General features: G+C 33.1%; 4 protein-coding genes across 6 annotated transcripts; all 4 read right to left on the reverse strand.

Moving 5' to 3' along the window:
* Positions 1 to 5,862: 5,862 nt before the first annotated feature.
* LOC105793531 (S-protein homolog 1) lies at positions 5,863 to 6,339 on the reverse strand. The gene has a single exon (XM_012622430.2). The coding sequence runs from the start codon at positions 6,337 to 6,339 to the stop codon at positions 5,863 to 5,865; it is 477 nt and encodes a 158-aa protein (XP_012477884.1).
* Positions 6,340 to 14,440: 8,101 nt separating this feature from the next.
* LOC128042883 (S-protein homolog 1-like) lies at positions 14,441 to 14,921 on the reverse strand. The gene has a single exon (XM_052634205.1). It carries the CDS (start codon positions 14,901 to 14,903, stop codon positions 14,499 to 14,501), a length of 405 nt encoding a protein of 134 aa, XP_052490165.1. The 5' UTR covers positions 14,904 to 14,921; the 3' UTR covers positions 14,441 to 14,498.
* Positions 14,922 to 21,277: 6,356 nt separating this feature from the next.
* Positions 21,278 to 21,610, reverse strand: LOC128042967 (S-protein homolog 74-like). The gene has a single exon (XM_052634518.1). It carries the CDS (start codon positions 21,608 to 21,610, stop codon positions 21,278 to 21,280), a length of 333 nt encoding a protein of 110 aa, XP_052490478.1.
* A 3,384-nt stretch (positions 21,611 to 24,994) lies between these two features.
* On the reverse strand, positions 24,995 to 36,610 carry LOC105790492 (sterol 3-beta-glucosyltransferase UGT80A2). Of its 3 annotated transcripts, none has more exons than XM_012618125.2 (14): positions 36,221 to 36,602; positions 34,236 to 34,417; positions 32,473 to 32,712; positions 31,597 to 31,708; positions 31,021 to 31,191; positions 30,413 to 30,476; positions 30,182 to 30,239; positions 29,916 to 30,093; positions 29,553 to 29,683; positions 27,703 to 27,805; positions 27,542 to 27,618; positions 26,339 to 26,386; positions 26,031 to 26,180; positions 24,995 to 25,404 (listed from the first exon to the last, which is right to left on the reverse strand). In XM_012618125.2, the coding sequence occupies exons 1-14, from the start codon at positions 36,429 to 36,431 to the stop codon at positions 25,234 to 25,236; spliced, it is 1,896 nt and encodes a 631-aa protein (XP_012473579.1). In that variant the 5' UTR covers positions 36,432 to 36,602; the 3' UTR covers positions 24,995 to 25,233. The 3 variants fall into 3 exon arrangements, 2 of the variants coding, with proteins under 2 accessions (XP_012473579.1, XP_052490556.1); XM_052634596.1 differs by lacking the exon at positions 36,221 to 36,602 and adding an exon at positions 33,513 to 33,843 and having other exon boundaries at positions 34,236 to 34,368; XR_008198616.1 differs by lacking the exon at positions 24,995 to 25,404 and adding an exon at positions 26,493 to 26,644 and having other exon boundaries at positions 26,029 to 26,180; positions 36,221 to 36,610.
* Positions 36,611 to 72,089: the final 35,479 nt, after the last annotated feature.

The following is a 72,089-nucleotide window of genomic DNA, read 5'->3' on the forward strand; positions in this document are numbered from 1 at the left end:
AAATATTATTAAATAGTAAATATATTTAAATTTTATATTTAAATTATAATAATATTAATAAATCATATTTCGTTAAATATTAAAATTAAATTTGTGTTAATTATTTAGAGCCAAAGGAGTTGTTAAGTTAATGCAAGTAAATATGCAAATAAATCATTTTAAAGATATTATTTAAAAACAAAACAAAATATTTAAAATTTTCCTATTACGAATTGGATAAAAAATAAATATGATTTCTATCAGTATATAAATGTATTAACCTAATCATTTAATATATCATTTAAAAATAAAATATTTTATTTTTTAATTTTTAATATACATGCGTATATGATACGAGTATGAGAGTCCAATTTTTCTACTGAATTTGTTTACCCTTTTTATCGTTTATTAACGCATTCTAACACCTTCTTGTTTCTTGTGTTAGTAGGTACAATGAAAGTCTTTTTTCCTTTCTCCGCGCAACTTCTTTATTTTGGAGTCGAGCTTTCTTTGACTTCTTAAAACCTTAGGTTTGCTTTGCCAAAAAACACTCACAATCAAATTTGATCGAATTATCGGTTTTGTGCACTTTAAGAATTACAAGTGAAGGATTCCTGTATTGTGAGTGCTAACGCAAAGGACTTTTATTATATCACTTTGCTTGTGAGTGTTGTGACTTTCAGGATTTTCAATGGCGAAGCATAGGTGTCGTATTTGTTCACAATGCTAATCAAATTTCTATTGTTGACGGATTTGTCAAGAAATACATTGGTCTAATGGTCATAGTGACATGCATGATATTCAATGACTTTTGGCAAAGCTTAGAGAACACAACTCCAAGTGCATATTTTGTGACGAGAGGGATCACCAAAGTATTGACTGGTCAACAGTTTCATTAGGTAACTTTTCATCTTTGTAAACCAAGAAAAGTACGTATGACACTGAGCCTATTAAAAAGTCTTCTTCTAGTGCTACCGTTAAAGATGAAGATATGTGTGAACAAGAAGCTTCTAGTGATGTAATTTGTGAAGAAATTTTACGTGGCCCTATGTTCATTGTTGAGATTTCTTCTAGTGACACAAAAAGTTGTGATGGCAAATTTATCAATCAAGAAGACATTGATAGTGAAGAAAGTTCACACCTTTGGACGAGCTTGTTACTTCAAATCCTACCACAAATTTGTTCTCTAACACATGCTACATTTCAAATAACGTTTCTATCTTCTTCAATGACACACAAGATTCAAAGACAAGTTTTTTTAAGGAAAAGCGAATGATACGAGTATGTGGCCCAATTTTTAGCCTAAGAACATGTTGAGCTTAACCTTCTAAAAAACCCATTTGAAGCCCAACTTTGGATGGGATTCGAGCATCCTTGGAGGAGAGCAAGATCATCAAAAGTTTGAATCTTGGTTTCAAGAAAATCAAGAAAATAAATCTTCATTTAAAAGAGACAGACTTGAAGATTCTAAGTTCAAAGAAACCCTCGAGTTTCAAATTAGTTACTCCCTTCCTATTCTTTTGTTTTCTTCAAGATTCTTACAACTTACATTCGAAGATCTTTCTTGTGCTACTCCTACAATTTCAAATAAATCATTTACATTTTAATTAAAAGTTAATAAAATAAGTTGGACACTATGATTTATTTAAATATTTTTTGTTTTGAGAAATAAGAAATGGATGTCATTAAACTTGAAAATTAAATACAATCTTTATATGGGTACCACACGTTCTACTCTCCTACATTCGTCAGTTGGTAGAGCAATTCCTAATTAATACAAAAGTTGTATCCTACTCAATTCCTAAGAGACTTAAATCATCCATTCCTAAAAGAAACAAACACTAAAAACCAACTACATCCTAATTTTTAGAAGAAGAAAAAAACCCCAACAATTTCTCCTCCGGCAATCTATTCTTTCATCTACCACCACTACACCAAAACAGGCTTTTAGCAGCATTTTTAGCGGCGTGTGGACAAAAAACGCCACTAAAAATCAAGCATTAGCGGCGCTTTTATAAAAAAGCCGCTAAAGGTCGAGCATTAGCGGTGCTTTTTGGAAAACGCCGCTAAAAATAAGCATTAGTGGCATTTTTTGGAAAGCGCCGCAAAACCCTAAGCCGAACGACACCGTTTTTTGAGTTTTTGGGGCATTTAGCGGCGTTTTTGAAAAAGCGCCGCTAATGCTGGGGCCTCTAGCGACGCTTTTTAGAAAGCGCCGCTAATGCTAGGGCCTTTAGCGGCGTTTTTGAGAAAGCGCCGCTAATGCTCGGGCCTTTAGCGGCGTTTTTGAGAAAGCGCCACTAATGCTCGGGCCTTTAGCAGCGTTTTTGAAAAAGTGCCGCTAATAATAAAAAAATCTAAAACCATTTCAATTATCTCATTCTTTGATATATTCTCAAGTAATGTTTCAATTATATTTTTTATTGTAAGTTGAAAAAATTGATATTTCGTTGTATTTATTATATATTGGTCAAATTTACATTTAAATGATAACAAATAATATTGTTTAATACAAAATGTTTTTATTAAAGAGAAGTCGTCCTAACTCCTAACTATTTATTATTATTTTTCAATCACAGTTTATTTAAACTACTTTACGAGAAAAATATATTAAATTATGAGTAAAATAAAATATCATAAAACTTAAATTGTTGTGTTGTAAAGAATAAAAATAGAATAAATTTTTATAAGAATGATAAATTTTGATAGTTCGATTAAATAAATCAAAGAAAGTAATATAAAACACCAAATATCGTGATAACTAATATTATATATTGATAATTTTATTACCAAAAAAATTTTATATTTAGTTAATCAAACATGAACACAACAATGACCTAATAGTACCTACTCAAGAGTAAGAACTGAAAATGAATGAAAAAGGACAAATGAGGTTGTTACTTGGTCTAATACCCACTAGAAATTAATACTAGCTAGGTTTTTTAGGCTGAGAAAAGGGTTATAGGAAAATATTATAAAATTTATTAAATATTGAATTTTAGAAAATAATTAAGTGAAGTTGGGATTCAATTTAGCTAGTAGAGTCAGTGGGGTTAGTTGGACGATTTGCTCCCGAAAAAAAAAGCTGCTTGTTTTTTCTTGATAACAAAAAGTGTTAGCTGGGTCGGTGGGATTTAGGGTTTATGGATTTGGTGTCAGGTTATGGTTTAGATTAATTAGTGTGTTTTAATTTATATATTAAATAATGTTTAGGGGTTAGGGATTCGGGGTTGGGTTAGGGTTTAGGGATTAGGAATTCAGGGTCGGGTTAGGGTTTAGGATTTAGATTAATTAGTGTTTTTTAATTTATATATTAAATAAGGTTTAGGGGTTAGTGGTTAGGGGTTTGGTGTTTGAGATTAAGAGTTAGTGATTTAGGGTTTAGAGATTCGGGGTCGAGTTAGGGTTTAAGGTTTAGATTAATTAGTATTTTTTAATTTATATACTAAATAAGTTCTTATATAATTGTAAAAGAGATAATAATAAATTGTAAAGATTATTAATTTAAAATTGATATGCAATATACAATAATTGAATATAAAAAATTATAAAATATGTGAGTTTTGGTGGCGTTTATAGCAAAAATGCCGCTAATATGTATTAGAATTTTCATTATAGCAAAAACGTTTTTCTAAAAACGCTGCTAAAGTTAGCAACGCGTTCTTTAGTGGCATTTTTTCCTGCGCTTCTCAAAGCGTCGCAAATACTTTTAGCGGCGCTTCTAAAGTCCTAAAAAAGCACCGCTAAAAGCCTGTTTTGGTGTAGTGACACCATCGTTCCACCTTGGAATTAATATTTTATTTTTTAAGTAAATGAAATGAGAGTTAAGGCTAATTATTATTATATGTAAACAAAAAAAATTATCTAACAATATGGGATGAATAAAAGATATGGTAAAAGTTAACAAGAGAAAGTAATTAAAGCGCATGAAAAATAATATAAATATGGTATAGTGAAAAAAAAAACCTATAAGAATTTATAATACTTAAAATTTGACAAAGGTGAAAATATTGTTAGAAATACAGATTGAGTCCTAGTTTGACTGATATTGATATTCTTGTCGGTGCAAGAGGACATGTATTCGAGTGTCTTGAAATGCATTATCCTCCTATTTAAGAGATAGATAGTTTTAAGCATTTTATTAAGGGTAAACTACAAAAATAGTCACTTTTGTTTATCTCAGATTACATTTTAGTCACTTACGTTATCGTTCTGTTACGCAGTGACACTCTACCGTTAAACTTCGTTACCTCCTTAACGGCAGTTCTACGTGACAGTCCAAATGGGTTTTAAATGCCAATTTAGATGCCTAGTTACTGCGATGAAAATAGGTTTTTAATTAAAAAAATTTAATTTGGACTACCACGTAGGACATCCAAATTGGCATTTAAAACCCATTTTGGACTGCCACGTAGGCCCGTTGTTATAAAGATAGCGAAGCTTAACGGTAGAGTAACCACTTCGTAACAAAACAATAACGTAAGTGACTAAAATGTAAAGTAAGGCAAATAAAAATGACTATTTTTATAATTTACTTTTTTATTAAAAAAGAGGAGATATGATAATACACTTAGCCAGCCTTGAGGAATTAATAAAGATTAAAAAATAAGCAAGAAAATTATCATGAAGAATCAACGGTTATAATTTGTATATATGGTGAGTAATTAATACTAATTAACTTTTATTGCAATTACATATAGAAAAGGATAGGTCTAATTTTTACTCAACAGTAGTAACCCAATTATAAGTTTTCTTTTATCATTTAACTATAGAAAATTATAAAATAATCATTTAATTATTTAATTATTTCTTTTTAGATACTATCTTAAATTATTAACGATAATGACAATTTTTAAAATTGGTATAATGACAACTTTAATCCTCAAAATTTATATATTGTGTCAATTTAATATTGATTCTAAAAGATTTAACCCTTAGTGTTTACGCTTTGTGTAATTTTTTCTTTTCTTTTGTGACATTGAGGTTAATTTTAAAAGAATAAGAAAATATAAAATTCTATTATCTTGACTTTTTTGGTGTTTTATTTTTGATATATATATTTATCAAATTTAGCTGATATATATATATATATATATATATATTTAGCTTCTTAGGTGACAAAGTCAAAAGAAAATAAAACTCCAAAAAGACCAAATTACACAAGGCGTAAATGTTAAGGGTTTGATTTTTAAAATCAAGACTAAATTGACATAATATAAAATGTTAAGGGTTAAAATTGATAACATGCCAATTTTAAAAGCTGCAATATCATTTTCCATTAGCCACTTAACAATTAGTGACAAAAAAAAAGAAAAATAAAATAATTGAGTGATAATTTTATAACTTCTTATAATTAGATAACAAAAAACTTTATCAAACTAAAATTATTTTTATTAAGATCTTTTAGTATTTCCTTCCTTTAAATTGCATTTTGTTCTATCTAAATTTGAATTGAGTTTGGCTTCCCATATTTTTTTGTTGATAAGACTTGAACCCGAAATTTATTTAAAGGTTATCAAACTTTTTTTTTAGTATAATCAATGTATCTTTCATATTCATTTTACGGTTCATAAATACCAATTCTTTTGAAATTTATGGAGAGGACATTGAATTGTTAAGTACTTAAAATTTGGATTTAAAAATCGATCTTATTTATCTTTCCTATCTTAACCAGTGATTCAGGGTTCGATATTCACCTTGGGTAAGAAGCAATTTTAGAACTCGTGGCTAACATATATCCTTTAATGAGCCTACAAAATGCAGAGAATAAATTACTTAGTTGGCTTCAAATGTATTGAGAAAAAAAAATCCCATTTTTTAACCTGTATTAACTAATCAACTTTATTCCAAAAATAACATTCAAAGATAACATAATCAATGGTTTTAACTCAACATCTTCTTGTCTAAATATGAATGATTTTTAGTCTTATTCCAAGGATCCCAGTTATATTTCAAACGATATTCTTTATGCTTATAGCTGAACAAATATACGCCGTCATCTTGCGATCTCCACCGGCAGTTATTCCCGGCACATTCTTTATCAAGGAACTTGTCGTCCGTCCAGAAGACGTCAAGGTACTTTTCGCCGCCGGTCCACCACATGTGGCAGCTGAACTTGGTCGTTGAGAAGAAATTGGTACGGAACGTCCAATTGAACTCGTTGTAGGGGAGGAGGTGGCGGACACCGAGATCGTCGTCCTTGGATCTGCAGTGAGCTTCCAGAAACTCGCCGTGGCTGAACCCGTTGCTGACGTGAACGTGACACTTGTTTAGGATGGAGTGAGTAACGAGTGACTGAGTCAGGCAAAGCGCCATAACCAGCATCATCTTCTTCGTAACAACATTTTGGGCGGGACTCATATTTGATATATATATATAAAGGTTGTTGATATGGTTAATTTGCTTTCCCCTTCTATCCTTTTATAGCAAAAGAGGCGGGGCTTGTCCAAAAAAATAGATATTTGGATAATTATGAATATCTTAAAATTTATTTCAAAAGATTTAATAGCACAAATTAAGTATTTTAAAAAATAATTAAATTTGTCTAATTTTATGATTTTGATTAAATCTTTCCATATATTAATCTTTTTATAATTGAAATTATAAAGGTTAAAGGTTTCTAAAAGTGTATAAAAAGTTATTAAAATCTATAATTTGAAAAATAGAAATGATTTGATGAGGACACGATAATTGAATTTCTGTTAAAATTGAATTAACCGATCAAATCGATTTAATTTGATTAATCGGTTGGTTAACCGATCTAACTCAGTCGGAGGTTGGTTAATATTTTTTGGAAATTTGATTATCGGTTAATTTAGTTTGAAACCGAGTAATTAACTGAATTAATCTAACTTAATAATTAATAATTTTATGTAATTTTAATTCAGTTAATTTGGTTAATTCAGTCAAATGAACATTATCAATTTTTTATATGTTTTAACAAAAAATAAAACATATAAATTTTGGTTAATTGACTGAATTAACCGAAATATTTCAATTCGGTTAATTTGTTTTTGAAAACATTTCAGTTCAATTAACGGTTAAAAGATTAAAAGTTCATCAATTTGGTTAATACCATTCAGTTCGGTTAACCGCTTGAATACTACTAAATAATACAAGCTATTTGAAAATTATTTATATTTTATATCTAATTACTTAAATTATGAAATCATAAATTTCATAAGCTTGATAATAATATTAAAAAGTTTCTTATTTTTATTTTATTTATAATTTTTTAAAATATCATAATTACAATTATTATATTAAACATTATCCGTAACCTCCAAGATTTTATTTCTTAATAAATTTTAGGCAATTAACTTCAAATTTAATGCATAACCCATAACTCCAATTAATATATTAATTTTATTGTATTTACTGTTAAAATCTCAATTAATTTAATTTTCAAAATTTTAAAATTTCCATTTAATCCCTTTAAGATCTTTAATTATATCAGTTTTAATTGAAAATTTTCATTTAATCTCTTTAAATCTTTAATTATATCAGTTTTAATTAGAATAATAATTTTAGTGGGCATAAATAGGTCCCTTAAAATGATAAATATCCCTTTTAGTTCTTTTTTAAGTATATAAAATTATAAATTAGTATAATGGTAAAATTATATTTTAACTCCTCTAAATCTATAATATATCTCTATCTCTTCCTAAAACAATTTTCTAACTTCGCTCTTATTATTACAATAGTGAGGAGAATTTTTTTGAATTTTTATTATATTTTAGTTTTATATTTGGTATTTGTACTTTCATAAAATGTCAATGTGGTACTTATCCTTTGAATATACTCAATGTGGGACTTGAACTATCAATCATGTATTATTATTGTACTCGGAGTTAATACCTATAATAAAGCTAAACCAACCAATGGAAATTCAACATGTGGATTTTTTTCCAAATCATTGATTCCACGTGAATAATATAATATTATATGAAAAGATAAATAAAACAAAAAAATGAAATGGTAGTCGAAATCAAGTTATTCAACCTCCCATTCAAGCTCAATAAGTCAAGCAAAATACATAAATTTGGGGAAATTTTGGCTTGTATAAATTTCAGAAAATTTAGGGTTTTAAAAATTGAATAAATTTTGAGTTAAAATTTGATTTTTTAAAGTTAAACTTATGTTTTGTAGGTTTAGTTATTTATTTATTAATTTAATTCAATTCAATTTAATTCCATTTTTTGTTTTATTTATCTTTTCACATAATATTATATTATCCACGTGGAGTTTATGATTTGGAAAAAAATCCACGTGTCAAATTTTCATTGTTTGGCTTAGCATTTACTAAGGGCATTAACTACATATATACCATAATGATACATCGATTGATAGTTCAAGTACCACATTGAACATTTTCCAAGTATAAGTACCACGTTGGGCAATTTATGAAAGTACATGTGTCAAATAAGACACAAATTGATAGTTCAAGTATCACATTGGACATTTTCAAAGTACAGATATCACATTAGACATTTTATGAAAGTACAGGTACCAAATAATACACAAATTAATAGTTCAAGTACCACATTGGACATTTTATGAAAGTATAAGTATCAAATGTGACATTATCCCTTTATAATATTATATCTTTCAACTTAGACTAATTAAATAGGAGTAATTCAAGGTTTCTAATTATATTATTAGGATAATTAGAATAGTGAATTTTTTCCTTTTATATTAATAATTTAATTTAATATAATTTATTAATAGATTGTATACTAAACTTACTTAAAATAATACAATTTTATATCGAGCTAATTATTTATTTATTGATTAGATTATAGTATAAAAATTTAAAGGTTACAATTTATTCAAAATTTTTACATTTTTATATATTTGGAATTTAATCTCTATACTTTTATTTTCGAAATTTAGTCTCTCTAATTTTTAAATTTAAAATTCAGGTCTATTTGTTAACATTGTTAGAATTCTTTTGTGTTGGTGTGACATTTTAAAAATAAAATAAACTTGGTATTCATGTAAAAAAACATTGTAATGACTGAATTTAATAAAGAATTTTAACGGTACTAACAATTCTTAAAATCCACATCGTCATTTTAAGTAGAATAAAGTATTTAGACTAACTATTGTGATTATAAAAGTACGCTGGGGCTTTTATTTTATTTTTATAATTTTATTTAATTAAGATTTAAAATTAATTTCAAAATAAACTTTAAAATTTTATAATTATTTTGTGTTAATCCTAATTTTGACATTAGTTATTTCAAATAGTTATCGCTTTTAACTATGTTAAATAAAATAATGTCGTATATATTTTTTTCTTAAAATAATTGCTTCTAACTAAATCATGGCTTAATCACCTTCTAACTAATTATAATAACATATATATGTTTCTGTTGGAATAAATATATTTAAAGAAAATTGATTTCATCATGAATATCTTATTAAGTGGATGTCCATCATGATCAAAACAAAGTTTTAATGTATTTTAAATTCTAATAGTTATCACAATTAAATCTCTAATTCTTTTATATTTTCATGACTATAAATAGAAACTCGATGAAGTATTGTAATTACCCATTTTGATCAATAAAGTATATTCTCTATTGCTTTCATGTTTTCTTTGTTCTTTATTCTCTCCATCTCTTTATTTTATAACAATTTCAACAAACTCCAATGATTATATTATAAAAGTAAATGCAAAATTATTTCAAATTAAATTATAATGAATAAACCTAAAATTGAGTATAATAAAAAGACCAGGGGTGAAACCAGGGGGTTGGCAAGGGCCTCGCGCCCCCTAAAATAGAAAATCTTTAATTTAAATCCTTTAATATTTTTAAAAATTTAAAATAGTAAAAGTAAAATTGTACTTTGCCTCCCTAAAAAATATAAAAGTTTGATTTAATCCTTTAAAAATTATAAAGATATAGTATATTAAAATGGTGAAATTGTATTTTTACTATCGTAAAAATTACAATTTAATTTCGACCTGCTTAAAAAAAATTTGATTTCATCCCTGACCAAAACCAGAATTTGATATTATGAAAATAAATGAAAAATTATCTCAAATTAAATTATAAATAAGAACTAAATCTTATTTGATATTATTTTTCTTACATTTCTCTTTCCCCATCCTTTTTGTCTCCTCGGAGGCTTAGTCCCTTCTCTTCTTTTTCCAATATCTTAGGGGGTTCAAACGGTTAACCAATCGTTTAACTGAACCAAACTGAACTAGTATTAACCAAACTCTTTAATCCTTTAACCGTTAACTAAACCAAAATTTTTTTCAAAAAAAATTAACTGAATCGAAATTTATATGTTTTGCTTTTTTGTTAAAACAAGTATAAAACATATAAAATAAATAAATTGATAATGTTTGTCGAAACCGTTTTTTGAAAACAAAAATTTAGTTGTCGACTTTAAAGATAAAACTGGAGTCGCCACCGATCCTTTATTAAGGTGTGATCGGCCCACCTTAAAAATAATTTTGGTCTGCGAAATTTGAGAAAACAGGTTCGGGAGTCAGTTACGCACGAAGAAGGATTAGCACTCTCGTAACGCCCAAAATCGGTATCAAATTGATTGTTTAATGTCTTGGTGTCGAAAATTTGAAAAGATTTTAAAGAAAACTTTTTATTTCATGAATGAATCAAAATAATAAGACATTCTTATTTCAAAGAAATAAAACACCACACCCAGTGAGTTAGGGCACAATGTTTTTAAATCTTCAAAATACCCGAATATTGCCTTTTGCTTTTGAAAATTCTTATTTCGAGAAGAAAATGTCATGACCAGTAAGTTAGGACCCAACATTTTTGAATTCCCGAGAATAAGCTTTTATTTAAAATTTGCGAATTTATTGCAAAACGAATACTTGACTTTCTAAATTCATCGAAAAATAATCGCAATCCAGTAAGTTAGGACACAATCTTCCTCAAGAATCATGAACGCCAAATATCTCGAAAATTTATGAAATATCATGATTTTAATACCTTGACAAAACCAAAATATACATTTTTTAAAAAGGATATGCTAAAAGGGTTAATGCATAACATGAAATCAATATTCTAATCTCAAGCATATATAAATAAACATTCGTCAATATATATACAAGTGTAATATACAAGTAAATTTGAAAATATGTGTTCGCATATATGTAACACACATATGATAATACATATACAAAGATGGATATATATATATATATATATATATATATATATATATATATATATATATATAAAATGCATGTTGGGGTGAATATGAAAATCGTAAAAATATAAAATGTACATACGTTAATACACATATAAGCGTACAAGTGAAAAGCAAAATTTATAATAATTTCTAAAGACATGTGTATGTAAAAAAATGTACATATTTATTTACAAAACTATGAAAACATAATATGCATTAGAGGTGCTCATGGGCCGGCCGGCCCGGCCCGGCCCGACGGCCCGCCCGAAATATGGGAGGGTTTGGGTAAAAATATAGGCCTGAAATATGGGCTTGGACAAAAAAACGAGGCCCGTTTAGAAAACGGGCCGGGCCTCGGGCACCACTTTTTCGGCCCGAGCCCAGCCCCTACCCTACCGATTAATAAATATATTTATTTTTTAATTTTAAAATATTTTTACATACTTTTTAAATTTTTTAATTTTAAAATATTTTAAAATACTTTTTAAAATTTTTTAATTTTAAAATATTTTGAAAATATTTTTTAAATTTTTAAATTTTTAAAATAAATATGGGCGGGCGCCCGGCCCGGCTTATGATTTTTCCCGGCCGGGCTTGGGCAAAATCTTAGGCCCATATTTTGGGTCAATTTGCTGCCCGGCCGAATTTTTATGGGTCCGCCCACCCGCCCGACCCATGAGCACCTCTAATATGCATAAAAATGTATAAAATATGTGTGTATGTACATGTATCTATTTTAAAAAATTGTATAGGTATATGTATGGAACATAAAGTATGAGAAGGTTAAAAACTGAAACACTGTAAAAACAAGTTTAAAAAATGTATGAATGCATGTGTTCATGAAAACTAAAAACATATATGTAGATTCAAAATAGGCGTATATATGAATGGAATAATAATATTAATAATAATATTAATAATAACAATAAATAAGATAAAAAATGATATAGCATAGTTATGATAAAAACAAAAAAAAATGGATCAAATTGAATTAAAAATGAGAAAATGGGGCGAATTTTGGATAAAATTTAAGAAAGGAGGGACCCCCTTGAACGCGCGCGTAACAACGGAGGACCAAGAGGGAAATTATCCCGTCTTTCCAAAACGCAGCGCGATGGGGGACTAAATTGAAACGGACATCGAATATGCAGCCCAATTTTAAGGGGAAAAAACAGGTTTAATTGAGACGCGTTGCAAAAGGGAGGGGTCAAATGCGCAATTTCCCCTTTGAAGCCAAACGCGCGGATCCTCCCCATCGGGTCGGGTCACCGCGCGGGTCGCACCTGGCTAAATCGGCGCCGTTTTGATCTGTTATTTAAAATAGATTTTTTTCTCTAAAACATCATTTGCAACAGAAAAGAGGATAAAAAAAAGAAAAATAATAAAACCAGTGCCCCCTTTTACTCTGCTAGGGTTTCGACCCTAGCATCCTTGCGCCGCCGTTCAATTGGCCCTCTCACCAAAACTCCGACCACGACGGAGATGGCGGTGGCACGGCGTTTTCGGGAAGCTTTCCTCCCTTTTTGTTATCTTAAATGAAATAAAATGAAGAATAAAGAAAATATAAAAAAAATGCAAATAAAAACGATGGTTACTGCAAAGAAAACTAAAAGAATCACCTTAAAAAAAACTCGTATTTTCTGTTCTTTATTGATTTTTTCTCTTTTTCTCTGTATCCTCTCGATACAATATCCATCCCCCTTTTACAGAATAAAAGTCGGCTTTATATAGCCCGAAAAATCAAATACAAGTGTTGTTTTTCACTGTTTCTTTTCTTTTGGACTCCTTCGAGTCCGTGTTTGCAGGTGCTTGTGGAGCGAACGGCGCGCGTGGAGAGGGCTGTCTCCGAGTCTTGCGGCGACTGGACACTTGCTGGAGGCGAGGGCTTGCTACGGGTAGGTTTTTTCTTTTGATTTTTTTAGTTTTGCTGTGTTGGGCTGCTAGTTACTGGGTCTAGGGTTTGGGTCTTGTTTGTTGGTTTGGGCCTGAGTGTTATAATGTAAAATGGGTGTTAGATTGGGCCTGGGCACATTTGGGTTTATACAATGTTCATTTGACTGAATTATTCGAATTAGTAATAGCCTAATACATATAATATATAATATTATTTATAACGTTCGGTTAATTACCCGATTATGAACCGAATTAACCGTAAATAGAAATTCCAATAAAACATTTAACCGACCTCTAACTAAACTAGATCAATAAACCGACCGATTAACCGAATTAGATCGATTCAATCAGTTAATTTAGTTTTAACCAAAATTTGAATACCCTCACAATACTCCACCCAACTAAATAAAATAACAAATAGAAATGGTAGGTGTCAATGATGGGCTAAACATTTCTACAGTGCTTAGCTACAGTAAAACATGTGTATTTATCAAAAGGATGGGTAATAATCATGAAGAAAATTTTTAAAGGATGCATTTATTTGAAAGTCCTTGAGAATTCAATTGAATTAAATGCATGCTTTTCTAAGAGAAATTTTGTTGTATTAATTGAGTTTCCATTAAAATTAATTTTATTGGTATCTCGTAATTACATTGAACTTCGATTATATATGAAATTACATTAGACGCTAATTAAATCTAAATTCGAGTTAGATTCTAATTATATATATATATAGAAACAAGGAAAGAATACTAATTTAAATATAAATTGTTCTATTCAACGTTGCGCTGGCATTATCGGCCATGAAAGAAATGGAAGCCTAAGTCTCATGTTCTTGCTATGTTTGTTATTGCATTAGCTACATGGTTGCCTTCCCTGTAAATATACAATACTCGAACCACCCAAGATCGTTGCAACATTTGTTGGATTAGTCGGATTAATACAGTTGCAGAAACTTCCGTATAAATCTTCTCAATCTTCTTTTTTCATACATAAAACTTGAACTTAAAACTTATTTAAAGGATTCCGTTTTACAATCTATAAACATTTATCCTTTCAAAGATTTATGGAAAGGATATGGCCAACTTTTTACTATTAGAGTAGACGTAGGTAAAATTAATTATTTATCTCGTGATTTTTTTTAGTAATAGACGAGAATATCTGTCATTATAATAACAAATGCATATGGAAATTTAAATTTAGATTCAAATTTAAAAATCAATCTCATTTGAACTCATGTGATAGCCCGATAATTAAGAGTGTTCACTGTTCCAGATATTACCTTAGTTTGAGTCACGTTTATTGAAAAAAACCATCCACATTTTTTAACTTTTATTCGAAAAATAACATTGAAAGATAGCATTATCAATAGTTTAACTCATCATCTTCTTGTCTAAATATATGTTAGTTTTAGTCTTATTCCAAGGATCCCATTTATATTTCAAACAAAATTAATTATGATGATAGCTAAACAATAACAAATAGACGCCATCATCTTGCGATCTCCGCCGGCAGTTATTCCCGCCGCACTCGTTGGAGAGGAACTTGTTATCGACCCAAAAGACATCAAGGTACTTTTCGCCGCCGGTCCACCACATGTGGCAGCTGAACTTGGTCCGTGAGAAGAAATCAGTGCGAAACGTCCAATTGAACTCGCCGTAGGCGGGGATGTGGCGGACGCCGAGATCGTCGTCCTTGGATCTACTGTGAGCTTCCAGAATCTCGCCATGGTTGAACCCATTGATGACGTGAACGTGAAATTTGTTCAGGATCCAGTGAGTGATGAGTGACTGAGTCAGGCAAAGCGCCCTAACCAGAATCATCTTCTTCGTAACAACATTTTGGGCGGGATTCATATTTGTTAATATTTTTTGTTTTACTGTTAAAAGGATGTTCATATGGGTGATATCCTTTCCCCTTCTACCCTTTTATGGCAAAAGAGACGGGTCTCGTACCAAAAAAAGAAAAGAAGATAATTATGAAATGATAAGTTGATTCTTAAAATTTATTTCAAAAAAAATAATAGGACAATTTACGTATGGTAAACTATAAAAATAGTCACTTTTGTTTGCTTTATATTGCATTTTAGTCATTTATGTTTGAAATGTTACATTTTAGTCACTTATGTTATCATTTTGTTACGAAGTGGTCACTCTACCGTTACCCCCCTAACAGTGGTCCTACGTGGCAGTCCAAATGGGTTCTAAATGCCAACTTGGATGTCGTACATGGTAGTCCAAATTAAATTTATTTAATTAAAAACCTATTTTCATCCCAGCTAGATATCCAAGTTGGCATTTAAAACTCATTTAGACTGCCACGTAGGACTGTCGTTAGGGAGGTAACGGAGTTTAACGGTAGAGTGACCTCATAACAAAACGATAATGTAAGTGACTAAAACGTAACATCTCAAACATAAGTGACTAAAATGTAATCTAAGGCAAACAAAAGTGACTATTTTTGTAGTTTACCCTTTAAGTATTCTAAAAAATAATTAAATTTGTATAATTTTATGATTTTTATTAAATCTTTCAATTCTTTTTCTATATAATTAAAATTTTGTATAATTTTTATAATTGAATTTATGAAAGTTAAAAAAGATTATTAAAAAGTGTATAAAAATATTTTATATCTAATTACTTAAATTATGAAATCGTAAATTTCATAAGTTCAATGGTTGTCGAGTGCTCGATCTGTAACGAAGCGATTTTGGACGATGTTGAAAAATACTATTTCGGAACTCAATTCCGTAAAATCGAATTAATGAAATTATGAATAGAATAATTTAAGTGTTTAAAATTGAAAATATATTAGCAAATAATCGAGTAATTAAATCAAGAAAATCATTAATTATAGTCAATGATTAAATTGTAAAAATGCAGTTGCTATTAAATTTTAATTTAGAAAATACCTGAAGACCTAATTAGCAATTAACCAAAAGATCTAATGATTATTTAACCATTTAAGCCGTCCAAACTTGAGAGAAAATAAGAAGAAGAAAAAACCCTTTCTTAATTTATTAACATTTGGTCACTCAAATATTTTTATGAAATCTTAATTATCTAAGTTTAGTTCATCACACCCATACTTTAGATTTTTAATTTGTAAAGATAAATCCAAGTTATCATTAGTAAATTTTCATAGTTTTGAGCTTGAAGATAATGAATATATGAATGATGAGTTAAAATATGTTAGAACTAAGTTAGCAGGTAGTGCAATTAGCTTGCTTAAGGTAATGATCTCACTTGCCTCGTATGAAATTGATTCGAGCATGATGTGAATTGGTTATGTTTTAAACTATGATATGTGAACCATGCATATATGTTTGAAACATTGGATACCCTAATAATAGTCTTGGGTAGAGTTAGGTATAGTTGGCATGTCATAGCATTAGTGTACAGGATTTTTACTTCGGTTTATACCGATGAGGCGCGGAGCGGATATTATACTTCGGACGTACCGATGAGATGCGAGGCACATTTATATGTTTAGTTCGGTTTATATCAATGAGGCATAGAACGCATATTTTGCTTGGATGTACCGATGAGGCACTAGGTGCCAAATATATTGGTGTGATGGCTGTATGATCCATGTATCCATCTTGAGTCCATGTCTGGTTAATAGAGATTGTGAAAACATGTATTTTGCCTATTGATATTGGATATTGAAATGTGTAATTGTATCTCGATGTTTAAGCAAAAAAACATGGCATGTGAAAGATCATTTGATCTAGTTACACAAGCCCTGAGGGCCGATACAGTTATAAAATGAATCATTAGATTCGAGACTGTAATGAGAAAGTGAAATCATCATTGTGAAATGTCATGTTTGCATGTAATTGAAATGTAATGGAATAAGGATTACATGTTGTTATATGACATGTTTAATAGCTTAAAGCATGATGTTAAGTTCATGAGACAAGAGATGCAACAATGATTTAGATAATATTTGGATTTCATATATGTATTTGGTTTTTTTTTTTTGTTGTATTTAATTAATGCTTTAAATCATGTTAGCATCATTTATTTCTATTGCTCAACATATGATTTTGTTTATTTTTGTGCACAGACACCGTTAAATCTCGAGGGCTAAAGGAGTGCAAAGGCATTCAAAGTTCAACTTTCAACTTAGAAAAGCTTGTATATATAGTTTTTGTTATGTGTATAGCAAGTAGCATGTTCCTAATGTCTTGAGTTGGTCTTTAGGTTCATTTTGAGGTTTTGGTACACATGATAGGAAGGTTTATAATATGAATGTGACCTTGTATATTTGATTGGATGTGTAGGTACTAAACTAGTGGTATAATGGTATGCTCACTCATTTTGTATATGTGCGTCTGTAACTGAGGATTGCTTGCATGCTAAGTAATTGAGTGTGATGCATGAAATTAGAATGAATATCATCGTATGTATATTTTTATTTTTATTTTAAATAAAAAGACTAAACTATCCTCGAATAATATAATTTATTTTAAATACGAAGTGACATTAAAGATAAATATTTGAATTCAAAATCTCACTTTAAATCAGTTTAGTCATTTCAATTATCACACTTAGTTATAGGTAAATATCTTCAGAAAATCGATTAAGTCGGCTTTTGAGTTTTTTTGACCAAATCAATTCAACTGAGAGCCACTGCTCTCTTAAATACGGAATTAATTAAAAGATGTTAATTTTAGGCATAATGACTTATTTGATCCTCTAACTTTACAAAAAAGGTCATTTTAACCTTTCATTAATTTTTTTTTATCTCTTTTAACCTTTAAACTTATATTGTTTGTCAAATCACCCCACAATGGATGGAAAAACTAATGTATGTTAACTTTGCTTATGTGGCAATCCACGTATATGCCACATTATCAATTAATTAATTTTTAAAATTTTTAAAATATATTTTTATATTTTTGTACTTTTAATAATTTTAATATAATTTTAAAAATTTTAAAAATAATTAATTGCACATCCACGTAACAATTCATGTATATGTCATATCAACAAAGTGGAACGACGATAATTTTTCCATTTATTTTAGGAGTAATGTGACAAATAATATAAATTTAAAGATAAAAAATGAAAAATTAAATAAATTACTAAAATGATTTTGGTAGTATTATGCCTAAATTTTATTATAACAAAATGAAACAGTACGCTTTTCATCACTCAATAATATACTTCGATGAGTTGAAGAGCAGCCATTAAAGCAAAAAACCAAAGCTCAAAATAAACATTCAGACAGTGGAACCATGGACAAACGAGCTTCCACCTTACGAAACTACATTAATGTATATAAGGTTTTTTTTTTTTGTTTTTTAATTATATCATGTTCAATGTACATATTGTCGATTGAGTCTTAATTCGACTGGTATCATTATTGTTGTCAGTATATGAAGTCGTGAGTTCAAGTATGGTGAAACGCATCATCTTCCTATTTAAAGATTGAGGAAGGGTTATGGGTAATTCTAGATATTATATAAATAAAAGAATAAATACGATAAGAACCTATAATAAAACTAATGTTAAAAAAAACATACATGTCGAATATAAAAGATAAAAAAAAAAAAGCATGTCCCACATTAGTATATGAATATCCATATAATATGGTTGGAAAAAATCGGAGAATTTTCATTTTTTTCAAGGTCGATTTCGAATATTAAAATTTAAAATAAAATTACATTAAAAGAAAAGATAATTAGATGGGTCAAGATTAAGTTATATATTGTTATAAGAGTTAGAATGTAATTTTATGGCTGTATTGACTTATATCTTTGTGATTTTTGAAATAATTAAATAAAAAATTTAACATTTTTGAGAGACCAAACTATAATTTTATCATATATTGATTCAGGATTTTATAAACTTTAAGAGCCTAAAATTGTAATTTTTCATTTTAGGAGGCCAGAGCCCTTGCCTGCCCCTCTCTCCACCTTTGAGAAGGTCTAAGAATCAAGTCAAGATTGAAGCGAGCAAAAAAATGCCTAACTCGTCTCATTGTCATCCTTACAATTAACAAAATCAACTTGAAAATTTTAAGGTTGTTTTCCTCTTAAATACAATAGAGGAAATGGTATTACTAGTGACGTTTTTAGTGAGATCGTCGCCAAAAATCCTAAAAATATATAAATGAACAGATAAACTATACAAATGATCACCCAACTGTACTTGCGTTCTTGTTTTGGTCATCCAACTTTAAAAATTTTCAATTTAGACACTAACATTTGAATTCGTTCATGTTTTGATCACCTATCGTTAAATTGATAATGAAAAGCATCTTTCTAATTGGGATAATAATACATTTAGTTCTCAATACTTACATATAATTCTAAATAATTCAATAGGTTTAATTATTCACATTTACAAATTCTATCAATTTGATCCTGAAACTTCTCAATCAAAGCTTTCAGCTTTTAAAACAAAGGCATTCCACATCTATAAATTTGTAAAACCCAAAAAAAAAAAAGAAAAGGGACTTCTCTCAACTAACGAGCCATTTTCTAAGCTAATTCTTGGTATCAATGAATTTATCTTGAAACTTTATTTCCTTTTCATTTTTCATTACGCTTTCTTCTAATTATAATATTTATAACCCTTTAATTGATAAAATTTTAGTTAAAGAAAATAGAAAACCTTACAAAAAGACACTTTAGATTTACTCTTATTGTTAACAGATGATATTTCCTTCAACGTATATAGAAATAGTCCTTGAAACCGGTCTTTGAAATTGGAAATTAAATCCGAATTAAAAAATATGGTTTTGAAAAATTCAATTGTTCAATCAATAATTATAAAATAAAAATATGAGAATTTAATTTTCATAAGAAAAAAAGTGAAAGAATTAATTAATTTCCTTTTGTTACATTGATAATGATTTTTTAATTTTATAAACCGTTAAGAGATTATTATGTTTTTATTTATTTTAATTTTAAATCTACGATAAGCAATATGTATCAGTAATAATTTGATTTAGTGTGAAATCATTTGCCAAATTAATTAAAAATTGAAATTATGCTAGCAAGAGTGAAAATAATTTTTTACAAATATTAAATTATTTATATAATTTTATTATATATTATATTTTTAAGATTTGTACTTTCTATTATTTTTAATGGTGTTTAGTTAATCTATAAATCTAACTTTTAAAAATATAAACAAAAAGGATTACGATAGAATTAGATAATTTCAACCCATAAATAAAGCAATTAATATATGTGGAATGCCTATGTTTTAAAAGTGAAAGCTTAGCTAGGTAGTTTGAGAATCAAATTGATTAAATTTGTAAATGTGAAGGGTTAAATTAATAAATTATTTAAAATTAAGATCAAATTGATAGAATAAGTAAGCGTTGTAGACTAAATGTGTTATTATACCAATTAGAAAAAAAGCTTTCCACTATCAATTAACTGTGGGTGACCAAAACATGAATGAATTCGAACATTAATGCTTAAATTGAAATTTTTTAAAGTTCATGACCAAAATAAGAACACGGGCATAGTTAGGTGATCAGGTGTATAGTTTACCTTAAATAAAAAAAAAAGATAAAAGGACATTTTTACCAACCTAACGTCTATGGTTTATTAACAATATTTGATTTCTATATTTTCAAGGATGAGTTTGAGTATTAAATTTTAAAATAAAATCATATTCTAAAAAAATAAGACGAAAAGTGAATCTAAGGGGTTGGCAGGACTTGACCCTCTTAAAATGAAAATTTTTAACTAAACCCTTTGTAATAATAAAATTACATTTTGACTCCAAAATGATAAAATTTTAATTTAATCCTTTAAAATTATAAAGATACATACTATTAAAATAGTAAAATTGTATTTTTACTATCATAAAAATATATAATTTAACTTTGACCCTCATTAAAAAATTTTTGGCTTCATCACTGGATGAAAGTTGAGGTGAGTAAATACTTGTCCATCTTATTATTGGTGACATTTGTTTAGTAAACCGTCGCTAATGATCGGAAAATTTTATAGTAAATAAAAAAGATAATAAGGAACATTTTGACTGACAGAGTTTACTAGCAACATTTGATTGAAGCAACAACCAAAAAAACCCTAAATTTAAGCTGGTTAAAATAGTTGAACTCAGTGTTGGAGCAATCTAGGTTTCCACTGCCAACGAAACTCATCAACGTTTCTAGGAACATTTTTTATATAAATGCCATCATCCTTTGCAATCCAAATGCAATCCTTCCATGAACACTTGTGAAACAAAAGCACATCTTGCTAGAACACCTTGAACGAAGCATGAGCACCGCCGCCATTGTAGTCGTCGTCATCTTTACTCACGTAGCACCAAAAAAGGGTTCTTCGAAAAATATGTTGTTGAAAACTCCAAGTGAAATTAGTTCCAACATCAAGATTTCGACTACCTAAATCATTGTCTCCAGACTTGCAATGGACGAATAACATCCGACCATCGCTCAATCCGTTAACGACGTAGACATGCCACCTTGTGAATTCTGGAGGCAAACCCCGCCGTGGTTCAACAGAAACAACGGTAAATGCAAAAACAAGGAGGAGGAGGAGGAGAAGAATGTAACCATTAAAGGAGCTCATGGTTTCAAGATAGTTTCTCAATATTTTTCAGCTAAAGGACACTTGGTTTTTGCCTTTGAATTTATAGCTAATTAATCATGGCTTGGGGAAATTTTATAGATGCAATTTATGTTTTTATGCAAGGAATTGAAGAGTTCTTGAGAGATTGGAGATTTAACATACGTACATGTGATTTAAGTGATATTGAATAGCACTATAGCTAGCCTAAGAAGGAATATAGAAAGTTCGGATTTGGAAGCCCAAACATTTTAATTTTTCCCTTATTGTAATAATTAGAATTATTAAGATATTTAAATTTTTCGCTTAAATAATAGTGTATATATATACTATCATGTCTTGGGAGGGAGAAAAACTACTTTTAAGAAAACAATGGTACTATTGAATGGTCAAATCTGTTGATTTCTAGTTCAACCGATTAAACCGATCCAAATTTGACAATCATGATATATATTCCTTTGTTATTGAAGAAATAAGTATGGGATAGGCTATGGATTCTTTTAGGTGATTTTAATGTCACTTTTATGCCACAAGAGAGTTCTAATTACTATGGGGTCCTTCCATCATTCCTATATGGAAGAGTTTAGAGATTGTTTGGATTATCTGTATGTTGTTTAATTTTCCATTCAATGGTCCAACTTTTACTTGGACTAACCTTCAAGCTAGGAGTTTATTAGCTAGGTAGGGTACTAATCAGTCCAAGCTGGTTGACTTTTTTCCCTCAACCTAGTATACAGTTTCTTGCACCTGGGGTATCTAACAATTGTTTGCAGAAATTGTAGTTTTCTCCTCCTTAGCCTTTCAAGTTTTTCAACTTTTGGACTAGGCACAAGGATTTCATGAAGACTGTTAACGGTTCGTGGGATTTACCAGTGCGCGGTAATACCATGTGTTGTTTGTTTGTTAAACTGAAAAGGCTAAAGCAAGAGACTAGAAGGACTGGAAGCAAGACAGTTAGTAGCTTTGAATTATCTTGATGAGGGGACATTTGATTTGGTAATCTCCTTAGCTAACTCACTCAAATTAGAGGATGTTGATAGAAGCTGTTACAAACAAAAAGCCAAGATGAAATGGCCGTGATGAAGATCAAAACTCTGATTTTATCCACCATGTGAAGAATAAAAGATAGCCCATTGAAGTCCTTCTTTGTGATAATGGGACCAGGTTATATAACTGTGGAGATTATAGGGCTCTATAATGAATTATTGGTGCTGAGGATAAGAAGGTAAATGGTGGTTCAGTAGAACTATTTAGGGACCTTCTGCAATGTTTTATGGGTGAGGAAGGTAAACTGCATTTGGTAAAACTAGTGACCATGGAAAAAGTTAAAAATATTTTTGAGCTTATCTAATGGTTATACCATGCATGCTCTGTAATTGGAGAGGATGTTTTTGCTACTTTCAATACAGCAACATTGGTGCTGTGCTTATTCCTAAGGGACAGAAACCTACTCATGTTGCTGATCTCAGGCCTATTTCTTGCTCCTCAGTTATATACAAGTGTGTAACTAAGATCCTTGTGAGAAGGTTGACACCTCTTCTGCCTAGTTTAGTCTCACCAAACTAGAGAGCTTCTATAAAAGGGAGAAGCATATGGGATAATTCTCTTTTAGCTAAGGTATGAAAGATTGCTTGCCTTTGTTGGGATGACTACTCAGAGTTAGGTGGGAGAATACAATTGGTTCAATATATTTTGTGCCAACATTCCAATTTACCTAAAACAAATTTTTAAAAGCTCAACCAAATGTGTACTCTCCTTGTTTTTTTTTTTTTTTTTGAGGGGGATGATAATTAAGACTCAACTAAAGGAGCAAGGGTAAGTTGGAAAAAAATTTGTCCTCCTAAAGGTGAAGGTGGACATAAACCGAAGGACCTTCATAGTTGAAATAAACTTGTATTATCCAACATATAAGAAACATTTTGATAGGATATGGATTTCTTTGGATTGCTTGAATCAGAGAGTATTTGCTTACAAATCATTCTTTGAGAAGGTTCCATTAAAAAGTAACACCAATTGGAGTTGGAAGAAAATTGTAGAACTTAGAGAGGGAGCAACAATCGTATTAAGAAATTATGAGTTAAAATAGGGGGAAGATTACTATGTCCAAAATATGGGAAATGGTCAAGCCTAAAGTTAAGGTTGTATAACATAGGATTTGTTTGGTTTCTTCTACATATTCCAACACATTCTTTCACCACTTGAATGGCAATTCTAGATTCCAACCAATAAGAGGATGATACGGCGGTGACTCACTATTAATGGTCACTGCTTTTATTGTCATTATGAGACCCAAAATAAGAATCATATTTTCGCAGAATGCACATTCGGAAAAAAAAAAGTGGAGGGAGAAACAAAGGTAAAGCTTCAATCATTCTAAAATTGACCTAGAATGCTTTTGGAGGGAGAAACAAAAGGAGGGGATTCTTAAAAGCGTTGAAGGACTGATTAGCTTAAGGTTTCAAGGCAAGAACAGAGTAGATAATTTGTGTTTGGCTTGAAACATTTTGGAATGGGTACTTTTCTGTTCTATACATACAAATAGCCTGTATTGACAGTTTCACAGCTTTTGTTATTTCATTGGATTACAAAACTTATCCTAATAATAATAATAAATATTTTTATAGACTCCAACAACGGAATATAACAAGTATCAAATTTATTTATATAATTAAATTATTATTTTTACTAAACCTTATAATATATTTAGCAAACCTCAATCCGCTTCGCTATTCAGATGTCAACCAAATAAAAGACGTCTATAATAAATCTAAAACTTCTTGAACAAAAAGAAACTTAAAAATATAAAGATTATAAGCATACTGCTATTTACATATTTCTGATTTTTTTTTTTCAAATCTAAATAGTTGATAAAAGAAAATTTAGAAACTCATACCGAAAGCTGACCAAAAGTAGGATTAGTTTAACCAAAATTAATTCAATTTTTGACTAAATTATGCACACCCCTTCGAAGAGAGTAAGGCCGATTTATTAATCAGACAATTCCCCTCGGCAACAAGGGGCAAAAAACACATGGGCTTTACATTATTATAACGAAGCTATGGGATTAGAATTCGATAATCCTAATATTCTGTAACAGACCTTATCGAAGAACATACAAAAGCTTTAAGATATTATTTTCGAGGACTAAAAAGAAACTCGTTTTTACCACAAGCTTACCATCCTGCAATTATCCAATATCACAATTAAAAATAATAATTCACAGCCAAATTCATCTATATGTGTTATTCACAGTTTACACACTTAATCCGTTGGACTCTAAAACAGAATGTTTGACACAGTAATTTTATGACACTACACTTCTAGATTTCGCACCAATGATGGTAACTCGAATAATTTAGCAAAGATGATAGCTCAAAAAAGAATAAATAAATAAAGGGCTTTTTCTTTTTTTCTTTTTCTTTATTTTTTTTAACCTTTGAGATGAATGCAAATTTATGTTGTACGCTAAAATGTGGCTTTAACTGTTAAAATAAGTAGATTTCTCGAAGTAGGGATGAGAATTCATGATGTTTAGATAGACTGAGGTAATAAGACGGCAACAAGGGCTGCAGAACACATTTAACTTAAAACAACTTAAAAGGAAGAAACAAACAGGCATACCAGATTCACGAACAACCAAAACACCGACTAATGGAGAACAGACTAGATGGTGGCTCCACTGATGGCTCCAGTTCTGGCTTCTTGCGAGGAAGATGCTTAAAAAATGCTTTTACCGCTCCACTCACCCCATCCTCATTCTCCATTGCCTTGGCAAGTTCAACAGCTTTCTCTTTAACCTGAGATATCTCATGAGTGAGTTTGTGGAAAATTTTAAAAATATATATATTTTTAACCTTGTCTTCTAAAAAGAAAAAAGGCATTAATTGTTGAATCAGTTTTCATCTGTACTTCAGTTCACTTATATCACTTAAACGATGTTTCATGAAATTTGATTTACACGATCCCAGGTTGGTGGTCCCAAGGAGAGAGGTATTATCAAGAAGAGAGACATTGACCTCTCGTTTGAGTTACTCAAATCCCAAATGATGTTCGACATCAAACAAGCCACAAAAAATAGATACAAACGTATAGCTGCTTGTAGAAACTCCCTACAATCGTATAGCTGCTTGTAGAAACTCCCCTCAACCTAAATACTCGGAGTCTTCATTCTTTTAAAGTCTCTTTTACTAATATAACCTTCCAAAGAAGCATGGAAAAAATCCTGGACAACTTAAACATACCTATCTCAAGCACATTTCCTAAGTAACATAACCCTCAACTCAATGAAAAATGAAAAGAAAAACCGCCAATGGATTATGGATTATTAAAAAAAAAAAGGGGCAAGACTAAATGGCTAAAATCTAAAATGGCAAAGCAAATGTAAATTGAACAAATAAATTTGGCATCTCAAATTCATAATTACCTCTGGGTTTAGCATGAATTTTATTGCATCAATCAGCTTGGGAAGTGAGAACTCATCAATCGGAATTGGTGCAGGTCCCACTCCTCTAGCATGCACTCGATCTCCCCAGAAAGGTTGATCACCAAAAAATGGCACAATGGTCGTTGGGCACTAAATTTGAGGGGAAAAAGCGTGGATCAAGATACGAGTGGACATCAAATGAAACCAAACGCACATCATCATCAAACCAGACAAACAAGACAATGTATGCACCTAGTCAAGGAACAAGTAGATAAACTAACAGCAAAGATGTAAATGTTTGTTCTTACCGCAGCTTTAAGACCGGCAGCTGTTGTTCCGGCACCACCATGGTGAACCTGAAAGCAGGGCAAAAAAAGAAAAGGTCTTGCTATTCAAAACCAAATAGGAGAGAAAGAGTTGGAGGGAAACAACTTGAAGGGGCAAAACAAAGTAATATCATACTATATTATTCAGACTTAGGCGTGAATGTTCGATATAAATATGCATACGAATATGTTCAACTTTTTTGAAGTTTTTCCGTGTATTTGGAGGATCCTTGAAGGGTGACATCCCCATTTCCATATTCTCATACATGTCAGACACAGGTGTTGGTACTTCAAGAAAATGAACATAGAAGCACATCAATATCAGAAAATTGTAAGAGATCCAAATGATAAAAATTTGATTAATCGGCATGATCAAATACTTGCACATCCTCGTATTACACGTAAGCAGGTTATATTCCTCAAGTAATTTAGTTTCTACATTATGTGTTACTAGCACCACTCGGCTTCTGCTCTAATATTGTATCATGACCTCCACTACCCTTGATTGCCAAGCTTAGTTGACATACCATTATGTTATTGAGCACCCACCATACCTTAGATATCCATCAATGTATTTAAATACCACCAAAGTATCTAAAAGTGTAAAATATAGGCAGATATTTGTTCAGAGTTCTTAAAAAAATTTATTAAACACCACAGATTTGACCTCACCGAGAAACCCTAATCTTTGCAAATGTTTCCTCTAAGATGAAAAAAGGTTGCCTCAGCTGGTGTCCATCACAAAAAAGAAAAGTGTTTTCTAAAAATAATAACAGTCATGTTATGATGAAAAGAGCTGATATGTGAAGTTTGAGGAGCTAACCAAAGTGATAGTAGTTTCAAAATATTTAGAAACTTTTTTCCCTTTTTACAAGACAATAAAAGGGGGAGGGCTGCAACTTTGCAAACTTTCAATGTTGAACTTGTAATCAATTCAGACAATAAGCTAGGACAGGAATACAAGACAGAAAACATTCTGAAAATAGCTCTCAAAGAAACTTTTACCATAAGCAGCATTCCATGCCCATTCTGAGTGAAAAGAAGTCAAACCATGCACTATAACCACTATATAGAATGTGATTATGAATAAAGATTCTAAACAGGTTGAACAAAAAAAGCAAAGATGCTAAACAAATATAATGAGAAAGAATCCCCATAAAAGCAGTACTCTAGTAATGGACTCACCACAGCCATGCATTGCAAGAATAGCCAATCATGAGGGACGTTGTCCAATAAGTAAACAGAGTCCTTGGATTCTGCCACTGAGAATAAATGGATAAAAAGCTAAGAAAATATTGCACACGGGCACTAGGATAATAATAACAAGTAAGAAGAAAAAAACTTACAGCTACCAAGGCCACCCCAGCCTTTATTAATGATACCCCTCTGCCCAGTTTGTTCCAATGCATCGACAATTATTTGGGTCATTTTTTCTGGTTCTTGAACAGGCTGAAATGGGTAGAAGGAATAGTACAAAAAAGATCATATACATAGAAAAAAGTAAAAAGCATAAATAAGATCAAACAAGTGAGAACAGTATCCGATAGCAACCAGCCAACTTAACTGTGATATTAATTCACCATAATTAGGGTAAAAATCTATTTTTATGGTTAATGTGATCGATCTCTATTGGAAACGAGGGAAAACAATCAAATGATGCAGCCATTTATCACATTCATTAGCCTTGGCTTTATAATGGCAACACAAATAGGTCATACAAAACTTGCTGGAAAACAGATCTTTATCAAATCCTATGCTTAACAAAATGGACAAAAATGCCAATTCCCTAGGAACACCAACAAAGGGTTCTAAATCCTGTTGCACTTTTCTATTTCAACCCTAGTATTCTTGCTCTAAGGATTTTACTTCTATATTAACCCTAGTATTCTTGCTCTAAGGATTTTACTTCTATTTTAACCCTAGTATTCTTGCTCTAAGGATTTTACTTTGCTCCATCAAAATAGTATAATTGATGAGAAAAAGTAGCAACCATATTAAAGCAGAAATATAAACAAAAAACTTCAAAAAAATTGGATCTCAGGCCACAACAAACAAAATATAGTTGTGTCAGGAGCTTTTGACACATTCATCAGAGAAGAGCTACTTCAAAGGATTACACAAGGTGGTCAATGAATGTTTAGGACTCACAACATTATAGCTTACTCAGTAAACAAAGAAGCAATGCAATTTCAGGTTGCAACATAAAGATGCTGGCAATTTCAGTACATAAGTTATGATACAAAATTCTACTACTATTTATGAATTTCAGCAGCTTCCCTAACTAACATACTTCAGATGTCTGGAAGCATACAGTTTAGAAAACCTCAATATAAGAAATTAAAGAGAAAAACCTTTCTGTATGAAGAAGATAGAAAAAGAAAACATGCAGGAAATGACCAAGCACGGTAGATTTAAAGTTTAGATTTCAAGAGAAATGCTTTTCTAAAGCCAAAAACAAACAATTTAATCAACATTGAAAACCAAGTCCTTAGCTTTGATTAAAACAGTTGTGAAAAAAATTATGCAACCTAAAATTCTTAATCTATCTCACCATGTTACTTAATATCTTGATACATCTCTTAACCTGTAAAAGGAGAGGAACCCATCTCTAGAGACCAAACTTAATATTTAATCTTTGCCCAGGGCCAGCTAGCATTGTATTTCAACTCTAACATAAAACCCCTTAGATAAATCCTAGATTTCATGTAATTAGTGGTCCCCAATATGTTTTTATTGTATAAAATGAGCAATCATTTCATTCTTTGCATATTAGGTTTACTAAGCACATCATAAGTAAAACACATTTTGATAGCACTAGAAGGGCACTAATAATTAAGAATGAAATATATAAACAGCATGTCTCCAAGCTAGTAATTATGGACCATGCCCTCCACACAATAAGGGTCTCAACTTATTGTAAAAATAAAATATGAGAGAAAGAGAGAGAGAGAGAGAAACCCTAAACAGGGAAACCAATTTGACTAGTAACCATTCATTATATACTCTAAAATATTTTGGGATTTATATTAATAAATAATATCACACTTATAGTTGGAGCTCACAACTCAAAATGCAAAGAAAACCTTAAATTCTCAAGTAGCTACTGCTATAAATATCTGCTACTTAATAGGGAAAACTAACTCACAAACTACAGCAGAATATAGCAAATGATAATGAGAAAAGAAATCAAACTCACAAGGCTACCAAATCCAATATAAATAGGCTTTGGACCAGCTTCAAGCCACTTTACGAGTGATTCAGGAGGTTCATAATTTGTTGCAAGATCAAGAAAGCAAAAGCCTACCACGTCAATCTTAGGTCCCCAATCTGAAGGAGAAAAATGGAAGTGTCATCCTTCTCTTTGAGAAATTCTTGCTAGCATGTATAGTCATAACAGAATATATTGTTTCTTCTAAAAAGACATCCTCCTGCTTTAATACATAAACCGAGAGAACATGAACTGAAAAATGAAATAAAATTAACTCCAAGATTCTTAAAAGCCCAGAGTTAATTCTTTTTGAGTTTTGCACACTACAAGTAGACTTATACCAACCACCACCTTTAGGCTTAGGAACAAGGTGAGGACTCCATATATATCCATATGGAACATCAGAATCAGAGCCTTGGGAACCACTCAAGTATGTGACTGGTCGCAGCCTCAGCTTTTTCTTTCTAAGATCATTTATCATGTCCCTTATCCCGAGCCAAATCATTGAATCAACAATTTGATAAGAAAGCTGCAGCAAACACAAACAAACAAACAAGATAAGAAAAGGAGAACAAAAGAATAAAATGATACATATGAATATACTTTGTAGAGCTCACTCGATATCCAGCAGGTTGCTTCACACGGGACAAAGGGTGTGGAAACTCACTTGTTGGCCTGGAGGAAACAATAATGGATTGTGCAAAGCAGTCTAAGAGTGCCCATTAAACCATGTAATAGAACAACAGACTGATACAAAACAAGAAATGGCAATTGTAAACTGCTAGCTTTGGAGATGTTAAAGCAACATCTAGCTCAGCTATAGATAATATTACCCAGACAAGACTTACGTCCATGGCATCGTGAAAAATATATGAATTGGTACTTTCAATGCCTCTGCCACATGGGTATGTCCTAAACAGCATTGACAAAGTTTCTATCAGAATATTTAACCAATATATTGAACATGAATAAAACTAATATTCCAGAAACAAATTACAATGCATAACTGCAAGAATAAACAGTACATTAAGAGAAATCTTCACATTCTCCCACCAGAATTTTTTCTCGAATAGAGACAACTGGGAGGCTTCATTAGGTATTTACCCTTTTTTTTTTTTCGAAAAAGTCATTAGGAATCTACTTGTTCCACATCACAGCTATGATTTAGGCATAAACTTTTGCTACACCAGGATGCTAAAAGCAGGGTGCTAAAAGAATAAATATAAATACGATACTCTATACTGCCAAAAGCCCTTTACATATTGTATGTATCATAAATAAATGCAAAGATCCATAATAAGTAGAAACCGGAACATCAAGTCTTAGAAAACCACAATATCTCCATTATTCAGACCCATAAATGCATACTTAAGCAAGCGTACATGCCCATTCAAGAATATATGGCCATATATAAAGAGAGAACACCATTATAACTTGAGAAGTAGTAACATCTAACCATATGCTGGAGGGTTTGCAATGATTGCATCTGCCTTAAAAGGGATAGCAGAATCAGGGTCAGGATCTTTGCAAGCTGGAAGCAAAGAGTAGATGATTTCCTTTATCTGATTTCTCTGAATAGGAATCTCAGAAGGCCCTGATGGCAAGAAGCCTTTATTTTTAACCATATCTGCTCAGAGAAAAAAATTGAAGGGAAAGGAAATCATTAAGAAGCCCTGCAGGAAATCCGAACTTTTAACAACTAATCACATTCAATTTCATTCATATATTGCTTCGAGCATACTGAACAATCTTCAACTTAACATCCACATTATTCTTTTTTTTGAAACGTAACTTAACACCTACATAGTTTATATGAAGCTTTGTTATTGACAAACTTACAAATAACAAGAAGGTTCAGTAATCAGTGCTACTGCTGCAAAAACGGATGAAAAATGTCTTGCAGTTATGTATGTGTTAAATGCTTAGCAAGGCACTAACTTTAATTACATATAGGAACCATCTCAAAACAATCTAATCAGAATCCCTAGAAGGTTGCACCAGAAAATCATCAAATAATGTGTTAGGTACATACAACCAGCAAGAACTTTAGGATCTCCGCCTAATGGATAGAACTCAAGTCCGGCAGTCAGCACAAAGTCTTTGAAATTTGAATGAGTTGCCAGCCTTACACGATGACCATAGTCCTGCATGCAAAACATCCTTTTGAATGGTAACATTTTAAACAAACAATAATCCTGCATGACCATAAAATTGTTTCACTTCTTTTTTCTTTTTTTTTTGTCCAATGCAGTATGCATGTAGTTGCCAACCAGGTTTCAAAAGAACATATAACTATTACAAAAACTGAAAACTGGTACTGCATAAAAACCATCTTTTGCACTAAACCCTAGGAAAAAAGGCTCCAAAAACTTAAAATATCTCATTTTTAATATAAAAGATAAAAGTAATTCAGAGCAATTAAGACACTGACAAAGAAAGAAAATCATCCAACTCTCCATTTCACAAGTAATGATGCTGATCCCAGCAAGCAGCACTTTGATCCTGATCAAGCCAGCAAACTACCTAAATGATCATCACCAAGTGCAACACTTCCGGTCTATATGTAAACTGCTCATAAAGAGCCTGTTTTCTATGGACTATAACAGATTTTTTAATCTAGTTTACCCTAAGTCAATGCGAGTAGAAAGAAGCAATCCCTGGCTCAATCTTAAATATAGAGAATTCGATTTTAATATATAAATAGAGAAAGATATAATTAAAACAAACAAGAGCAATAATTGAGTCCTCAAATTTCAACATAGTAATTTTGGTTGAAATTGCTCCATTTTTTATTTACATATGTTAACAGAAGCCCAAACAAGGTTACAGAAAAGTTAAAGGCTATAAGCAAACCAAAAGTTTAGCTAAATAGCAAAAATGAACCACATAAAAACAAAATATTCCTAACCTGGAGACGTTTTCCAATCGCAATAAATGGCTGCACATCTCCACGTGTGCCAACTATAAGCATCACTATTTGCAACGGAGGAATATACTGAAGTTCCGTTTCAAGTGACTCTTCTTCAGCAACTCCAGTATATACGTCTCTCTGCCCACCACCAAGAGCATGGGGCTCAACATCTCCAGGGACCTCAAACTCCACAGTCCCATCATCTTTCAAGGTAGCTATTCTGTTCAACAAGTTAAGCTGCACGGATTTATAAGATTTATAGCATTGTCAGTTGTGCATCTCAAGTAATCAAGCTGTCACACTAATCAATAAACCACTCATCAAGCAACATGTAAGAATACTGTTGTGGACATCTCTTGGGTGTAGGACTCTTGGGAGAAGTTAGATAGGACTCTTAAAATAAAAGAAGCTGTGTTTGGTAGGAATTTATTTAATTATTGTATTCTCTATTTAATAAAACCTAAGCAGAATTTCAGTCAAAAAACCCTACTCTCCAACGAGTCCTAAGGTTTTGGTCTCCCTTTGACAAGCTGAGCTATCAATCACAGTCGTTCTAGGAACTGAGATAAAGGGAAGGCAATTGATTTCGACTTCCCCATCAATCGTCCAGAGACACAATAATATTCACGTATTCTTAACAAGTTGGCATCAAAGCCTACCACAGTGCGAGCTTCTATGAAATCCTTGGTGGATGTGCCGATCTGAAGAACCATATAAACCACTACCTCCAGTTAATGACTCTCCAAATACAAGAACAAGTGAAAACCCTACTTTATAGTTTGAGAAAATCAACAATTAGTGATGGTCACACAAGCAGTACTGCAACACAACTAGACTATGCGCCCTTTCCACCAACTATAGGAAGAGGCACAACCACAGCCCCACTGGGAGAGATGGTTAAGTAAGAATTAGCTAACATACAAAAAATTTCTCAAAAGCTTAGGATGCAAGCAAGACAAGGTGTTTGTGCATTAAAGAAACTGAGGCATCTTTTATTCTTGTGAATAGACATTAATAATGAAATCCTTCAAACTAACCAGATGCCTGCTTGACATGGCCCGGTTTTAAAAGCTACTTCCAACTGAACTACTACATTAAGTCATACTTTTCCGCTCCTTCAAAGGTGCAGTCCGCTTTTTTCAGATGATAGAATACAAGAAGCACTCCATCACATCATTTTCAGTCTCTCTCTGTTGTCTCCCTTTTAATGTTGAAACAATCCTTCCGCACACCAACCCAAACTAAATCGCGATTTAGATAGTGTTGACAAGGATGGCAATTTCTCCCTTCTTGTGTAACAGGGAATCTTATTCTTTTGGTAAATGATGGGACTGTTTCCATCATGTCATCAGCATATCCACCCCACGACTGTCAAGTGCTTGAAATGATTTTTAAAAAAATTCCAGCATATTGAGCACCATATATCACGTATTCATGCTTACAAATACAACATCATATACTAGAGGAATGCAATTTAGCCCTATTTGAGATTCAAAATCCTTGAGCAATCATCCATCTAGAAGAAAACAATTTAAACATTCCTCTTCAACCATTAGTTATTTAATGTTTCTATCAAGAACTTATATGCATTTTGGTATTTAAATGTTCTTAACTTAGAATAATCAATATCATGGAATCATTCTCCAAAAATATCTAAAACTAAAATAACACCCATGCAGCAAAGAGTTATTTTTTGTTTTATAAACATAAATTGAGACATTAGGGAATCATACAGGTGATTCATCCAGAGAACTTAGTACCTTCTGTTGGGCAGGTATATTATTGTCAAAAATCTGAGCTGCCTCTTCAGCAAGTATGTTCCGATGCCTTTGTGCTTCACTTTTTGGAATTTCCAGTTTACGCTGACTCGAATCCAATTTTTCGATGTTTGAAATACCCACAGGCGATGTTCCAACCTCTGAGTAACTTCTATGAATAGTGCCTGAATGTAGTAAGAAATATATATAAGAAATTTAAGCCTCTATAATAACAAAGAGAAAATAAAGAAAAGCTCAGTTACAGTATTATTCCTCTGAAAGCTTGGAAGCAGGAATAAGGCCCCCCTTAACAGAAATTGCAAAACTTTCCCAAAGCTTAGAAGCAGGAATAAGGCCCCCTCAACAGAAATTGCAAAACTTTCCGAACTATAGTTTTCTGCTAACCTTGATTCTACCAACTATAGGCACTCAACTCCTTGTATACTGCTATATCCAAACGGAAAATGGGGGAAAAAAACATTTCTTGACATTTTATCCAGCAATCCTCACATGTACTGAACCTATTCAGGTTTCAACGACATTGAAGCATTTAAACATCTATTCTATGTAACCTGAAGTAAAAAAGTTTCTTCTAACTTCATTAACTTGGATTTTTAACTGATGGCAGCAATTTCTCAAATTGAACATAAATAACAGAAGCATAAATATCAACCTGTCCACATTTGTGCTTGTCTGTGTATTTTTATGTGTCTATGTGGATATCCATCAGCATTGGAGTTCCAAAATGATAGATGTTCTAAAGGAACTACAAAGGTGCTTGGTCTTAAATTTAACTTACCTCCACCTTGACACCTTGCTATGAATTCTCAATCACCTTCAAACTTAACTAAAATAGACCTGATATCAACGAATACTTTATAGCTGATTCTATTGAATAAGTCACACCAAATGAGTACCAGGATCTCAAATTGGCACTCGAAAAAATATTGATATCAGGCCTATTAGCCAAACTTGCATGAAGGCAGACCTACATGATGTGGCCACCATCAAAAGTCCTTGACAGTTAGACTATTTAAAACCTCCAATAGAAAAGTCAACTCTTTTTATTACCTAAACATCACCAAAAATTCCTCCTCCTTTTTTACTAATAATACCCCAATCAGATATGTGGATGAAGCAACAGATGTGACAAACTGACAATACACTTGCTTTCCTTTTTATCCATTGCATAACAGGAAGTACAGTCTAACTGCGAGACTAATGCTGTTCACCATATAAAGGAAAGCAAACTTGTAAAACATAGAAGGAAATAGAAAAGGAAAAGAAGAACGATACAAGATAATTGGGTTTATCATTTACAAGTTAAGTTTGGAAAATAAGACGGGAGAAAGGCAGTGTTCTTCCTCAATCCATGCTTAGAACATCTAATCCGTCACAAATACAGAGGAATGAAAAGATAAATTTTACATCATTAAAATTATATATTATATTTGACATTCAATCTCAATCCTTCCCTTCACTTTTATTTCCTTCCTATAAACTTTCTCGTCTCGTTCCTAGTTCCCACACCCTTTCCCCTTTCTTTTCTTACCCTTTTACTTCTCTCCTGTCAACGGTCAGGCATAACGCATATCCCTGATGTACTTTTCTATACAAAAGTCACCATCATTTGCCCGAGGAAAGATCCAATATAAACTTCAATTCTAAATCTTTTAGTGCATAAGCCAGCGATGAGATGTTATTGCAGATAATACAACTCAATGAAAAGCAAAATACACTATCAAATTTAACAAAAATGAAATGAAAGGTCCGCGACAGGCATTAGGCAAGTAGAACGCCGAACATAAAAATTCAAAGATGAGAGAAAACAATAAATTTGAGGAAGTCAAAATCAGGTCTAAATTTCAGTTAAAATTGACCAAAGGTAATAATAGACAAAGTCCAGAAACAAACTGTGCAACAAAACGCTCGGATTTTGAATCCTATTGCTAAAGCAGAACGAAGTTCATGAAGAGAACTTAACGCACCGGAGGACTCGGCGCCACCGTTATTCATTGCACTGCGATCAACTCCAGCGCGAGAATCATCGCCACTAGCGGCTTCCAGGGAATCTCTGCTACTATCCATCTGTTTAGCATCGATACATATTTCTTGCTCACTTTTCACTGGAATCTCCACGGAAGAAGAAGATGAAGAGGCGGAGGACGAGTTCCGGCGATGCTCCGGCGACGGCACCATCACCGAATCCGGAGAACTCACTCGAGCGACGTGGAAAACTCCTTGCTCGTTCTCCAGATCTACTCCGATTCGTAGAACAAAAGTGTACCTCCTGGTCTGAGAAGCGCTTGGATGCCGAGAATCTCTTTTCTCGTAAAAATATTTTTTTTTGGAAACCTATATATAGAGAGAGAGAGCACTATCGAAAGCGTAGGGCATGGGTCTGCAAAACCAGAAATATTTGGTTGCGGGGCTTCCTCATTAGACGACACGTAAGCAACCCGCCTGTCTGAACTCTGTAGGGATATTTCGGTCAATTCCTGTCCGATAATATTAAACGAAACACCAACAAAAATAATAGAAATTTAAAAATAAAATAAAAAACAGCTTATATGTGGATAAAAAATTATAGAAAATATATTTATCTTTAAATTTAAATATATAACAACTCTTTGGAATTGGACTGAGAAAGAAAAATCAAAAATCGACTCAATATGTATTAAAAATTTATAATTAATTTAATTTTTATGATATAAAATTAAAAATAATTTAAAACTTCTTGAAAAATTATTATTTTTAGAAATATTTATGAATTTTTTAAAAAAATTGTTGTCAAATAATATTCAAGCCATAAAACAAAGATCATTTTATCTAAATCTAAAAATCCAAAACCAAAAATTGATATGAAAAAGCTAATAATTGAACCAAGTTGACTCGAATAATGATGGATGATTCAAAAAATTTAATCAAACTAAACTGTTACCACCCCTACCTCAGAGTAGTCATTGAGCTTTCTTCGTTAATACTTGTTTGAACCAAATCAAACTAGTCAGTCAAATTAGTTGGATTTAGAATAAATCGGGATATTGACTTGAAGAGTGATAAAAAATTGATTGACACGTGAATCGATATGAATCCATTAGATTAAACTAAAAAGGATTGAATCAATAGTTGAAATGGATTTTATATTTTTTTATAATTTATTTACTTTAAATTAATTAGGTTAATCGAACCAGGGTCCTATCGCCTAATCAGCCATCACCATCCTAGTTTCAAAAACATTAATCTCTAAGGTTCAAATCTTGGTAAAATTTTAAAAGTTGGAAGGATAAAGGTGAAAATTTTATTTAAAAATGACTTTAATTGAATACTTTATAATTAAAAGAGAATAAAATTGTTATTATCTCATTTAATTAAGAGAGCCAAAACTCATGGCTTCCTTAGTTATACCTTTTTCTCGTATTGTATTTTTAAGTAGCTTTTTAAGGATCTTATTAAAAAAAAAACATAAATATTCTTGCAACAGCAGACACGCAGTTAGAAATGAAAAATTTCCAATTAGATGTTTTAAAGTTTTCAAATTTTAAATTAATAAAAGTAAATTTACATTTTGGTCCCTCTAAAAATAAAAATTTAATTTAATCTTTTAAAATTATAAAGATATAGGCTATTAAAATGGTAAATTTGCTATCGTAAAATTACAATTTAATTTCGACCCTCTAAAAAAATTTTGGCTTCACCGGCAGCAAAGATTTGTTGTTGTTCTTCAATAATTTTTAGACATTTTCAAATTGAGTTAATTTTCAGTTAATTCGTAATATTAACTCAATCAAATCATTTGAATCAATATGAATATAACACAAATTTAGTATGAATATTGAAATTTTTAATTATATAACTATAAATATATCAAAATTTATAATAAAAAAATTAAACATGATTGTAATTTTATAATATGATGAAATACACACTCACCACACAAATGCATGAAATATCTTGTAATTGTATAAAAAAATCGTGTGTGTATTTTATAAGAATAGTTTATATAACAAATAACATGAAAGAATTATAACTCGTATATATATAATTTATTGTATTAAATTATACTTGAAATATTTTATTTATGTATTAAATTCGTTAATAAAGTTTAGGTTAAACTATGCTACTAGTCCCTATACTTTGCAGAAGTTATGGATTTAGTCTACATACTTTATTTGATCAAATTTAACACTTGTACTTTTTAATTGGTCAATTTTAATCCTTATACTTTTTTATTTTTGAAATTTTAGTCTTGACTCAAACAAGAGCAGCTAAATTCAATTACTAGTTGTGTAGCATGTGTATAGTTGTAGATTTAGTTTATATTCTCCAATTAGATCATTCTAAATCCTAAGCTTTTTAAATTTTGAGTTTTCAATATTGTTGGAAATGACAATCATTAATCCATTAGCTTAAATTTTAGTGAGTATTATGTGAAAATAATAAGCTGACATGTCATTACACATATGATCAAGGGCGAAGCTTGAAAATATTTTTAGGGGGCCGAAATTAAATTGTAATGTTTACGATAGTAAAAATGCAATATCAGCATTTTAATAACATATATCTTTATAATTTTAAAGTATTAAATCAAAATTTTATCATTTTTAGGGGCAAAGTGTAATTTTACATTTACTAATTTAAATTTTCAAAAAATTTAAAGGGCTTAAATGAAAATTTTTCCATTTTAGGAGGACGGGGCTCTATCATCTCCCTAGCTACGCCATTGCATATGATAATATATTTGCCATATCAAATTTTGGAAATAGTATAACTTAATGAATTGAGCAGTTATTGTTTGACGATGATTAAAATTTGAAATTTTGAAAAGTATAAGGACAAAATCTAATTTTTTAAATACAGGGACTAATAGTAGAATCTTTATATATTTATACTATTATATTTCAATTAATTTAAGGAAATACTTTAACATAAAGAAGGACATAAAATATCAAAAGTAGAAAAGGTTCTCTCTTTAGGCTTTTTGCCTTTTACTTTAGCAACGTAATAGTGCGCCACTAATAAATAATAGGGTTTTTTAATAAAATATTATAAAAAAATAAAAAAATTACCAAAATATTATACATTTTTTATTATTTACCAAAATAATACAAAAAAATAAAATAGAAAAAAAAGGCTACGATTGATGTGACGGGACATTGGAGGAGGAGGTGCCAGAGGCGGCACCAGTTGTGCCTTTGGCAGAGGCGGCACTGGCCCTATAATGGTTCCTATTCGGCTGGTGGTGGGGGGAAGAGAAGGAGAGGGAAAGGAGAAGAAAGAAAAAGAAAGAAAAAGAAAGGAAAGGAGAGGGAAGAAAGAAAAAGAATGAAAGAAAAGGAAAGAAGAAGAAAAAAGAAAGAAAAAGAAGGAAAGAAAAGGAAAGGAGAAGAAGAAGAGGGAAGGAAAAGAAAGAAAGAAAGGTAATTTTTGTTTTATTAATTTAAATTTTTTGTAATATTTGTGTAAAAATTTATGTTATGTACATTGTATGTGTTTTATTATTTTATTTAGCATATATATATTATGAAATTTATTTAGCATGAAAAATTCATATTATGTACATTGTATGTTGATTAGGAATTTTTTATGAAATTTATTTAGGATGTTGTATTTAGTTTTTTAGAAAAATAGCATTAAAATAAAATGATAAAAGAATATGTTTAAGAAAACATAAAATACGAAAAGAAAAAACGGAAATTGTATATTCACCGAAAGTAATAAAATCCAAAAAATGGTATATTTAAAAACACACTAAATTAATAAATTTCAAACATAATGTACTAAAATAATGTAAAATAATAAAATTAAAAATTATGGTATTTTTAAAGTAATAAAATGCGGAGAAAAAATACGAATAAATAGTCAAGTAAGAGAGTTTTACTAAATTTTAAAAATTCAAAAATAATTAATACAAATATTTCAAACAAAATGTACTGGAATAATATAAAATAATAAAATAATATATTTTATTGAAAGTAATAAAATTCGAGAAAATAATACGAGCAAAAGCGAGAATACGGGTTTTTTACACTAAATTAATTTAAAATCAAACTAAATTAATAAATTTCAAACATAATGCACTGAAATAATATAAAATTATAAAATTAGAAATTATGATATTTTAAAGTAATAAAATGTTGAGAAAAATACGAACAAAGGGTCAAGTAAGAGTCTTTTACTAAATTTTTAAAAATTCAGAAATAATGAATACAAATATTTCAAACAAAATGTACTGAAGTAATGTAAAATAATAAAATATGAAAATAATATATTTTTATTGAAAGTAATAAAATTCGAGAAAATTATACGAGTAAAGGCGTGAATAAGGGTTTTTTTACACTAAATTTTTAAAATTTATATTGAAAGTAATAAAATTCAGAAATAATTTTTAAAATACAGAAATAATATATTTTATTGAAAGTAATAAAATTGGGAAAATACGAACAAATGGCCGAAATAAGGGTTTTTTACTAAATTTTTTTAGAAAAAAGAAATAATTAATACACTTCAAACATAATGTAGTAAAATAATGTAAAATAATAAAATATGAAAATAATATATTTTTATTGAAAGTAATAAAATTCGGGAAAATAGTACGAATAAATTGCCGAAATGAGAGTTTTTTACTAACTTTTTGTTGAACTTGCAGGCATCGCAATGGCTCCATTGATTCAAAAGGGTAGACACATATCTAATGCGGCTAATAACGCGGTATGATTTATTATTTGTTAATCACAAGTTCTATTTAAAAAGGATATACATAATATATAGAAATAAATCATGTTATCGTAATATTTTTTCTGTATTTTAACACTATCAGGACTCGTACCGAGTAATAAGGGGGTCGTATGAATGGTTTAAAGAAAGCTCCGGATGCACGATTGATGCTGTACTTGGAGCAAGCCGGATTTGGGTCAGCAGCATCGATCCGGACCTTCGACTTGTGCTATGATTTATTCTCTGCGCTAGTGGAGCAGTGACGCTCGGAGACCCACACTTTTCATTTTCCGTGTGGGGAGTGCACGGTAACCTTGGAGGATGTTGCGATGCAGCTTGGGCTCCCAATCCACGGGACTCCCGTAACGGAAGTATCTTCATTTACCGATCCGGCTGCACTTTGTTATCAGCTACTTGGAGACTCGCCAAAGGACGAAGAGTCAAATTTTACGAGCTTAAAATTTACATGGCTGAAAGCCAAATTTGGACAGTTATCAGCGAATGCCACTGAAGGCGAGCTGATGTGCGCTGCTCGAGCGTACATCATGTATATCCTAGGGGGAGTACTGATGTCCAATGCAAACAACAACAAGGTGCATATGATGTACTTACCCCTATTAGCTGATTTATCCAATGTCCGTTCGTATAGCTGGGGCTCCGCCGTTCTAGCAGTGTTATATCGGGAGCTTTGTTGGGCGACAAACCCGGATGTTGTAGACATGGGCAGATGTCTCACATTGCTACAGTCCTGGGCGCTCTATCGGATGCCATTTTTGCATCAGTTAGTCACCAACCGTATGTTTATCCACTAGTGAACAGGTGATAAAATATAACTTGTCATTATTTGTAATCATAGTATATTGACTAATGTTGCCAACCCTAAACCCTATATTTTTTTTGTAGGTGGAGTCTTTATCCGCGTATCGGAAGGTTGCACACTGTCCCGATATACCGACTCATGATCGAACAGCATGCCGGGGAAGGGGTAAGCTGCTATTCTAATATTCATGACATCTTACTTTCTATATCTTACTCACACATTATAGCTAATTATAACCATGTTATTAATCATGTAATTTATATGGATGTCATACCGTAGGCCCGAAATTACAGATGTGGTACCCTCGTCTGCATACGTTCATTCTGACATATGGTGCACTAACGCACCAATTATAAATTTCAATGTAGTCGAGTGGTATCACGGGGATCGAGTGCTACGACAGTTTGGCTGCATCCACCATATCCCTTATCCGCCATGCGAGGTGGGGGGAGGTTCACGGCATGAATAAGAGAGGAAAACCGCAGTTGGATTGGGGCATTAACCACCGAAAATTTGTTACGCTGTGGAATGATCGGATGCGTCGAAGACCTCAGATGGTTATGGCTTCCGATTCGCAACCATCATTAGAGTACATACAATGGTACTATAGTTGCGGGAAGCCATATATACTTGGAGGCCAGTCGACTGTAGTAGGGGTGTTCATTCGGTTAACCGACCCAAAATAACATTAACCGAATTAACCGACCTTTCAAAATTTTTAACCGTTAACAGAACCGAAATTCTTTCAAAAAAAATTAACTGAACCGAAATTTTTTTGATTAATTCGGTCGGTTAACCGAATTAACCGAAAATTATATATTTTTTATTTTTGGTTAAAAATTAATCGAATTACCCGAATTAACCGAATTAACCGAATTGAATCACTACATAATTAAATTATTTTTAGACTTTTAGACTTTAGTTTTAGTTTTAGTTTTAGAATTTTATTTTTATTTATTAAATTATTTGTAATTTTTATGATTGGGTTGGGTGGGTTTGGATTGGGTTTAGGTGAATAGTGGGCCTATTTATATATTATAATTTTATTTATTAATTTTTTTAGTTAACCGGAAAAATTCGGTTAACCGACCGGTTTCAAACCGAATTCACCATTAATCAAAAAATCAAAAAATAATTAACCGACCCCGATCGAAAAAATTCGGTTAACCGACTGATTAACCGAATTCGGTCGGTTAACCGAATTTTTTCAGTTTTACCCGAATTTTGCATACCCTAGACTATAGTCCCCCGCACATGCAGCGACCTGGGGGATCGTACCCAGCGGCCCCGATGGAGGCGGAGCCTGTGGCATACTATGCTCCGGAACCAGAGCCCGAGCAAGAGCCCCAGCCAGATTCCGAACAATCACATTCACATGTGGATTCAGATAGCTATCATTCGGATTTGGCGGGCAGTGACTATATTTCGAGCTTCTCAGTGGGCGAATACGCATACGAATATGAACTCTTTGGATCCAACCCGCCGCCGTACGACATGCCCGGCCCGTCTGGCCCGTATCTACAGCATCATGGGACTCCTTCCGGTTCAAGTTCGTCGATGCCGAACGAGCCATAGGATTTTTCCTCTATGTTTGTCACACCCCCACCTGCGCCGAATGATGATGTTGGTCGTCGTGAACACCCAAAACGTGACCGTCGACCTCCAAATAGGTATACCCCTAGGACAACACCATCGAACCATCAATTTTAGGGGTTTATTGCACTTTTTGTACATTACAAAGTTTGTACTTTTTGTATAAATTTAATTATTCTAATTTTAGGTATGCTTACTATGGAACTTTTTTGTATAAATTTAATCATTCTAATTTTGCATTATATTAAAGCTGAATTTAAGGTTAAATGCCTCAATTTTCAATATAATTTTAATAATTCCAAATGTCGTATACTATTTTATAACTTAATTTGGATACAATTTAAGCATAAGCATAAGCTGAATAATTTTTATTATTTCAAATGAATTGTACTTTTTATAACACTACACATAAAAATTTTACATCATTAGGTCAATTCCGACCCGATCCGGACGACTGTCCAACATGAAAGTTTCGCCGAGGGATCTGTATATATTTTCCATATAGCCAGGTCTCATCCACCTACAAAATGGCTTGCAGTGGGGAAATGCCCACACACATGGATCAAACGTCCAGAACATCTGATGGAAAATCCTTTTTGCCGGCTGTAACTGGTCGTCCGGGCCGTAATAAGGCCTTGTCTGCAACTCAATCATAGTCCCCGGTATGTGCTCCCGCATAGCAGCTATCCATCCTTGTAGCTCGTTATACGACGAATCGTAATCCCCATACAGTTGCTCCATTGCCATCTGTTTAGCTATCCATGCCTTTCGATATGATACTCAATACTGGAATCATGCTTGCATCTCGGCAATCAGTACCGAAACTTTAATGGTCGGCATGTCCTTTACCATTGGCATGATACACGTACAGATAGTTTTCGAATCAAGTTTTCCATGATCTTCTGTCATACGTGTTGATGTGCATGTACGAGGACCAACAAATTTTCCTATCTCCCACATCTGAGAACTTTTAATGAATGCAGCTCGTACCCGCCAATTGTAGCCTTCTACTGCCTTCCAACACTCCCCAATATATATTGTCGGAGTAGACACTGTGACTTTATAATCAACTGACATGTTCATGCTGTACCGTTTAATAGCAAATACGCACTATTCTTTACAGCTGAATCTCTGGCCTATGACCTCGTGATCAGAATTTATGGCCAGCCCGTGAGGATGAACTATTTCAGGGTACTCCGGGAACTCAGCTACATACGCTGCGTCGGGGTCTATGAGCGACATGTGTGGCCCAGGATTATTATGTATCAAAATACGTTGCATCTGGTCCCCGACCGAAAAAGCGTTAATGTTTCCATCGTTGTTGACATCTTCAGCGTCAATATCATCACATACATCGTCCACATCGGGTTCACCGTCACTATCGACCTCTTCATCCCAATGATCGCTACCACATTCTTCTTCACCACCAACCACATCAATATCATGTGTAATATTCAGATCGATAACAATCTCACCCATAGTTGATTCACTATCAACGTATGATATTGGAGCCACCATCCACGGTTCTTGAGCTCCGTGTTCTTCATCAGATGCATTGACATCTTCATTTTGCTCCATACCGGCTAACTCAGCAAATAAAGAAATCGGTGCATTCTTGTCACTCCCATTCCCACAGTAAAGAGCAACCATTGTCTCCACGTCTTCGTCGTCTACAAGTTCCATTTCGGTGAATTTGACCGGATTTGTCGAAACTGGAAACTTGTAGAAAATTTTTTATATCCTTCTCCCACGTCTAAGAATTTTTGCATTAATCATTGCCTTCATTTCATCCAACGAGACATTTCTATTAAATCTCATTGCTATTTGTTGCCGACATTCAAATTCACATCCAACACTTGTTGTCAAGATGACTCCATCGAAATAAACGCATACAAAAAACTTAATATCCATCTTCAATATTCAATCTGTTAAAAAAATAAACAAAATCTCAAAAAAAAATCTCCAACGGTAAATAAATTACTTAAATAAAAAAAAATTAATGTTTCAATATGCAATTTTCATCCTTAAGCTCATACTTTTTCAGTTATCATTTTGTACATGAACAACGTTTAACCACTAACCCTAATAACTAACACAATAACAATAATAATAGTCTTATACTCAAAATAATACTAACTAACAATAATAATTAGGGTTTTACTAAAATAATAACTAACCATAATAATAATACTAGTTTTTACTAACAATAATACTAAGTAACATTTAAACCCTAAAACTAATAATAATAATAATAATAATAATAATAATAATAATAATACTAACTAAAACTATCAATTTGAGTTTTATTAATCTTAATAACTAAACTAACAACAAAAATAATAAAAATTATACAAAAAAACATAACAACAAGATAATCAATTATTTTTTTAAAAATACATTTTTTTTCTCTTCTCTTTCTCTCTTTTTCTCTCTTTTTCCGGCAGCACCTCCTCTTTCTCTTTTTTTTCTTCTTATTTTTCTCCTTCAGTTGGACGGATCTGGTGTTTATAACACGAGTGGTGCCGCCTATGGGAAAGGCACCTTTGGTGCCGCCTGTCCCATCTGGTTTTCTGTTTTTTTTTGTATTATTTTGGTAAATAATAAAAAATATATAATATTTTGGTTATTTTTATTTTTTTATAATATTTAGGTAAAAATCCCTAAATAATACTAATAATAATTTTTATTTAAAAAACAAAATTTTAATATTTAAATACTCAGATTTTTAAAAATTAAGTATTTAATGTTTATTACGATTTTAGTCTATAATAAAATAAAATAAAAATATAATAAACTCAATTTTATTTATAAAATTAATCAAAACCAAAAAAAAGAAAGTGAAATCGTCACTTACGGTAGATTTAAACTTTTACTTTTAAAATTTAATATTCAAATATTCTGATAAGTGAAAGAGTTTTAATGGCTCGAATTGAAAATCGACTCAACCGAAGTATTTGGACGGTTTATAAAATATAAGTTTAGAAATCGTGTTTGGATAGTTTATGAAATGTAAGGTTAAAATTGTGATTATCCCAAATCAAACTAAATTATATTTTAATTAATATATAATTGATTTTATTTTTATTAAATAGAAATAAATATTTTATATTTAAAATGGTGAAAATAAATTAAAATTTCTTGAAAATTATTCATTTTAGAAATATTTATGAAAAGAGCTTTGAAATTTTATCAAATAATATTTAAAAGTCACGAAGTAAAGCTCATTTTTATCAAAAATAAGTCTAAAAATCTTAAATAAAAAATTAATATGAAAAAAAACCAAAAACGGAACTGACCCAAATTTAATTTTAATAGATGGTTCAAAAATTTTAATCAAATTGAACCAATATCACTCCTAACCACTGCCAGCTAGAGGTGCTCATGGGTCGAATCAAGTTAGGCCTAAGTATGATATTAACATGTTTTATGCTTGTCCAAACCCAGCGTTCATATTTGCAAATGGCTAACTCAAGCCTATTTTAGGTTTGCCCATATTATTAATTAAAAATATATAAATATATTATTATTTTATTTTAATATTTAATATTTTTTTATTAAAATTTTTTATATAAACATCTTAACATTAGAGTAGTATTATATATTTAATATAAGTTTATTTTTTTAAATGTGTCATAAATTACATAATATAAAGTATTATGAATTTAAAAACAACTTGGTTCTGATTGGACTTGGGCATTGAATGTTCAAACTCGAGCCCGACCCATATTTTAAATGAACCTATTTTTTTACCTAATTTTCGAGCCTAATATTTTATCAAAACTCTCTAAAATTTTGAACAAATCTTAAAGCCTAGGCGAATAACCCAACCCATAAACAAATCTAGTACGAGCAGCAACTTTTATCTTTATTTGCACCATTTTTGTTTTATATACATTTTTTTCAATTTTTGTTATAATTAATGTGCTTCTTTATACATCTAAAAACCATTTTCTAATCTCAAAATCATAATTAAATAAAGAAATTTGAAGACTAAATTATTATCTGTTTTATAGAGAAAGAACTGAGCTTTGCTTTTTCAATTATGTCACGTCGCCTCGAAGATGAAGTCATGCAAATTCTTCACAACTCTATAATTTGCCTCTAACAAATGGTGATTTTAGAATTTTGATTTCTAATGATTAAGTAAGTAAATATTAATAATTAATATTTACTAGTATATTATAGAGTTATATTAAATTTTAATCTGGTAATTTTGTTGATTTAGTGATTAATTAGGTACAACGACTAAATCGTAAAAATTGTAAAAATTAATCGCTATAAATTTTTATTGGATAAATGACTTAAAATGTAATTGAATAGGGTTTTATATGGAAAATTAACCACTTTTTAGAAAGTGATTGGACGATTAGTGTGTTTTAATTGAAAACATGTTAATTATAATATTAAATTGATAATAAAATATGATAAAAGGTCACCATCCTTTCCAATTATCCTTCCACCGATCTTTCACCAGTGTTGAGAGAAAGAAAAGCTTCCAACCATTCAAATTATTCTTCCCTTGCTTGTAAGTTCAATCTATGCCTATTTTTCGTAAATTTTATGTTTTTGATATCGTTGTAGCTTAATTCAGCTAACCTAGATACTAAATTGTAAAATTGTCAAAGATTTTAAAAGTTTTCATTGATTCTTTTGAAGTTTTTTAGATGTTAAATGGTAGAATTTGAAGCTTAGATATGAAATATAACTGTTTTGTAAAGAGAAATTTGTTTGTTTTGAGTACAGAGACTAAAGTGTAATGGTTTCAAAATTAGCATGAAATTTATGTAAATATAGGTGTTTGAGAGCTGTATAGGGGTGTATTTGAAATCGGTTTGAAAAATGGTGCTTAAATGTGAAAGATATGCTTGTTCCAATTTTAGGGATTAAATTGAATAAATTGTAAAACTTTACAAAATTGTGAAAAATAATAATAGGATATCATATGCATTAAATAAAATGTTGTAAGGTAATTAGTACTGATAATTTGAAATGAATTACGATATAGATTAAGAATCGAATCAATTAGTAAATAATCGAAGAAAATAGAAAATTGTATATTAGTCCTCGCATTGCAATTGTTTCTAATCTTACTTGGTAAGTTCATATGGTAGGTTTATATGTATAAATGTATTGTATATATTTGAATTATGAATTGTGGATTGTGTAATTATATTGTTAATGGAACAATTTAGTATACTAAGGTGAGGAAATGACTGAATTGTAAAAGGTGGTTATGATATGTAAAATTGTGCCTAAATGAACATAAGATAGGATACAATTGGCATGTCAATAGGTTTAGTTGCGCACTTGTATGGAATTGCACTTCGATGCAACTGATTAGCAGTACGGTGCCCACTGTTCAGCACGTCGGTGTCTACTGTCCAATACTTTGGTGCCTACTGCTCAACACTTTGGTGCCTATTGGTGTGGTGTAACTACTCGCATATCCATAACTATTAATTTGGTTCATCAGGCTAATTGTTTAAAATGAAATGTATTGATAGATTCTATGTTATAAATGGAAATGGATGTGTTTATACAAATAATTATTACATATGACTGGATTAAGTAAATGTTCGACAAATTTGATGAAATGATATTGAATTATATTGTACTGAGTGAATTGATAGGTATACGGTTGTATACGAAATGCTCACAATATGAATGTGAAATGTTGTGACAGAACTTAATTAAATTGGTAGTTTCAGTATGCTTAATTATGAATTGAGGTAAGTTTAATGTTTAAGTTCCTATGAGCTTACTAAGCATTAGTAATGCTTACTTTGTTTCATTTTGTATTTTTGTAGTTGACGTTTTGCGAAACTCGATAAATCGAATCACCCTAGAGCTCACACTACCCAACTTCAGTATCGATAGATCTCAAATTATTCTAATTTCGGTTATGTGGCATGTGTTTAGGTTTCTGGATATGATACATGTTGAATTTGGACAAGGACGTTAAGGTCCATATAGTATGCCTATTTTGAATGTGTTTATTGTAAGTTATGTATGAAGCATTTTGAATGGCCAATTTGAATGTGGTTGTTTTGGTATGAAATTGTGATGGTAACACATGTTAATTGGTATATTTGAATTGAATGTATGGTATGGAATGGTATTAATTTAGTTGAATAACATGTAATGTTTTTATAACCTTGTTGTTGTATTAGGGCCATTATGACATATTGGTTAGTTATTTAGGAAGTTTATATATGTATGTTTTGGCTTGAAATAAGTAAGTTTTGATCAAGTTTAGGAGTTATAAAAAAATGCATTTTTGAGTTATTGATAAGTGTTAAAAGTAACATGTTTATACCTCATTCTTAATGCATTTTTGAGTGATTATTCAATGTTAATTGTGAATTTTATGCTCCTAATCCTTTAAATTCTGGTTTTAATGCTTAATAGAGCACTTATGAGCAAAATAAGTGAAAAACAAGAAAAAAACCAGAGCGTTGGAGCAGGCTGCAAGAGCCACATGGGCTGAACCATTCCACACGGCCAAACCACATGATCGTGTGACCCACACGGGCATGTGGTAGGCCGTGTCCATTTTATAAAATTACCACCGAACAATAAAAAATCATGATTTTAGTTTTTTGGGCATTCTAAGACGTATATATAACAAAAAAAAGAAGACAAGAGAAAGCCGCCATAAAATATTCAAGAAAACAACTCGAAAAACACCATTGAAGCCAACTTTGAAGTAGATTTTCATCAAGATTTAGGAAGTTATCATGAGTTTCATTATTTCTGATGGGTGTCGACTTCACCAATATAAACCTACGCCTAATTTGCAATTTAAGCAATATAGGGAGTAGGGTCGATCCCTCAGAGACTGGGTTTACTGAAAATTATTTCTCTTTTTCGACCAGATTTGTGTCTAGGCAGTTGTCGTGCCCAAGAAATTTGGGGGGAGGATAAAATTGAAAACCTGAAACCTGAAATAAATAGGGAAAAAATGAGTGAAAAGTAAAAGCTGAAAATAAAATAATAAAAACAGTTAAATAAATCTGAAGAAAAATTAATTAAACTAAGCTCAGCTTTAGGCACGGGTTTTTTCTCATCTTTGAATCGATCCTCGAAATTAGATGAACTCCTCTTTTCCAATAAGCTAGTTATAGCTACCGAGGATGCCTCGGACACCAACTCTTCCTTGTGTAAATTAGTTGTGGAACGTCCTATAACTAACGCTTACCGATCGAACAACCAACGAAACGTTCGTGATTTAGAACTCTGGCAGCTTTGCATTTTAGAAGAGCCTAGCTCGAACCAATGCCCTCAGCCGCGTGGAACATTTAAATCCGGTTACTACTTTCCTTGACGGAACCAAACAACAATCCCAACTTGGCACGCCAATGTGTTCACGGAAAACCGATTAGACAATCGATCCTTTCAGAATTCCAACTGTACGTGTAACCACACTAACTCAAACGACATCTTTTTTGACTTAGTGTTGATTTGACTTTGTGAGTTGACAAAATCATAATCTTAATCCGGAGAAATAATAAGTACTGAAATTTAAGAGTTAAATTGCTCGGGTTCATAACTCACTGGTCTTGACGAGGTTAACACCGACTTAAAGCTGAAATGAGTTTAGTTAACTAAGGTTTGGGGCATGTTGTAGTTGGATAAATTAAATAAGGTTAAAATAGGTAAAAAGAATGGGTGGCGTGTTTTAAGTATGGGGGCTGAAATTTTGGTTAGGTATAAGAGTGGGATGGTTTAGCTACTGGAAATAAAAAGAAAGTTTGAAATAGAAATTGTGAATGGTTTAAGTTGGTAACAAGTTGGAGATTAATAAATTGAAAGTAAAGGAAACTAAAAACAACAAATAATTCCGTGCGTAGGAAAGGGGAATTGTATTCCAAAAATGAAAACTTGATTTATGACTTGATTATTAAATGAACAAAGTAGTCCCCTATTTATACTAGTGGCTTTGCTAAATTAAGAGCCACTAGCCATAGAAAATCAAGGAAATAAAATATTCCATGATATAAAAATCCCTACATAATCTCCCACTAAGTCAACATAAAATTTCAGCTAATTACATCTTGGAAAATTTCTGCTTTGGCCCGCCTTCTTTGCTCCTTTCTTCAATCTAGCCCAATTGTTTCCTTTTTCTTCTATTTAGCCCCAAATTGCATCCCTGCACAAAATTCAATATAAACATGGAAAAATCAGTGGTGCACTCTCATAAATTAACCAATTTAATTACATAAAATATGTAATTTTAGCATTTAATCAAATCCCCTTGCTTATTTAATGCTAGTCCTCGAGCATTATGCATGTATCTATAAAAGGAAAATTTTCTCCAAAATAGGACTTGACCCCCATGGTTTGCACAATTCAATAATTTAATCCTAGCACATTAACATCTCAAATAACCTAGCCTAAGAAGTAAGTAAATATATTTCAGAATTTATTAGACCTTGATAGACTTACCCTTCATTTTATTATTTTTGTACTTAGGACATTTTCGAATTTTTTGACGCGAGACATGATGACAACCCAAGCACCATATTCCGGTTACTCGATTCGGATGTCTCTAAGTGGGATATTTTTCCCTACTCGTGATAGCTCATTAGTGGAGTGAGTGCAAAGAAATTGGACAGTCACACGAACCTTTTTACGCGAGATGTGATGACAACTCAAGCACCACGTTCCAGTTACTCAGCCCGATGTACAACCCTAATTTTTCACTCTTAACATTCGTATCAGAGGAGTATTATTATTTTTTCTTTTTTTCTTTTTCTCTCCCTCTTTCTTTTTTATATATTCCAAATATGAGAGGTAGAAAATTGACATGTGATATAAGGTAGGCAGTCAAGCAAACTCATAATTCCCATAAATTTCTTACCCACTAAGTCTAGGTTATTGAGAATTTTTATGTGTAAAGAACTAAATAGCTAAATAGGTCAAACCATAAGTGTACCATCCCAACTTATCAAAAGAAAAATTTTACCTTTCACGAAAAACATGCAAAAACAGCGACAACAGATAAGCAAATTAGAACCAATTTATATTTTCCTCCCCCTACTTATTTTATATTGTCCCAATGTAATTTGAACTATATAAAAAAAAACAAAAGTAAGTAGGTAAAGGAAAAAATTAACTCCCCATGTATTTTAACTTTGTGGAGGGTGGTCTCGTAGGTGTGTGAAAACGTCTGTCAATAAGGTGCATAAATATTCGAGTCCTTCCTCGATTCGGGTTAACCGAGATTCGACGAAAGTTGGAGGTTCTGTTCCGTGCTGGTGTCTTTGTCGGAACACTCTATGCGACCGATCCGTTCTCGTACTTGGAGGAACAAAATAAAAATAAGAAGGGATACCGACAAGTAACCCCATAGAATCCAAGCAGCACATAACTAAAGAGTCCGTTTTGTATGCCAAATTAAAAGAGCTAAAATTGATAGCTGATGGATTTAAATTGGAGGCTAAACGTGTAATGTAAGTGCCAAAAATTAGTGGTCGATTCGACCGCAAAACATGCTGAAACTGTATAGCAAACCAATAGCCTAAATTTACATTCCTTCCCGAATGCATGCACCATAGAAAAAAATAATTCAGTCATAGTTAAAGAGTCAGACGCATCATTACGTCCGGAAAAATTGAAAGCAATGAATCGATGTATGTATCGAAGTGCAGGACTATGAATTCTTATGTCCTTGCAATGTTTCGGATCGTACAAAATCTGTCTCATTTCAGTTAACAATGTTAAAGCTTCATTAGCATCAAAGTCAGGTGGTATGTCGAGAAATGAGTCATAATAGTCATTAGTTGCTAAATAGTCCTCACTAACGAACCCCAAAGCAACATTGAACTCAGAAATTGACAGATTATATTGCACACCTAGCAAGCGAAAATTGACAGCATGAGGCGTATCTACGGTGTTAGCAGAGCGGTCAAAGTAAAATGTAGAATAAAATTCAAAAATCAACTCATAATATGCAGGTTCATCAATGGCAGCAAAATCAGTCCACCCAATAGCATCAAAATATTGATTAACAGATTCTTCAATTTCTAAATAGTATAATGAGAATATGTCTACGTGCTTACAGATTGGAAGAGGGCGATGTTGGATTTGTTCAAATTGTGCTTGATGTACCGGGTTTGTGAACGTTAGATTCCCGTAGAATCTATTCTCCGGTGGCATTAATCCTCTTCCTTGTCGAAATTAACCTCGCTCACGTGAGTGATACTCAGTGTCCTGATGACTTGTTTCATCTTCGCAATTTTCAGCATCGTCTGCCGTCGAAATTGACGAACCGGCCAACGGTGGTTGTTGGTGACTTCGAGTTCGTCTTTGCGTCAAACGTAGTTCAACATCATTGTTTGGGGGTCGTAGAGTTCTTCTCGAAGGCCCCAGTTGTGTTGGTTGATAAGCATGGAAGTTTGGTCAGAGAGAGGGGCAGTCTTGGCTGTCGGATGGGTTTGGTGGTTCGATTGGGCTGTTTGGAGGATGGTCGGCTAAATTGGGTGGCTCATGGGGCGGGTAGACTACGGCGATCGGAGTTAGGCTGCAATTTCTTCTAGGACGGCGCGGTTGCGGCGGCAGAGGTGGAAGAGACTCGTCGGAGTCGATGGTGACAAAGGGTGGGGCAGTGAACCGGTTTCGTCGTCAGTTTATTGTGGACGAAAGTTCTTATGCCGTGCGTTCTCATGTGCGGACCGTGGTGGGGCGGTGAAATGGTTTCCTTGGAGGGGTGTTGAGTGGTGGTATTGAAGGTGAAAAAGAAATGGGAATAAAAGAAAGAAAGTAGAGTTTGAAAAAGATTTTTAGTTTTTTCTTTCTTTGGCCGGTCAAATGGGGGTAATGGGGTTGGGTTTTCTTAGGTGGAAAATAGGTGGATAGGATGTGATTTGATGGGTGAAAGGTTTTTTTTTTATTTTGAAAAGGGGTAGATGGTTGGGGAGAGAGGGATGAGGGTATGGGGTTAAAGTTTTCTAAGTGAAAAGATGGATGTGACAGGTGAAAGATTTGGATTTAATGGGTGAAAATTGAAAAAGGGTGACGGTTGGTGGTGAAAATTTAGGTTTAAATTGTTGATTTTTTATTTTATTTTATTTTATTTTGAAAAGGGTGGTTGGGGTTTTTTTGGGCCTAATTTTTGGGTTTGAATTTGGGTAGGTATGATTGGTTTGGGTTTTGGTTAATGGTTTAGCTTGGGTATTGAATTGGTTTAAATGGTAGGTAGGTGGAGTGGGCCTTGGCTGAAATAAAAAGAATTTTGTGGGCTGATATGGGGGATTTGATTTTGTCTTGGAATGTCTCCCTTCAAAATAAAAATGTGTATTTTTTTATTTCTCGAATTTATTAGCTAAGCTATAATGTCAAGAAATAAATTATTAAAAACAAAGATTACGAGATTTGGTAAAATAGTCGTGATAAATGCACCAAGTAAGTTTCCAAGAAAGAGTGGTGAGTCACAATGGACATTCTTAAGTACCAAGTCTTTCCTTAGACAGAACTGATCCTCGACATGTATTTTCATTTTTCGTTTTACTAAAAATTTTATTTGCATAAAGGGAAAATTTTGGGTTGCCTCCCAACAGTGATTTGTTTAACATCGTTGGCTCGACGGCCTGTTACTCAAATTCCGGGCTCCTCAAGAACAATCTCCTTAACTGTGTGCGTTTGAAAATTCTCGTAGAATGGTTTCAGTAGTTGACCATTCACCTTAAAGCTCTTTCGGGTTTCTTCGCTTTGAATTTCCACTACACCATTCGAGAATAAATTAGTAATAGTAAATGGACCTATCCATTTGGATCGAAGCTTACCAGTGAAAATTTTCAAGGTAGAGTCGTATAGGAGAACTTTTTGTCCTATTGAAAACTACCTCCTAGTGATCAACTTATCATGAAACGCTTTTGTCTTTTCTTTATAAGCTCGAGCATTTTCATATGTATCATTTCTAATTTCCTCGAGTTCCTGGATGTCCAGCTTTCGAGCCCTTCCTACAATCTCCATCTCCATATTACATTGTTTTACTGCCCAAAACACCTTGTGCTCTAATTCCACCGGGAGATGGCACAGTTTACCAAAAACGAGTCGATAAGGTGACATGCCTATTGGTCCATTGTAAGCTGTCCGATAAGCCCAAAGCGCGTCATTTAGTTTCAAACTCTAATCTTTTCTGTTAGGCTTAACAGTCTTTTCCAAGATGGACTTGATTTCTTGATTGGACACTTCAACTTGTCCGTTTGTTTGTGGATGGTAAGCAGTGGCAATTCGTTGAGCCACCCCATGCTTCTCCATAAGTGCACTCACGAGCTTATTGCAAAAATGAGTTCCCCTGTCACTGATTAATGCTCGTGGAGTGCCATACTTGGAAAAGATAAAACTGTTAAGAAAGTCAACCACAGTATTAGCATTATCATTGCAAGTGGCTTTCGCCTCTATCCACTTAGAAACGTAATCAACAGCTAAAAGTATATAAAAATTACCGAAAGAAGAAACAAAAGGTCCCATAAAATCGATTCCCCGCACATCGAAAATTTTGCAAATATGAATAAGAGTAAGGGGCATCTTATTTTAACGACTAAGGTTGCCGACTTTTTAGCACTTTTCACTAGTTTTGCAGAATAAAAAGGAATCACGAAATATGTTTAGCCAAAATAGTCCACGTTTGAGAATTTTATGTGCAGTGCGTTTAGGTCCAAAGTGTCCTCCGCATGCATAAGAAAGACAAAAAGTTAAGATAGACTGTACCTCTGTTTCTGCTACACACCGTCGAATTACCTGATCGGAGCAATGCTTCCAAAGGTAAGGATCGTCCCAAATGTAATACTGGGCATCCTTTTTTATCTTATCTTTTTTAGACCTTGGTAATTCCGAAGGAACAATACCTGTGACGAGGTAATTTACTATGTCTGCGTACCAAGGATGAACCGCATTGGCTGAAAACAGGTTTTCATCCGGGAAGTTGTCTTTCAACGGTGTGTCGTCTACTAGAATCGATAATCAACTCAGATGGTCTGCTATTAAGTTTTTGCATCCTTTTTTATCTCGAATTTCAAAATTGAACTCTTGTAGGAGTAGAATCCACCTAATCAGTCGAGGTTTTGTCTCATTCTTCCTTATTAAATATTTCAAAGCTGCATGATCAGAAAAGATAATCACCTTAGTTCTCAATAGGTAAGATCTAAATTTGTCTAAAGCAAACACAACAACTAATAATTCTTTCTCAGTGGTTGTGTAATTGCTTTGGGCAACACCTAAATTTTTCGAAGCATAGTAGATAACATGAGGCTCTTTCCTTATTCTTTGGCCAAGAACAGCTCCCACACTTAGGTCACTTGCGTCACACATGATTTCAAACGGGAAGTTCCAATTTGGTGGTTGCACTATGGGAGCGGAGACCAATTTCTGCTTCAGCAAGTCAAATACGCCTTTACAAGTCTGGTCAAATTCAAATTTTTTATCTTTTTGTAATAGACTACAAAGCAGTTGCGCGATTTTTGAAAAGTCTTTCATGAATCGTCTGTAAAATCCTACATGGCCAAGAAACGAACTAACTTCCCTCACAGATGTGGAGTAAGGTAATGAGTTAATAATATCTGTTTTTGCCTTATCGACCTCAATTCTTTTCGAGGAAACTATATGACCTAAAATTAATCCTTTGTCAACCATGAAGTGGCATTCTTCATAATTTAAAACAAGATTGAATTCTAGGCATCTTTGTAATATCTTAGCAAGATTATTAAGACATTCGTTAAAGGAGTTACCGTACACTGTGAAGTCATCCATGAAGACTTCAATGATTTTCTCGACATAATCGGAGAATATGCTCACCATGCATCTCTGAAAAGTGGCTGGAGCATTACAAAGTCTAAACGGCATTCGTCTATACGCAAACATTCCGAAGGGGCATGAGAAAGTTATTTGGTCTTGATCTTTAGGTGCCACGGAAATTTGGAAAAATCCCGAGAACCCATCGATACAACAATAATGGGTCTTACCAGCTAATCGCTCGAGCATTTGATCGATGAAGAGAAGTGAAAAATGGTCTTTTCGAGTAGCTGCGTTTAACTTCCTGTAATCGATGCAAACTTTCCGTCCATTCTAGACTCGGGTAGGAACTAGCTCTCCTAACGAGTTTTCACCACTGTCACGCCAGTTTTCTTCGGCACGACATGAGCCGGGCTAACCCAATCACTGTAAAAAATTGGGTATATCATTCCAGTATCCAACAGTTTTTGGATCTCCTTCTTTACTACTTCCATCATGGGTGGATTAAGGCGCCTCTGAGCATCTCTCTTTGGTTTCGTGTTATCTTCGATGGAAATTTTGTGCATACAAGTGGATGGGCTTAGCCCTTTTATGTCAGCTATTGTTCAACCAATAGTTTCCTTATAATCTCTTAGAACTCGAACTAGACTTTCTTTCTCGTCTTTGGTTAGTTTGTTTGACACTATCACGGGTAAAGTGTCTTTCTCTCCCAAAAAGGCGTACTTAAAATAGTCCGGTAATGCTTTAAGCTCTAAGGTTAGTGGCTGCAAAACCGAAGGTAACATTTTAGTTTGGGAAGGTAATATTTCAAATTGGTTACCTCGATTCGTCAACGATGGTTGCGTCTCCAAGTGCTTGACAATTTCTCGCAATGGATATTCTATAATTGATAATTCCTCGAGATAATTTAAAACATCCATGTTAATGCTTCTGTAAATGATAGTTTCCAACTCATCAAAGTCATGATATTCAGAATAAGATTTAGTTAAACAATCTATAATATCAATGCTAGAAATATTTGTTAGTGAGTTAGGATGACTCATAGCTTCGTAGACGTTGAATTTCACGATTTAACCATCAAACTCCATTGTTAGTGTTTCACTCTGAACATCAATTTTTGCGCTTGCGGTACTTAGGAACTGCCTTCCAAGTAAAATGTCAGAGGAATTAGTTGAGTTATCGTCCTCCATATTAATAATGTAGAAATCTGTAGGGAAAACTAATTGTTAACTTTAACCAGGACGTCTTGAAGCAACCCTTCGGGATAGATGACTGACATGTCCGCCAACTGGATTATTACTCCTGTCTTTTTTAAAGGACCCGCATTAATCAACTTATAAATAGGATAAGACATAACATTAATGAAAGGCCCTAAAATACACATGGCTTTCTTAATACCTACATTACCTATCTCACAGGAAATAGCAAACATACCTTGGTCCTTGTATTTGGGCAGAACTTTCTTTAGCAATACTGCGGAGACATTTTCTCCTACATTTACTCTTTCGTTACCTATTAACCTCCTCTTGCTAGTGCACAATTCCTTAAGGAATTTTGCATAACGAGGGATTTGTTTGATAGCGTCGAGTAAAGGGATATTTACTTCCACCTTCTTAAATGTTTCGAATATTTCTTTTTCCTCATTCTCTTTCTTATCATTTGGAAGCCTCCCTGGAAAAGGAGGTTGCATCACAACTGGTTTCTGAATTTCTTATTCTAGTCTAGCTTTTGGATCAGAGATCTACTTTTCCTATTTCTTGTCATGCCCATAACTTTTATCTGGAACTTTTTCTAGAACCTTTCCGCTACGAAGAGTAATTGCAGTTGCATTCTGTTGAGGATTCGGCTCTGTTTGGGAAGGTAGTTTACCTTGAGACTCCAAATAATTAACTGCCATCGAGAGTTTACTAACTTGATTAGTTAACTCTTGTATTGATGGATCTGTCCTTTGTTGATATTTTACAGCATCTACGGCAAGTCTTTCCATAACAACTTCTAGAGATGTGCTCGACTTGGGTGGCAGTTGTGAAGGTCTTGGTTGGTATGTTGGATTATATTGGGGATTATATTCGTAATTCAAGTTGGGATGATCCCTCCACCCGGGATTGTAAGTGTTGGAGAAAGGATCATAGCGTCTTTGCGGAGGTCCTAGAAAACCTCCGACTGTATCAACATGTGTCGTTGAATTGTGGAAAAGGATTGGGCACAAATCCATCGGATGTTCAGACGTAGTACAAATTCCACACAGTTGGGTCAGATTATTCTTTTCTGTAAGCATAGATTGAACAACATTAGTAAGGTTATCCAATTTATCTTCTAAGGATAAAATGTTTACCCCATTAACCCTTCTTGTCGGGTCTGAATTCGGCCGATACTATTGAGAATTTGCCACTATGGTGGATATCAGTTCTCTTGCCCTTTGAGGAGTTATATTTACAAGTGCCTCTCCACTAGCAGCGTCAATCATCTTCATTTCCATAAGGAGCAAACCCTCATAGAAATATTGAAGAAGAGATTGTTCGGTCAAACCGTGTTGAGGACAACTTACACATAATTTTTTATACCGCTCTCAATAGTCATAGAGCGATTCACTCTCCATTTAACGAATTCTTACTATGTCTCTCCTAAGTTCAGCTACTTGCGATCCTGGGAAAAATCTGTCAAGAAATACACGAGATAAGTCATCCCACGTTGTAATAGAACCGGTGGTAAGTAAAATAACCATTCCCTTGCTGTATCAACTAAAGAAAAAGGAAAGGCTCGAAGTTTAATTTCATCTTCGGTTACTCCCTGAGGTTTCATACATGAGCAGACCATATGAAATTCTCTTAAGTGAGTGTGGGACTTTCGTTCTTCAAGCCTCGAAAAGTGGGCAAAAGGTGAATTAGGCCTCACTTCAACTCGAACGGGGTTTTTCCGGTTGGATAGTTGATGCATAACGGTGTTTGCTCGATGGGAGCAGCAACTAGTTGATGAATGGTTCGGTTTGACATTCTTTCTGGTTCACCGAAGTTGTCTTTTACTTTTTTTGTTTCAGGAAATGGTTCAGTCTCAGGTTCAACCACTTCGATCTATTTCCCACGTCGAATCACCTCTGCACGAATTGCTTGGCTCAATTTTTCAATGTCGGATTCTAGGATCCCTTGTCCTAGCTCAACTTCTGCTTTACTTGCACGTTTAAGAGCTTCTGTCTCTTTTCATTGTGCTCGTGCTGATTTCTCGATATCTGGGTCGTATTCGAGATCTCTGAATGAAGATCTGGTCATAAAGACTGTTGACACCATTTTTTGGATGAAAACGGGGTCGACTTGGGTTTTGAAAAATAAAACGGGAGTCGCCACCAATCTTTTTTATGAGGTGTGATTGGATCACTTCGAAAAGTGGTTGTTTTAATAAACAGTTTGATTTTATTAAAACAACGATTTTGGTCCACGAAATTCAGAAAACGGGTTCGGGAGTCGGTTACGCACGAGGAAGGATTAGCACCCTCGATACGCCCAAAATTGGTACCTAGTTGATTTCTTAATGTCTTAATGTCGAAAATTGAGAACTTTGGAAAATTTTAAAAATACTATCCTTGTATTAAAACGTTAAAAATTTTCAGCAAAAGGGCATGTTTCACGTTATTCGAGAAAGAGAATCATATCCAGTAAGTTAGGACACAATGTCTCAAATTCCCGATACGCGAATGAATGCCAAAAATTTGCTTATTTAAAAGATATTTAGTTATCTCGAATTTCAGAAAAAAAAGGGATCAGGCCCAGTAAGTTAGGACTTAATCTTTTCTTAATTTTCGAGGTTGTTTAAAGCTTAGGTTTGAAAACATTCGTGTGTTTAGATATATTGGGAAAATCGAAACCCAGTAAGTTAGGGTACGACTTTCTCAAATCTAAACACTAGATTTTGCTTATTTGAAAGTCAAAATTTATACATCGAGATAAATTAATCTAACTCAAAATAGTAGAGATGAAACACGAGGTTAATATGCGTATAAAATAATATTGGATGAGATAGTATAAAAATAATACAAGCAACAATAATAAGAATGAATGAATAAAAGGACATATTAATAACATGCAAAATAGCAAATATAAGCAAATAAAGTTGAAACATTCCTTTAGAATAATAATAAAATGTAAATGAATAATTGAATAAAGAAAATGGATAAAATTGTAAAAGCCTAAAAGATGTATAGGTATGTATATTAAAATTATAAAGTATAAAAAGTATATATATATATATATGAGTATGTATTAATGTGTGTGTGAAAATGAAAATACGTATATATATATAGATATGTAAACAAATCATAAACTAATATATATATATATATAAGGGTGCATACATGAGCTATATAAATATGTACGTATCTATGTCTATATAGATTATAAAATGTATGTATGTATATATGTAATTAAATTTAAAATTAAATGGCATAAATGAGTAAATAATAATAATGATGATAATAATAATGTAATATAATAGTAATAATAATTGGGTAAAATTGGCACTAGGCCCGGGTAAAATTGGGTCTGTACAGCTGCCCCTCTTTGCTTGTTGTCGTGTAACGAGAACAGAGCAAAGACTAAGAAAGACCAATTTTGCCCGGTCTCGCCGAATCTTGACATCTTGGTGCCCTTCTTCTTCAGGTAGTCTCCTTCCAGTCCACTGTGTCTTGTTGCTTCAACCCACTCTACTACACTTTAGAGAGTTTTAACTTGTAGCTTCAATTTTCTTCGCAACAATTTTAGGGGGATGAAGTTTGTGGTTTTAGTCTACTCCGCTGCAACGTCAGGGAGATAAGACTTGATGCGATCTGCTCTACTGCAATTTCAGAGAGATAAGATCTGTGGTTTTAATCGGCTCCACTACAACTTTAGGGAGATAGGATTGGTTTCTTCTGTCTGCTTCACTACTGCTTAGGGAGATAATACTTGGTGCGATCTGCTCCACTACTGCTTAGGGATATAAGATTGGTTTCTTTTGTCTGCTCCATTACTGCTTAGGGAGATAAGACTTGATGTGATCTACTCACTACTGCTTAGGGAGATAAGATTTGTCATCTTTGACCTGCTCCACTACTGCTTAGGGAGATAGGACTGGTGGCTTAAATCTGCTTCACTACTGCTTAGGAAGATAAGATTCGCCATTTTCGATCTGCTCCACTACTGCTTAGGGAGATAAGATCTACCGTATTTGACCTGCTCCACTACTGCTTAGGGAGATAAGATCTACCATCTTCGACCTACTCCACTACTGCTTAGGGAGATAGGACTGGTGGCTTAAATCTACTTCACTACTGCTTAGGAAGATAAGATTCGTCGTCTTCGATCTACTCCACTACTGCTTAGGGAGATAAGATCTACCATCTTTGACCTGCACCACTACTGCTTAGGGAGATAGGACTACTAGCTTCAATTTGCTCTGCTGTAATCTCAGGGAGATAAGACCTGATACAATCTACTCTACTGCAACTTCAGAGAAATAAGATCCTTTATTTTAATCCGCTCCACTGTAATCTCAAGGAGATAGGATTACTAGCTTTAATCTGCTCCGCTGTAATCTCAGGGAGATAAGATCTGAAATTCTTCGGTCTGTTCCACTGTAATCTCAGGGAAATAAGATCTGATGCGATCTACTCTACTGTAACTTCAGAGAGATAAGATCTTTGGTTTTAATCCGCTCCACTGTAATATCAGAGAGATAGCATTACTAGCTTCAATCTGCTCCGCTGTAATCTCAGGGAGATAAGATCAGAAATTATTCGGTCTACTCCACTGTAACCTCAGGGAGATAAGACTTGCATATTCAACCCCTTACTGTAACCCGTGGAAATAAGGTTCGTGGCTTCGATCGCTTCTTACGTAATCTCAGGGAGATAAGATCTGAAATTCTTCGGTCTACTCCACTGTAACCTCAGGGAGATAAGACTTGCATATTCAACCTGCCCCACTGTAACTTCAGGGAGATAAGGTTTGTGCTTTCGATCTGCTCTTCTGTAATCTCAGGGAGATAAGATCTAAAATTCTTCGGTCTACTCCACTGTAACCTCAGGGAGATAAGATCTGATGCGATCTACTCTACTGTAACTTCAGAGAGATAAGATCTTTGGTTTTAATCCGCTCCACTGTAATCTCAGAGAGATAGGATTACTAGCTTCAATCTACTCCGCTGTAATCTCAGGGAGATAAGATCAGAAATTCTTCGGTCTACTCCACTGTAACCTCAGGGAGATAAGACTTGCATATTCAACCTGCCCCACTGTAACTTCAGGAAAATAAGGTTTGTGGCTTCGATCCGCTCTTCGTAATCTCGGGAGATAAGATCTGAAATTCTTGATCTACTCCATCTGTAACCTCGTGGAGATAAAACTTGCATATTCAACACCTTGCATTGTAACCCGGGAGATAAGGTTTGTGCCTTCGATCCGCTCTTACGTAATCTCGGGAGATAAGATCTGAAATTCTTGGTCTACTCCATTTGTAACCTCGGGAGATAAGACTTGCATATTCAACCTGCCCCACTGTAACTTCAGGGAGATAAGACTTTATGCGACCTGCTCTACTGTAACTTTAGAGAGGTAGGATCCTTTATTTTAATCCGCTCCACTATAATCTCAATGAGATAGGATAGTGTCTTCGATCTGCCCCGCTGTAATCTCAGGGAGATAAGATTTCTGGCTCTTTGATCTGCTTCGCTGTCGATGCAGGAAGACAAGATCTATCATATTTGCTGATTCGTTCTCTGGGGAACATGACCTGTATAATGAACCTAATTATGCCTAATGATTAGGATGGCATGATCAAAATGAATCAAATACTCCTAACTAGACATGTGTGAATGGTGTTTGCATGAATACAAAATTTTATTTTTCCGAGAATGATCTCGCTTAGGTTGTCATTACTCGAAGTTTATTAAGGCTTTGTGACTGACGTGCTACAACGCCTTCTCGCTTGACTGGTTTTTCTGAAGAAACATTTGGCCAGGTTGCCCCCACTGTAAACCTCAAAGTTCAATCCATTGGGACGCCAAAATTTGTACCATCATTCTCCCACTGCAATCCAAGGGTAGAAATATGTGACTTTTCCTCAATCTTCTCCTATCACAATTCAAGGATACAGGACGCGAATCGTTTTAGTTCCTCACACCATTCCCAAGGTGTCATACTCATGTGCAAATGAAGGATCTCTTCTCCGAGGTAACCTCTTACTATTGCCTGATAATCATTGCTTGCTTGTTTATTTAAGCTTTGCCACCAACATGGTGCCTTGTCAATCAACGCATTTGAAAACAAAAATCCAAAGAAAAAGTCTAAATTTAGACTATTCCTTCTCAAATTTCCAACCTTTAAAATTGGTGTGTTCTAAACAATAGTCCTACTTTAGGCTCCTATATTATTTAGAAACTTTTCAGAGTAATAAGCAAAATTTACTTCGTAAAAGTTTTATTAGTCCATTAATCATTATTCCAATGCAACATGCTCACAAGAAGGGTCATAACAATGGATAAGAATAAAGTTGGTTCTGAGCATAGCTCGAAAGAACAAGTTATCCAAAAATAGTAAAGAAGGATGACAAAGAAATTAATTGGGAATGTATATCTTGGAAAAGAATAAAAGGTATTTCGAGAACAACAAATAATATGAGAATTGGGTGCCTTAGATATCGCAACTTGAACTTTTCTATACAAATTTTCTGAAGACCATTTTGAGTTTAACATGTATTTAGGAGATTTACAGTGCTTTGTCGACGCCCCAAGATGTCGCTTATCCCTTCATGTTGATTCAGGTATAGCAAGATCACCACATGCCCCAATTTGATCAAAATTTGAATTGCTCTGATCACCTCATGCCCCATTCTGATCAATATTTGAGCCGCCCTTTTTGGGTTTTCAACTCAAATCCCCTTTGACCTAAGACGCCCTTTCCGGGTTTTCCCCTTAGCCTCTCCATTTTTCAATTTTCATTTTCTTTTTTTATTTTTCATTTTCATTTTTCATTTTTCAGAGTGCCCTTTGCGGGTTTTCACCTTGGTCCTTTCTTCTTCTTTAAACGAAGTATTTCTTGACTGGATCCGAGTTTATAGGACTAGCGATCTCACTAAGGATCAGTGCTCTTCTGAAAATGTCTTGTTTACAACGTAGGGACATTCTCGATTTGGCATTCATTTCCCTCTGGAATCCTTTTGGAGAGGAATGATCTTTTTCGACATCCAACCCTCTCGTGGAATTCTTTGAGATGACACTGTTCATTACGAGCTCGTATCATTTGTTTCTGGTACATCCGACCCTGAAGAATAGCCTTTAACCTTTTTTCTAGGTTCAACTGATCACATCACGATTGGATCCATTCTGCTTCATCCAATTCTAACTCAACAAATACCCGGAGAGCAAAGATTTCAATAGGTAAAACTGCCTAAACCCCACAAACCAAAGAGAAATGTATTGCCCCGGTACAAATGTTCGACAAGCAATGAAGGCAAATAGTAATTTCTCATGCCAATCCTTGTAAGTCTCAGTCATTTTCCTTCAATTTTCGATGTTCAACTCTAGGCAATTCAGTGACGAATCGTGGTGTCCACTTCTGAGTTAATTTGAGACCTCAGCGATCGTGCCATTGTTTAAGCTCAATGCATTCTCCAATACCTTCTTCTCTGAAATTCTGTATCGGTATACGATGACTTTGGCTCATGAAGTAGCCTCTCAAAATGAAGCAATGCCCATTAGAAGTCTTTGATAATGGTGATGTCCATGCCTCATTGTGCTCGAAATTTGAGTCGCCCCTTTTCGGGTTGTCAACTCAAAACCTCATTTGGTCACAAAGCGCCCTTTGCGAGTTTTCGCTTTGGCCTCTCCTTTTATTTTTCTTTTTCTTTTTCATTCTGATTTTTTCATCTAGATTTCTCTTTTTCATTCTTCTTTTTCTCAGTTTCATTTTCATTTTGATCTTGATTTTGATTTTTTTCTTCTTTCTTCTTTTTTTTATTTTTATTTTTGATTTTTTTCCTTTTCATTTTCATTTTAACTTTGATTTTGATTTTTATTTTTCTTCACTTTTTTGATCTGAGCCTTTAGGGGTGCAACTACGACAGAAAACTTTGGATCTTCCTCTTTAATCAGGATGGACCCAACAACAACTTGAAGATGTAAAAATTCGACTTCAAATGGACAAAGCTATGCTGACTCCACGAGAAAGGCATTGCCCCGGCAAAGAATTACATCGTTCATACTGTAAATTTCTAACATTGTGCTATTATGCAGATTTCATTATTGGCGTTTAACCCGGGGCATATCCTGGTATGATCATACGAAGACATCTTTGAACCCTGAGGTCACTTAATAAGGTGTTGCTTCGTCTTTGCGGTCAAGTCAATTCTAAACTTTACCACGCTCACAATTTCTAATGATTCTTTGTGAGGTAGGATCTGTCTGTCCTTTTATTCAACCGTCCTTAACAAGTCAGGAGATAAACTACAATCTTTGTCATTTTCAAAGCCCTGAGATCCCTCTGAACACATGCCTCGCTCAAAAGGAAAATCTGGGTCTGTAGCAGTGTCATTCACGTCATTAATATCCAGGGACTCATAATAAGTACAAAGAATATACAAAAGAAAGTATAAATTTATGAATAATTATTTATACAATATGATTGTGAATGAATGATGTGGAAGAAAATCTAAAAGAATGAAATAATCAGAAATAATTATTCAAAAAGAATGAAAGAATATTTGCTCAAAAAGGAATGCAAAGATGTATTTTATTAGAATGAGCCTATCTCACAAAAGAGTTCTTATTGCCTCTAGGCTAAAAGCAACAAGTGTGTTCTGGATATTACTCTGAGTAAGCTCTAAATACTACAGGGGTCTCTTCTGCAGTCTAATTATTCAGAACACTCTCAAGTTTAGAAGGGCGAACATCTAATAAGATCTCTTCTCCAGTTGTTTCTTCAGATTCGACACTGATGTGAACATTTCCCAACATTTCTTCATTTATCGCATTTCCTTCATTATCCTTATGATTGAGCAGCGGGTTTTCTGTACTGATTGAATCATCAAATTTGACAATGCCCATATTGATAAACCTTTCGACCACCTTTTTAAAGGCAGTGCAGTTTTCTATAGAATGCCCCGTAATTCCTGCATGGTACTCGCATTGCGCGTTCATATCATACCATTTGGGATAAGGAGGTTGTAAAGGGGTCAAGTAACGAGGAGCAACAACATGCGCATCGAACAAGCTTTGATACAGCTCCTTATATGACATCGAAATTTGTATGAACTGGAGCTTCTCCGTACCTGGTTTCACTCCAGATTCTTGCTTTAAAAGGCTCTGATAGTTGGTGGTCTCCGTCTTTGGCCTACCCACAGTGATTGGTTTTGAGTGGCCCTTGTTATATCCGCCTACATTATCCCTTTTATTCCCCTTCTTCTTTGGGGACTTTGTAGTATCTGGGTACTCTACCCTCATCTGCTTTATTTCGGCTATATTAGCAACAGGATTAGCTAAATCGTTCCTCAAATTGGATCCTAAACCTGTCAGGTAATTCACTGGTGTCGATGTACCAGTTTGATAATATTGGGATCCGATAGTAAAAAGTGCTCCTTGTGGGTGCCCATCTGGCTAGACCTGAACACTTGTCGGAGTACAATCTAAGAAATAGACAAGATCCTTATTATCAACCCCAAAGTAAACCATCGAGTCTTTCACTTCTTTTGACTTTCTAGCTAGCAATCGGTTGAACTGGTTTATCATAGCTCCATAATTCTAGCATCTGATCTCTCATCTTCTGTTGAAATTCAGTCAATTGCTCCTGCATCTGAATCTGCATTCGCTCTAATTTTTCCAACCTTCGTTCCATTTCTCTAGCCTTTGCTTGGATATCGTAAGAGTGTTTGATTGGTTGGTTTTCCAGGTTAGCTGAAATAAATTTACTCGTTCAGACTCTTTCAATGGATTTTAATGCATGTAATGCAATGTGATGCAAATGCATGAAATGAATGCCTAAAGAGACGTTGATTCTGATTCAATTACATTTAGAAAACTTTTCTAGAAAGAAAATTCCCTTACATAAAATGGATACATGTACGACCTCATCTTCATATTCCAAGAAACAACATCAGTCTTTTTCTTCATCCGCATGTTTGAAGTAATCTCGCCAATAGATACCATTGCTAGCTCCTTTTGATCTTGGTCGCGATCTATCATTTGCCCATCTTCATAAGGCTCGTCAGCTTCTTGGAACGTCGAAGGCTCTTAGACAATCGCCTTGGAATCCTCAGGCCACGAAGCAGGGTCACAAACTCTTCCATCGCCCTTCTTGCTTTCCTCAGAATATATTCGGGAAGTCGTATTATTTTCCACTTTATCAAGGAATTCGTATTCCATGACAAGCTTTCTAATTGATTAATCGAACTTGAATCCATATATCTTTCCTAAGATGCAAATGCAATGCAATGCAATCAAAACACAACAAGAGGGGTTAGTGCAAAACATAAGCAAGCATAGAAAGCAAAAAGTACCTAATCGGGTAGATACTAGGGGTTTGGAGTGGCTCTACCTAGGTTAAGTTCCTAAGTCTACTATATGAGGGTTGGTTCTAAAGTCAAGGTACCCGAACCAGCAGATTCATCGATCCTCACCCATTATAGGCTTATACGGACTGAGTTCGGTTCAGGGGAATAAATTTCCCTATGGCCATGCGGAGATGAAAATCTCACGAAGACATAGGTACGGATGTATCCCGGAAGCGATTCACTATCCCATGCGGAGGTGAAAACCTCACGAAGGCGTAGTTTCTCACTCCCACTTAAAAGGTGTGACCAACGGTCATGCAATGCAATACAGCAAAATTTAAAATACAAAACATGATGAAAACTATAACTCAAAACAAATGAAATGCAATGAAAGGATCGTATATTTAAATCTTTCGACAAAAAGACAAAAGATAATCAACTCGTGGCTTGACTCACTTATTTTTTAAAAAAAGTTCCCAGTGAAGTCGCCAAGCTGTTGACACCATTTTTTGGATGAAAACGGGGTCGACTTTGGTTTTGAAAAATAAAAAGGGAGTCGCCACCAATCTTTTTTATGAGGTGTGATTGGATCACCTCGAAAAGTGGTTGTTTTAATAAACAGTTTGATTTTATTAAAACAATGATTTTGGTCCACGAAATTCAGAAAACGGGTTCGGGAGTCGGTTATGCACGAGGAAGGATTAGCACCCTCGATACGCCCAAAATTGGTACCTAGTTGATTTCTTAATGTCTTAATGTCGAAAATTGAGAACTTTGGAAAATTTTAAAAATACGATCCTTGTATTAAAACATTAAAAATTTTCAGCAAAAGGGAATGTTTCACGTTATTCGAGAAAGAGAATCATATCCAGTAAGTTAGGACACAATGTCTCAAATTCTCGATACGCGAATGAATGCCAAAAATTTGCTTATTTAAAAGATATTTAGTTATCTCGAATTTCAGAAAAAAAAAGGGATCAGGCCCAGTAAGTTAGGACTTAATCTTTTCTTAATTTTCGAGGTTGTTTAAAGCTTAGGTTTGAAAACATTCGTGTGTTTAGATATATTGGGAAAATCGAAACCCAGTAAGTTAGGGTACGACTTTCTAAAATCTAAACACGAGATTTTGCTTATTTGAAAGTCAAAATTTATACATCGAGATAAATTAATCTAACTCAAAATAGTAGAGATGAAACACGAGGTTAATATGCGTATAAAATAATATTGGATGCGATAGTATAAAAATAATACAAGCAACAATAATAAGAATGAATGAATAAAAGGGACATATTAATAACATGCAAAATAGCAAATATAAGCAAATAAAGTTGAAACATTCCTTTAGAATAATAATAAAATGTAAATGAATAATTGAATAAAGAAAATGGATAAAATTGTAAAAGCCTAAAAGATGTATAGGTATGTATATTAAAATTATAAAGTATAAAAAGTATATATATATATATATATATATATGAGTATGTATTAATGTGTGTGTGAAAATGAAAATACGTATATATATATACAGATATGTAAACAAATCATAAACTAATATATATATATAAGGGTGCATACATGAGCTATATAAATATATACGTATCTATGTCTATGTAGATTATAAAATGTATGTATGTATATATGTAATTAAATTTAAAATTAAATGGCATAAATGAGTAAATAATAATAATGATGATAATAGTAATAATATTAAAATAATTAATTTAATGATAAAATAACTAAAATAACAAATAAAGGATTAAATTGAAAACTAAACTAAAATTTGGGGTCGAATCGCAAATAAATAAAAATGATTCGGGGGCTGAAATACGAGGCACTTAAAGACTGGGGGACTGATTGCGCAATAACCCCACTCCTATGCGCGTCGTTTTGTGCCGGACCCAACTGAAACTGTTTTAAAATGCCTTGGCCAAGATGTAAAAAGGGGAAGACCTGATTGCAAACGCCACAAAAAGGGAAGGGACCTATTGCGTAAATATCCCCCTAAGGGAAAAGACGCAGATCCCCTCCTGGCGGGTCGGGTCGTGCATGTGGGCTATAGGCAAAACGGCGCCGTTTTAAATGCTATAAAAACTAACTAAAAAACCCTAAATTTCATTTACAGCCGCAAGAATAAAAAAAAGAAAGAGAGGGAGCTTCCCCATCCCTCTTTGGTTCTCTGAACTCTGGCGCTTGTCTCAACGGCGCTTTGCCATGTGACCACCGCGGCCAAAGGCCGATGCGGCGTGAGAAGGCCCTCTTTGGCCGTGTTCCAAAATGAACCTGAAGGTATGGATTTTCGACCCTAAAAAAGAAGAAGAAAGCCCTTAGCCCCTCCTTTCAACACCAATCCGGTGAAGCCCAAGACGGTGGAACGACGGGGTAATTCGGGTAATCTCTTTTCCCTTTCCTTTATTCTCTATTTAATGTACAAAAAAAATAAAAAAATAAAAAAAGAAGTGCAAATCTAATATAAAAAAACCTTGAATCTGTTTTTTGCTTTTATTTCTTTATGCTAATGTGTTTTTTTTACCAAAATCCCCCCTTTACAATCGTTTTGGAGAAATGGCTTTATAGCCGAAACTACAAGGTCCTATCTGTTTCTTTTTTCTTGTTTCTTCTTTGTTGCTTTTTTTTGCTCTGTTTGTCCTTGATGTTTTCTTGTGTTGCGAGTTGGGCAAAGTCAACTTCTTTGCATTGGTGCAAGGCCGTACAGAAGAGCGAGACCTCGGGCGGTGGGCGTCTTGACAATGCACATGGGAGCAAAGGCGAGGCAAGGCGAGGAACCTGTTTAATTTTTGGGCCCCAATGGGCCATTTTAGATTTTGGGCCTTGGGCTATTAGGTATTTGTTTTTGTAATTGGGCCCCGGGTTAATATTTTTGGCACTAGGCCCTGGTAAAATTGGGTCTGTACAAAGATGATTTAAACAATTGTGAGTGTTGCCAGTCCCCGGCAATGGCGCCAAAACTGATGGGTGTCGAGTCCACCAATATAAACTTACGCCTAATTTGTAATTTAAGCAGCATAGGGAGTAGGGTCGATCTCTCAGATACTAGGTTTACTGAAAATTATTTCTCTTTCTCGACCAGATTTGTGTCTAGGCAGTTGTCGTGCCCAAGAAATTTTGGGGGAGGATAAAATTAAAAACCTAGAACCTGAAATAAACATGGAAAAAATGCATGAAAAGTAAAAGCTGAAAATAAAATAATAAAAACAGTTAAATAAATTTGAAGAAAATTTAATTAAACTAAGCTCAGCTTTAGGTAAAGGTTTTTTCTCATCTTTGAATCGATCCTCAAAATTAGATGAACTCTTCTTTTCCAATAAGCTAGTTATAGCTACCAAGGACGCCTCGGACACCGACTCTTCCTTGTGTAAATTAGTTATGGAGCGTCCTATAACTAACCCTTACCGATCGAACAACCAACGAAACGTTCGTGATTTAGAACTCTGGCAGCTTTGCATTTTAGAATAGCCTAACTCG

Source organism: Gossypium raimondii, chromosome 8 (genome assembly GCF_025698545.1).
Source record: "Gossypium raimondii isolate GPD5lz chromosome 8, ASM2569854v1, whole genome shotgun sequence".
In the NCBI taxonomy this organism is placed as follows: domain Eukaryota; kingdom Viridiplantae; phylum Streptophyta; class Magnoliopsida; order Malvales; family Malvaceae; genus Gossypium; species Gossypium raimondii.

Coding starts and splice junctions, on each gene's coding strand:
- LOC105793531 (XM_012622430.2), bottom strand. CDS start 6,339: ATGAGTCCCGCCCAAAATGTTGTTACGAAGAAGATGATGCTGGTTATG.
- LOC128042883 (XM_052634205.1), bottom strand. CDS start 14,903: ATGAATCCCGCCCAAAATGTTGTTACGAAGAAGATGATTCTGGTTAGG.
- LOC128042967 (XM_052634518.1), bottom strand. CDS start 21,610: ATGAGCTCCTTTAATGGTTACATTCTTCTCCTCCTCCTCCTCCTTGTT.
- LOC105790492 (XM_012618125.2), bottom strand. CDS start 36,431: ATGGTGCCGTCGCCGGAGCATCGCCGGAACTCGTCCTCCGCCTCTTCA. Junction 30,477..31,020: donor TGCAAACCCTCCAGCATATG/GTTAGATGTTAC, acceptor AATGCTGTTTAG/GACATACCCATGTGGCAGAG. Junction 25,405..26,030: donor AATTCATGCTAAACCCAGAG/GTAATTATGAAT, acceptor GAGATATCTCAG/GTTAAAGAGAAAGCTGTTGA.